We start from the raw sequence: 59,292 nt of genomic DNA on the forward strand, positions 1-59,292 counted from the left end.
GGACTAAAGGGATGCTTTAAGGGAAAGTGCTTGCTACTCTTGGAAATGACCCGAGTTCAGTTCCCCAAATCTACATGGGAGGCTCACAACTGCTTATAATTCCATCTCTAGGGGATCCATTGTTCACTTCTCTCCTCCAGAAAAATTTGAACATACATGGCATTCATTCGCACAAAACGCACACATATACACATGAATTAAAATAAAGATAATTTTTAAAGAGAGAAATAGCAATGGTGGTGTTGAAGGGTCAAGGACCTGGTAGGTGTTCTGGTGACCATCTTTGCTTGTATCTTTTAAAAACATGGCTTCGTTTATCCCATATTGACCTGAAATTCCCTTTGTGGTCAAGGGTGACCTAGAAAGTTTTAAAAGATTTATTTTTTTGGATACATGCTGTGTGTATAAGTCTTTTGTTGGCTTGAATGTGTGCACAGCGTCTGCAGAGGTGAGAAGAGGGTCAGATCCCTTGAAACTACAGTTCCACATGAATGCTAGGAACTGAACCAGGGCCCTCTTGAAGTAACTTAAGTGCTGAGCAGCCTTTATTTTTAATTACATGTATGTGTTGTTGGGGTATGCACACGAGTCCAGAGAGAGTGTTAGATCCCCTGAGGGCTGGAGCTACAAACAGTGTGAACTACACAGAGGTTGGTATTGGGAACTGAACCTAGGTCCTCTGCAAAAGCAACTAGTGCTCTTTACTGAGCCATCTCTCCAGCCCCTTGAACTGTTACTAAAAGAGACAGTTCAGTTCAGGACTGAAGAATTGACTTAGCAGTTCAGAGTGTTTGCTGTGCTGTGCGAGGGAGCACAATCCCAGCACTAAGGAGGCAAGAAACAGGCAGATCTCTGGGTTCAAGGCCAGCCTGATCTACAGAGTGAGTTCCAGCACACACTAGGGTACACAGAGAAACTGTCTCCAAAAAAAAAAAAAAAAAAGTGCTGCTCATTCAGATTCAGTTTTAGTTCCCAGTATACAACTTTTTTTTGGGGGGGGGTTCTTTTTTTCGGAAGCATACAACTTTTGATGGCACACATCACCTATAACCTTCTTCTAGACTTCTCTGGTACCCTGGAATACACAGGTGAATACCTGAAAAACACACACACACACAATCTCTCCTCTGTATTGCCCTGGCTTTCCTGGAACCAGGCTGACCTTGAAATCACAGAGATACTCCAGCCTCTGCCTCTGGAGTGCTAGTGCTAGGATTTTTGTTTGTTTGTTTGTTTTTGTTTTTCAAGACAGGGTTTCTTTATGTAGCCATGACTGTTCTAGAATTTGCTCTACATGTAGACCAGGCTGGCCTTGAGGTCCATCTGCCTCTACCTCCTGAGTGCTGAAACTAAAGGTGTGTACAATCATGGCCTGGCCACATAATTTTTAAAAATAAAAAACATCATTTAACTAAACAAACAAAAGATGTGAGCATTCCCCTGGCAAGTGCATGGCTCTGGGTCTGAACCAAAACAAAACTACCAATTTTTACTATTTAGCAAGCTTTTCCCCCTTTTAACATCTTTTGAGATAGAGATTCACTAGGTTGCCCTGGCTGGCTGGCTATGTGGATCAGGATGGCTTTGAACCTGTGACTTCCTGCTTTTGCCTCCGTCCTGTTGGAATTCCAGGTTTATGTCATCATAGCAGGTTTAGAAAACAACTTTAAAAGTTATTCAGGTGGGACTGGGCATGGCAACACATTTGCCTTTTCACTCGGCAATTAAGAGGTGGAGACAGGCAGATTTCTGTAAGTTCAAAGCCAGCCTGGTCTACATAGTGAGTCTCTGTTGTAGGGAGATAAAAAGTGGCAGTGGTCAGTCATGGGCACACTGCAAACCCTGCTTCACTTATGCTAAACACTAAATTGTCTGGAAAAGTGTGTGTATTTCAAGGATACCAGGAGCAGATACTAGCATCAGAAAAAGAGGGACCCCGAACATTTTAGATTTGTTGTATAAGGACAGGAATACAGCTCATTGGTAAAATACTTCCCTGGCAAACAGGAAAGCCAGGCCAGGGTTTAATCCAGGCTACTCATAAACAGTGGTGGGTACTTGTAACCGAAGAGGTAGGGGTAGTAGGATCATAAGTTCAAGGTCAGTCTCAGCTACATAGAGAGATTGAGGCCAGTCTAGCTATATGACACCCTGTCTTGGGGTTGGGGATTTAGCTCAGTGGTAGAGTGCTTGCCTAGCAAGCACAAGGCCCTGGGTTCGGTCCCCAGCTCCAAAAAAACCCCCAAAAAACAAAAAAACAAAAAAACAAAAAAAACAACCCCCCCCCAAAACAAGACACCCTGTCTCAAAAAAAAATTAAATAAATAAATTGAAGGGCTGAGATGTCCCGGTGGGTAAAATGCTTGTCATGTCAGCCCAACAGCCAGAATTCAGATTCCTAGAAACCGTGTGAAAAGCTGTATAAGTGCATGTCCCTGCAGGCTCTGGTTGGAAATGAGAGGCAAGAGGATCGAGGGAAGTTTGCAGGCAGCTAGTCCACAACACAGCAGCACAAGTTGGAAGACCAGAGCTGACATTCAGAGTTCTGTCCCAACCTCCACATATAGGCCACGGGATATACACAGCAACACACACACACTGGTATACAAATAATTGAATACTAGCATTATGGTTTAAATTTCTGATATGTCCAGTCAAATCTCACTATGTTAACCAGGTTGGCCTCAGTTAGCAACAAGTGTCTAACGAAATACCTACAGATAAGATGGAGGGTCCATATGGGGTTTCACTCAGGAGAAAGAAGCTGTCTATTTTATTTTATTTTATTCTTTTCTTTTTTTCAGAGCTGGGGACCGAACCCAGGGCCTTGTGCTTGCTAGGCAAGCGCTCTACCACTGAGCTAAATCCCCAACCCCCTCACACCTGTCTTTAAAGACTTACCGAGTGGTAAGTATGTACCAGGTGGTATCAACTGAATCACTGAGGCATAAGGCATCGTGGCACACTCTGGAGGCCCACGCTGGAAGTTAAGGCCAGCCTGGGCTATACACTAGGACTCCAGGTGGATTAAAAAGAAAGGTATGCAGGCAGTGGTGGCACACATCTTTAATTCCAGCACTGGGGAGGAAGTGGCGGATGGACCTTTGAATGTGAGACGAGCCTGGTCTGCGTTAGCAAGTTCCAGAATAACCGGAGAGAAACCCCATCTTAAGAAAACAAACAGGGCTGGAGAGATGGCTCAGTGGTTAAGAGCACTGACTGCTCTTCCAGAGGTCCTGAGTTCAATTCCCAGCAACCACATGGTGGCTCACAACCATCTGTAATGGGATGGAATGCCCTTTTCTGGTGTGACTGAAGACAGCTACAACGTACTTGTATACATTAACTAAATGAACCTTTAAAAATACTTTTAAAAAACAAATAAAGGAGAGAAAAATGCTGGAGATTGCTAATAAGAGCTCTGGCTGCTCACTGAGAGGACCCTAGTTCAGTTTCCTGCACCCACATAGTGCTGAAAACTATATGAAACTCTAGGCCCAGGGTATCTCTGATGCCCTCTCTGGCCTCCTGGGCAAGCAGAGAAATAAAGATATAATAAGTAAATATATGTATTTGAAAGAGAGAGGGCCTCTATATATAGCCAGCCCCAGTTGTCCTGGAACTCACTATGTAGCCTAGGCTGGGCTCGTCTCATAGAGGCCCACCTGCCTCGGTTTCCCTGAGTGCTATGATTAAAGGTGTATGCTACCATGCCCGGTTACTAAAAATCAGTTACACACACATACACGCACAGGCACACACGGCATGGTTCTGAGTCTCTATTTCTAGGTCTCACATTCTGACTCTGCGTGTGAAAATTTTAGGACCCAAATATCGACCTCTTACTGTAGAGATTGAAAACTCAAGAGTGACACGGGAGGACGAAGGACCCCATTCCTATGCAGGGGCAGTTTTGCTCAGAAGGCCCAGGTTCGAGTCTAGGCTTGGCCTCTCAGGAAGCAGGAGGGCTCATTTCTCTCAGCTAGAGTATCCTTCACCAGTCCAAGATTGATGTGGGGCAGAGCGAGCCTCCTAGGACTCTCCAGACACTCTTCAAGAGACAAGACAATCACCGGTTTGGTTCGGACACCCCAAAAGCTGGAAGGAAAAATCTGATTCCACTCTGCAAACTGATATCCTGCAGTTTCCTAGGGCACATCGGGAAATGTAGTTGTGTTTAAAAAAAAAAAAAAGAATCACTTCCGGGTTAAAGAAAAAAAAAACGGGCGTGGGTTTAAGTCTTCCTCCAGTGGGCCTAGAATTTTTCTGCTACCAGAAACTTGTTTTCTGGGTTCCGGTTGCTGACGAGAGCCGCTACTTCCCTCTTTGACTCATGCGCATTTGCGCATGTGCAGCATTCCCTCTCCGAGGTCTGCGGACTACACTTCCTACAAGGCCTCGCGCTGGGCGGGGCCTATCTCCCCAGGGGAGGGATGCGGTGCTCACAGGACACAGAACCTCTGACCTTGCTCTTTTATTAACAGAAAAGTCAGCCCGCACTTGGTGTTCGGTGGCTCTTGCCTGGGCGTACTCAGTGCAGACCGCACTTCTTCCTGCCTGGAGTTTGGGGTTGTCAGGCTCCAACTGGCGCCTTCTCCTGGGACTTAGGATGCCGGGGCTGCCCAAGCCGCGGGCCCAGCAGAGCTGGGGGGCCGGGCGGGGCCTGCCTGGCCCATGAGAATCTGCACCAGCAGGTCGGTGGCCAGCACGTGCGACGGCTCCTCGAAGCCGATGGTTAGTAGCTGCTGGTAGTCCCCGGGTGGCTGTGGGCACAAAATCCTGGGGGGCCCCCCGGAGACAAGCCTGGACTTGAGCACCTCTGCCCACAGCTGGGAGGGGCTTTATTTCCATTAGGGGTGGGGGATACCCTAAGGGAAACTCCTGGGGTTGAAGCACTGGACTTGAGGCTACTAAACACTTTGCTGGCTGTTGTCTCTTTGGGAGAGTGACTTATGTGCTCTGAAAACATGTTTTCTTTGTGAAATCCGCATCTCTGTGAACTACTGTTTAGTCTACATAAAGCACCCCTCAGGGTACAGTAAAATGTGCTCCTTATTCATAGTGGAAACTGTTACCCGAGTTCCAGCCTTTGGTGAGGTTGTCCTGCCCTCCCTCAAACCTAAGCCCGCATCACCGTGACCGGAATCCTACCATGAATCAAGATCATCCTCTGCCGGTCCCAGGGGCATCCATCGGCCAATGGACCAGAGTTTCTGGATCTGGGGGCACGAATTGGCTGGTCCCTGGCCTGCGTCCTCCCATGTATCTCGATAACACAAGAAGTAGCTGAGAGGGAGAGATCAGAAGGAAAAGCAATGCTTTATTTAGTTTTTTTCTGCTGAGGGCTTTAATTCTGGAGGTGAGTTTCAAGTTCATCAGAAGTCGCCTCCAGTTCTCAGGTAGGAATGTGACTCAGTACTGAGGACTTTCCTCCCTTGTGGCCTAATCTGAAGAGGAGTACTTTTATTTTAATGGGAGGTGGAGTTAAGAAAACTAAAGATTGAAAGTGTAGCTCAGTGCTGGTCTAGGATATGCAAGGTCCTGGGTTTTATCCCAGCACTGCAGAAGGTATTCAGTTTTGTCTTGCTTTTCACTCTTTGGTGGTGGTGTATAGGCTCAAGTTGGCATTCGGTCTAGAAAGGGGAGGACTTTGATTTTGGCAAGGGGACTCACTAATCCACATGGGCATCTGCTCCTTGGCTGCTGGCCTCTGTGGTGGTTTCCAGGTTCCAGCGCATCTTCTTATAGAGGTATCTTGGGAAGTGGCTGGCAGTGTACGCGGCTGGTGTGCAGTACCGGAAGATGGACACATCGTGGGAGGGGCTAATGGAGAACCTCCCGCAGAAGAAGCAGGAGATGCTAGCAGGAGATAGGAGAGTGGACAGCAAGCTGGGCCCTAGACCACCCCACAGCCCCATTTCCTGCCCACTTACCTCAAAGGGTTAGTTTCCTCCAGGTCCACGAACCCAAAGGAGGCATACATGAGAACTAACTGTTCCAAGCGCAGGGTTAGCTGCTGGGAGATCTCCAGCAACTGCATGGAAGGTGGGACTTGATGACCTCAGGTGGTCAGCCAGAAGCAACCCTCCTACCCCTAGGCAGAGTCTAAAGGAGAAAGGGGCCTGGAAAGAGAGCTACTGTACACACCCCCTTCCGGACCAACTCTTGCAGGGCTCCGTAGATGGGAGGGACACTCCTTGCCGCAGCCTCAAGGTATAGGAAGTAAGGTTCGCACATTGTTAAGAAGGTGGGCATAGCCTTGGCTAGCTGTTCTTTCTGGACTCGGTCCCTGCTGAAGGGAGAAAGGGGCCTTCATGTGGCATCTCTCTCTTCATCCCTAGGTGCCCCGTTGCTCACCCCCTGCCTGTATCCCTGATGAAAGTCCCTCAGTGCTGTGGCTTAATGCTAAGAACATTTGCATAGCCTGTGCAGAGTCCTGGGTTCCATTCCAACACCCAATAATTAAACATAGAAAAAAGGGACTGAGAGCTTAAGTCCGTGTTAGAGATTGGAGCTCAGCCGGGGGAAAGCTCAGCATAAGAGAAAGATTCCCCCCATGTCAAGTCTTCCTCTGTCTTCTTTCAGAACCACCTGCATCCGTCAGTTGAAACATTTGTTAAAGTGCTGACACCTGGGCCGGGAGCACAACTGGAGGAATGCTTGCCTAATGCAAGGGCCTGGCTCCATTCCCCAGTGTGTTTGGGAGTATATACAACTGAGTTCTCTCAAAACTACAGCACGGAGCTCGGAAAGCCGGGACTTAAGCAAATCTCCCAAAGACATCACAACCCCTCTCCATTGTTCTGGAAATTGCATTTTCCTTTGGGAGTGGAGGTGGCCTTTCATACCAGAAGTCCTCTGGCTAGAGTTGATGCAGATGGAATCTGTTTAGCTGACTTACACAGGGTTTAAAAAAAAAAAAATCTAGGAGAGCATTTCAAATCTGGTAGGCAGTACTCAGTAGACTAAGGCAGGAGCCTCACCAACCAGAACATAACGTAATGAGACACTGTTTGAAAGAAGAAAAAAATGGCCAAATCAACCAGTTAACCAAACCAACCAACGAAAACCAAAGTCCTAGAGGAAAAGGGGTGTGTGTGTGTGTGTGTGTGTGTGTGTGTGTGGTTTTTGCTACTCTAAAGAGCCATACATTGCCTGCTTCTGTCTCTCAATTCTTCACAGCCCTCAGAGCACCAGTAAAGTGCATTCCCAATCAGCCTCGTATACTGTATCTCTGGGCCCTGAGTTCAGCTTTTGGCCGTTGTGGGCTGCACACCCTGTCCTCCTGTCCTGGGTCTTTGTGCAGTGTCACCTGTAGAGCAAGTAGCTTTGAAAGTCATCCGCCTTTCTGAGCAGGTAACGGAGCTGGTCAGTGATCGGACTGAACATGGAGTCCAGCGGGAGGCGAGCTGGGGCCGCCCCGAGCTCCGCTGCCAGTGGCTCCCGGGAGGACGTGGAGGTGGGAGCTTCCATCATGGACTGTGCTCGCTGGGGCTCCAGCTCTGTTGAACCCTCAGGTCTCCCGGCCGGCGACCACGAGGGGTCTCCATAAGGCTGCGGCCCGGGTCCCAATTCCTCCGAGGGCGGTGCTTCTCCTGGGCCCAGGGCCAGCGACCCCGCGAACCAGGACTCCGCAGCCATCCACGTCCACAGCAGGCTCCTCCAGCCCCTTCGGCGTCCCGGGAGCGCACACACCTGGGGCCGACCGGCTTGGGCAGTGAGCGCAGCCGCAGCCCTCTCAGCCCAGCCTCGACGTCTCTGCCGGCGCCGCCCCGCGGGGATTTCGCCTCTTTTGAATTTCAGCACGCGGAGGGCGCGCAGCCTAGGCCTGCACCGCGCTCGGAGCTCGGCCGGCACCTGGCGCGCGGGGCGCTGCCAAGGGCGGAGCCCACACCAGCCTTGTGGTTGCGGCGCACAGCTAGGCGCCTTTTCTCATCCCAGTCAGTTGACTGGAGGGGAAGGGGGTTCCTAACTTGTTAGGAACCTGGGAGTGAAGGTTACTAAGAGGCCCAGGTTACACCTCAGCAGGTGACTCTCAAGATCTCTTAACTGATGGAGCTAGGATCTGCTTTTGAGCTAAGGCCTAGTGATATACCAGTTACTTCTACAATAAAAATCCTCAGACAGGTGATCTTATCCCATCGTCTCTTTTGTTCCAGTAAGCCGGCCCTGGTCCCAGAACACATCTCTGATCCTCATAGGTTGGATTCCGTGTTACGTGCAAAGACTGATCGGTATTTAAGTACAGGCTAGGAAGCCAAATATATTACAAGGCTCGAAGTAAGCAGCAACAGGTGTCACACTGTCCCGCGTGACCCTCAACTTGACTTTGTCAAGTCAGTTGCCCTGCCTATAAAACGAGTTTTATGACGTCTGCTTCACCGAACTACAGAGGTGACAACAAACCGTTTGCTCAGCAAGCGTGCAGTTTGCTGTTAGTCACTCAACAAACACTTGAGCAGGTGGTTCTGGAATGAGATGGCAGAAGACAAAGGAACCATTCCAGTCCTAGACTGACAGCGTTGCCTGTATTCAAAAACTACGTAGATAAGTCTAGCCTCGAATTCCTGATCCCGCTTCCATCTCTGAAGTGCTGAGATAACACCTGTGCCGTCAAGCCCAGCTACAAAAACCATCTCCCTTTTGTGGTGGTGAAGCTAGAGCCAAGATGGTCTATCTGCATACTTGGTGAGGTCGATGAGTCTCGGCCCCAAATTCTGTCTTAACGTTAAAATCTTCAAGGAGGCCTTTAGCCCCTCCTTCCTCCATGCAGAAGACGGACTTTTTTTTTTTTTTTTTTAAGTTTTATTTAAAAAACCTTCGGTGCAATATTAAAAAGCAATACAGCCAGGTGGAACAGTCGACAGACAGAAAGGGAAGGAGCTAGAGGACCCAAGGTCCTTTACCTCACCTGTTCCCCAGAAGCTGGGGGTCAAGGGGGAGGGTCTGGGGGTGGTGGGACGAGGAAAAACCACCACCAGGATGAATAGGTAGAACAAAACACATATAAGATACATCTGGCTGAACTGAAGAGGGGTTTGGGGCCACAGGAAGCTCCCCTGGTTTTTGTTGTTCAAAAATGTCCTGGTTTGGGGAGAAAGGGTGACCCCTGGCAAATGAGCCAGCCAAGTCGTCCGACCCCACACTCCACTGCTGTGGAGAGGGGTGAACTAAGGTCAGGGGTGTGAGAAAAGGGGGAAAATGGAGAAGGGAATCCCCTCACTGGAGTCTGTTAGGAAGGTTGAGCGTACCCATATCCAGCTCCTGGACTATGGGGCTGCCATGGGTGAAATCTGGACTGGCTGGGGTGGGGGCAAGGCTGGGTGCTCAGCCTAGAAAGCCATCAGGATCATCGTCCTCAAAGTGGCCTTGCTGAAGCACCTTGATGTGGTGCTCGTAGATCTTCAGGGCTGGGCCCAGGCGGATGGACAGGCCAGTGAGCACATCTGTCCGTTGCATGAGCAACAAAGACTTGCCATCAATTTCCTGGGCAGGACAGAAAGAGGCAGGGTCAGTGAACACCCGTGAGGCCCTCTGTGTGTACAGTCAAGAGACCGTCTGGGAACTCACCTGCTCTTGGAAAGCAGTGGCCTGCTCTGGGAAGCCTGCCTCAGTGAAGTATTCCACCACATCCATGACTGTCCACTCCACTGGGTCCGTTGGCTTCTCCTTGCGCCCAGGACTGCATCAGAACGGAGAGCAAAGTGACCTTCACACAGCTCTGATTATCCAACACCCAGGTGCTAACCCCAATGTCCCCAATGCCTCAACTTACGGACAGCCAAATGGTGTCCCATCAGCCCCAGGTAGGGCTGGTTTTCCTGGAGGCAAAGGCACAGGAGATGGAGAATCTGGAGCAGCTGTAACACAAGCTGAAAAAGGAAAGGCAGAGGACAGTCAGGCTAGGGTTCACAGCTCCCTGTTCCGCACTGCCCCAACCCAGACAGGTCCTTACCCGATCCCCCTTCTTTATTCATAGCTGTCATCGAGAACACCTGGTGTGTGCAGCTGCCAGGTGCTGGTCCCCGCCCTTCATCCTGGCCCTGGAAGGGTCCACAGGGCGACCACTCCTTGACCCTCTCCTTAGCACTCTGAGGGCCCCGCTCTCCATTAATCTGGTGGTGCTGAGCACCTGCGGGGCGGTCACTCTCGGGCACTTCCGAGCCCTCAGATACATTGTCCTCCTCCTCCTCTTCGTCATCTTCTTCGTCATCTTCCTCTTCTTTCTCAAACACCCGTTCTTCTCCACCTCTCTGGGGCCAGAGAAAGAAGCAGGCAGAGTTAGAGCTCTTCTAGTCCCGGATGAAATCCAGTGTCCGACGCCACCTTAGACAACAACACGGAGTAACTTTTACGCTGTGCTGTCGTTTCCGTGCCAGGTTCTGGGTTAATAAAGCCCTCAATAGCCAAGTCTTACTAAACTCGCTCAACTACCCCCAGGGGTCGCTACTGTCAGCAATCCGCGTTTACAGCCGAGGAAACTGAGGCTCCCGCAGATCAGGTCACTGACCAAGACCACCGCGTTCGGAGTCCACGGGGACCGTGGGCGAATCCCGGCCACCCGACGTCCCGCTCCCTCCCGGGACTCTCGTCCCCGCCAACTTCGCCCGCACCTGCCCGGTGCGCTCACCTTGCTCCGCGCCGCGCGTGCGCTAGCGGCCGGCGGCGCCCGTCCCGGCCTGTCTCCGCGGGGTAGTGCGAGCGCTCCCAGGCGGGTGCGCTCCAGACGGCCTCGCGCCGCTTCCTCTTCCAGCAGCCCCTGCACGCGGCCGCGGGTGAGGCGGCCGCTGGCGCCGCCACTGCCCCCGAGGTAGCGCACGACTTCCCGCAGGCTCACGGGCCGCGCCGGGCCGCCCGCCCGCGCCGCGCCCCCCTCCGGCGGCGGCTGTGGCTGCGGCGGTGGCGGCTGCTGCTGCTGTGGCGGCGCCGGCGGCTCCCGGGCGGCGACGGCGGGCGGCGGTGCGCGGCGCGGGCCGGCTGGGGGCGCCGCGGCCGGGGGCGCGGCGGGCGCTGGTGGCGGAGCGGCCAGGGGCGCGGCCCGCTGCGCCCGGGGACCCGGCTGCGCGGGGCCGGGAGAAGGGGGCGCTGTGGCGGCGGCCGCGCGGGGCGCCCGGGTCGGGGCGGCGACGGGCGCGGGCGGTGGGGCGGGCGTGGGCGGCGGCGCGGCGGGGCCCCCGCGGGGGACGCGCGGCGGGGCGGGTGGGGTGGCTCCGCGGCGGGGCGGCTGGACGCGCGCCGCGTTGCGGTACGAGATGCTCCCCTTGTAGCTGACCCGGAGCACGGCGCGCTGCTGGATCAGTTTCTCGAGCTCCGCGCGCGTGCGCTCCGGCTCCGGGCCGTGCCGCCGCCGCACCATCCGGCAGATGCGCTCCAGGTCCGGCCGCGCCTTGCGCGAGCGCAGCGAGTCGATGGTGTCCAGAATCCACTCTTGGTAGTGCGGGGAAGCGGCGGACGACGAGGCGGCGGCCGCCGTGGTGGCGGCCGCCGCCGTCTCCGGCGGGGGTAGGGCCGGGGGCCCCGCCATGCCTCCCGCCCGGCCCGGCTGCACGGTGCGCGCTGCCTCCCTCCCAGCGCGGCGCCCCCTCCCCGCTCCCCTCCCTCCGCCGCTGCCCGCCTCCTCCGCCTCCCCCCGGGGGGCGCAGCGCCTCGGCGGAGCGGCGGCGGCGCTGCTGTTTCTTCGGGAAAAAAAAAAAAAGCGAGAGAGAGAGGAGAGCGCGCGAGAGAGACAGAAAAAAAAATAGTGAGAGAGAAAGAAAAGAGGAAAAAAATATGCACACACTCACTCACTCGCACGCACGCACACAACAGCCCCGCTTCTGCTGGGCGCGCGCGGGGCCGGGGATGCGAGGAGGGAGGAGGGGAGCGCGGCGCGGCCGGCCCCTCCCCGCCGCCGCCGCCGCACGCGCGCCCTGCGCCCGGGACACTCCGGCCCCCCTTCCTGCTCGCCCTCCCCCGCTGCCCGCCTTCCTCGCTCCCTCCCACCCCCACGCGCCCGCTTTTAAGGTGGAGCCCGGGCCCCCGCCCGCCCCATGTACCCGTCGCTCTAGCTCACTCCGGCTCGCCCCGGCCCCCCCTTACAACTCCCGCGCGCTTTTTAAGGAGGCGCCGCGGAGTTGGCGCCGGAGCGGGGGCGGGGAGCGCGGCGGGCGGGGGAGGGGGAGGGGAGTCCAGGGGGGAGGGGACAGGGGCGGGCGGGGCGCGCGGGCGGCGTTCGGCCGCCCTCCAGCCATTGGGCGCGGGACCCAGACGTCCTCGGCGCCCAGCCCCCTCTCCACGCCTCTCCGCGCGCAGCGCTCTCGGGACCGCACTTACCGGGAACTAGCCGCGTCGCGGCCCGACGCGCCTCGCTCCTGGGAGCCGCGGAGACCTCACTAGCGGCCCTGCCTCGCCTACACGAGGACTCCGGGGGGTCGCGCGGGGCTTCCCCTTTCTCCTTCGACTCTGCTAATCCTATTTGGCCGAACCGGTCCCGGCGGCCCTCTCGGTCCGGGACTAGACTGAAGTAGGGGTGGGAGCAGATTTGAGGGCCCCGAACTCAGGGTCAAAGGACAGTTTGCCCACCCCACCCCTCCTTTTTCTGGTGTGGCGGAGGAAGTACAGGAATTCCAGCTAAACCCGGTTTCTCCAAGGTCCGGAGGCCGGGGTCTCCAGAGGATGGACACTGAGGTCCGAAATTCCCTTTCCAACACCCTGAGGGTGTGATCGAAGTCGGGAATACCAGGGACACTTTTATTTTAAAACAAAACTTTATTGGTAATAGTTTTCAAATATGTTTACAACAGCACACTGTTCAAGAGGAAGTCTCATCCTTCGAAGCACACAGGTTGAACGGCCCCTCTCGCCCACCCGGGGCCCCCACCCAGGCCTGAGAGCTCCTCCTTTTTGGGAGAAGTTACGAGAGGGATAAACACAGGGATAAACGGGGTCATATCCCCAGCAGCTCCCCACCTTTCTATTGAGAGAAAAAGCACAATCAGAGTGCTTTTGGGGGTGCAGTGAGTGGGGACACACGGCAAGAGGTGATGGACAGCTGACAGCTAAGCTAGAAGTGAGCGCCCAGGATGGGGAGGGGCTTCTTAGGGGGGCTGGTGCACAGAACAATTGGCATGAGACCACTGGAAAGGGGGGCCGGGAGGCTAGCAGCTCAGGGCGAGGTTCCAAGCCCAGTTCCTTCCTTGACAGAGTCAGTTGGCTACCCGGGTCTCATCAGAATGGATTTAGGGAGTGGGGGTGGGGTTGAGAGGGGTGGGACAATTTGGAGGGTGGGAGGCACTGGTGGAACTTAATTTAAATGAGGAAAAAAAAAAAAAACCCCACTGGCAAGCAGCCCTCTGTACAGGTCATAAAATCTCCCTTTCCAGGTAGGGCTGCATGGAAGGGAAGGTTGGCTTTACTGTTCATCCTTAGTATCCAGTGCTGGGGTAGGGGTGGAGGCTGAATTTGGGCCCCTCTTTCCCTACTCGCCCCTGGATACACCAGCAAGATTGAGTATGACTGGAGCTAAGAAATTCATTGAAAACAGGCAGGGAAGGGTGGAGGTGAAGGGAGAGGGGGAGCAGCTGATGTTGCCCCTTCCCCAGTATCTGACTTTCCTGCTCTCCTTAACCCTGGGGGTGTGGAGTGGATGTTAAATTAGATGCATGGAACTCTAGGGCCCTCTGGCTGTTCGATCCAACCCCCCCACCCCCAACCAGAAAAAAAAATAGAAAGAAAAAGAAAAAAAAAAAAAAAAGAAAAGAAAACCCATGGGGCACAAGCACACCCCTAAAACTCAGTAAACTCCTTGCCACATTTCTCATTGATGGAGACCCGGATCTCTTCCTCCTCATAGTCGTCAAAGTTACTCGTGTCCCCAGGGCCTTTAAACTTTGGTATGAAGGGAGCTTCCACCTGGATAGGGATTAAGAAGCAGCCAGAGTGCGTTAGCTGACCTTACCATTACAATAAAAATGAATGGCTTAATACTCAGAAGACACTGCTGGGACCCAGGCCTGAGCTCACCATTCAGGTGGAGTGTCTTCTCTGCAACCCAACTCACCAAACGAAGTCACTTCCCAGAGGATATTTCCTGCTTACGGCCACAAAGTGGCCAGAAGAGCCCAGCATCCCCCATATAGTCCTGAACTTGCTGGGCTGTTTGTATTATCCTATCCATAATTCCTTGCCTTTCCAACTTGGGGCATGGGGAAGAGAAGCCCACCTTTCTCTGATAGATGGCGATCCAGTCAGTTGTGGCAAACCACTTGTGGTTCTTGATGTCATTGACCCCGTTCTTGAGATTCCCAAAGCGCTTGGTGAGATCCACCTGCAGAAGGTTCCGAAGCAGGTCCTTCAAGTCAGAGCTGAAGTGGGATGGGAACCGCACCTGGAAGGGGTGTAGATACGAGTGGGGTGCTGTTCATGCACTTTGGGGGTCCAGAATGCTGCCTTTTCCATTTCTGACACAATTCCCACTCCCTCCTGACATACCCCAGATATACACCTCTGTGCAGCCCTGGCTGTCCTGAAACTCTGTAGACCAGGCTGTCTTCAAACCAAGTTCTGGGATTAAATGTGTAGCTCAAACTGACCTTGAACCCATGATCCTGTGTCCTAGCCTGAGTACTAGAGCTATAGGTATGTACCACAGCGCTCTGGCTGACTGGTACCTGTTCTATCCAATAGTCCTACAGGGAGAATCTGTTAAGATGGCTTGTGGGCAGGGCTGGGCAGGGCAGGGCAGGGAAGTAGTGGCCCATGCCTTTAATCCCAGCACTCAGGAGGCCCAGGCAGGTGGATCTCTGTGCCTTTGAAGCCAGTCTGGTTTACAGAGGGAGTTCTAGGACAGTCAGGGCTACACAAACAAACCGGCTTGGGGGGGGGGGGGTTGACAAAACAAACAACAAAACCACTCAAAAACCAACAAAAAGATGGCTTGTTGGAGCGTGCTAGCCTTCACTGATGATCCTAACATTCAGGCAAGGGCAGGTGGATCTCTGTGATGTGAGTTCAAGGCCAGCTTGGTCTGTATGGCAAGATCAGCCAAGAGTACATAATAAAACCTTGCCTCGGGTTGGGGATTTAGCTCAGTGGTAGAGTGCTTGCCTAGCAACTGCAAGGCCCTGGGTTTGGTCCTCAGCTCTGGGGGGGGGGTGGGGGTGGGGGGAGAAGGGAAGACCTTGCCTCAACAAAATCCCAAAAACTCATTGCTGGACCAATGAATGGCTTTGTTCTTGCAAAGGTCCCGGGTTTCATTCCCAGCATCTACATGTTGGCCTCTAACCACTGTTAAGTCCATTTCTAGGGGATCTAATGCCTTTGGCCTCCAGGGGTCCTGTACTCATGTCACGTACATACAGACACACAAAGTTAAAAAACACACAAAGTTACATAGTTAAAAAATAAAGTAGGGTGGGGTTGGGGATTTAGCTCAGTGGTAGAGCGCTTGCCTAGCAAGCGCAAGGCCCTGGGTTCAGTCCCCATCTCCGAAAAACAAAAACAAAAACAAAAACAACAAAAACAAAACAAAACAAAAACTAAAAAAATAAAGTAGGGAAACTATCAGCAGAGATGGCTTGGTGGAGCTAGCACTACAGCTCTGGGCCAGGTCAGGAGCCCAGCATACACAGGCCTCCACTTTTAGGCCCCAGTGGCCATGCAAACAAAAACCATGTTGAGTGTCTTCCTGAGTTTGCTGGCTTGGGAATTCTGGGTAAGGCCTGAGAATCTACAACCCCAAGGTCACAGGGAACAGAACTGTGGGAGGTTCTGTCTCAGGTCTGTAGACTTGAAATGTACCCTCAGCTGGGATTCTGCAGGCCTCTGAGTGGGGTCTGAGAGCTTCTAAAGTAAGGATAGTTCCTCAGTCTGGATAAGATAGCTTGTATCCATCCAGTCGTGCACCTCCAGAGGCCCTTAGCCCTGTATGCAGCCTCTGGATTTACACCCATAAGAACTAGCTTCTAGGAGGCAGAGGTGGTGGCAAACCCTGTCGCTCCCACTCTTGGAAGACTAATGCAGGAAGGTTGAGTTCCAGCGCTACATATTGAGACCTTGTAAGTCAATCAGTCAGTCAGTCAGTTAATCAAACAAACACCCACAAAAGGGCTAGCGGTGGCTCAGCAGGTAAAGGTACCTGTTGCTGAGCCTAATAATCTATCTAAGTTTGCCACCCACATCCCACATGGCAGGAGGAGAGGACTGACTCCTTTACGCTGTCCTTGACACACACAGCCAGTCTCAGTGCCACAAACACAATGAAGAGATGTAAAAAACTGAAGGGAACAAGAACCCAGGGTGAGGAAGAAAAGAACAAGGAAGGAAGAAATGAGGAAAGGGAATGGAGACTTGCAAGAAAAGCAAAAGGAAGGAAAGAAACAAAGACAAGAACCCAACTGGTCCCTGTTAAGCCTTCCCGGTGCTGTGTGACCTTGGCCAGAGCCCTTAACCTCTCCAGGCCTGCACTGGTCTCAATGACATGGGGCAGATATCCCAGGGTTCTGTGTGACAAGATAACAGTCAGGGCCCGTGGGAACTGTAAATTGCTACAATGGAGATTATACTCAACCATGTGTGGTGGCGCATGCCTGTCCACCCAGGACTTGGGAGGCAGTGGCGGCACCCAGAGTTCAAGGGTAACCTTGACTATGTATGGAATTGGGAGTCCGATTTCAATACAACAAAATGTCCTCCCGTCTTCCTCAGTCTTCTATGGAGTTTTTCTGTACTCTCTCAGCCACCATCTAGGACATTTCAACTTTTCATTTTGGGTTTCTTCTGAATGATATTCTGTAACAGGTCCCAAAATTTGTTTCCCTAACCTTACAGCAATCCTGCCTCAGTCTTCTGAATGCTAGGGGGAAAAGCACTTACTAAGGCTCATTTAATCCCAGCAGAGGCAAAGGCAAGCAGATCTCTGTGAGTTTGCTGGCATACTTAGTAAAATCTAGACTACCTAGGGCTACAAAGTAAGAACCTGATTTAAAAAAAAAAAAAAAGCAAAACACAAAAAACAAAAACAAGACAGAAAAAAGAAAAGAGAAAAAAGAAGAAAAGCACATGGCTGTCTTTCTTCTGTCTCATGGGAGGTGTGCACATCCACTCCTAGGTGATAGTGTGTGCTCAGCCCCGAGGACCACAGCATAGAATACTGTCTCTCCTCCAACCTCCCAGACAGGCAGATGGATAGATAAAATGAGGTTCAGAGAATCTAAGTGACTTTGTCTCAGTTTCACCCAATAGTTTGTCACAGGATTGGGACTTGGGGAGCAGTGAACCACTTATGGAGACTTGGAGCCAGCCAGTAGCTGTTGTCAAAGACAATAAAACAGGTGGGGTGACAGCCGGGCTCCCCTGCTAGGTAAGGCTGGTGAAGGCAGAGCTGTGACTCTCAGCGCTGCTCCCCAACCCCACTGAGGCTTCCACTTGATTCCCATGGTGCAATCTTAGACCAACCACATGCCCTTTCTGTACCTTAGTATCCTTACCTCTCCTACAGGGGTGCCATTTCTTCAGGATAAGGCTAGAGGGTGAGCCAGGGCTAATGAATGGTGAGGACAGGAATGGGCCTCCTGAAAGGTCCGGTCTTGGGCTCTGTCTTTGTCATGGACAAGGTTTTACCCTGTAGGCCCTGTGCCAGGTTGGTCTGGCACTTATGCCAATCCTCTGCCTCGGACTTCTGAAGAGTGCAGAACGTTTAAGTCTACACTGTCATGCCAGGGTCACTAAGGAGACTACATCTGGAAGGAATAGGCAGTTGCAGGTCCTGCCCACAGCAGGGTGAGGCTTGCTGGTATGGCTGGGGTCGACACCTGGGAACTGAATGAGTTTGGTTTGTTCTTCTGGTCTGGTGTCAAGGTAGCAGCTTCTGTAGCCAGAGCTCTGATGTGGGTCAGCTTGGGACATGCTTGGGAGTTCAGTCCTGTCGTTCGTGTGTGTGTGTGTGTGTGTGTGTGTGTGTGTGTGTGTGTGTGTGTGTGTTACACACATGCTAGACTACAACTCTCCCGCTGAGCCACACCCCTGTCCCCTTCACGATAGACTCCGGGCGAGTGCTCTATGGCTGAGTCATATACCCCTGTCCTTGATTTTCTGTTTCACTATTTCTTTAGCCCATGTTATCCTGGAAATCTCTATGCAGCCCAGATTGGCCTCAAACAAGATTTTCCTGCCTCAGGCTCGACTGTTAAGACAACAGGTCTGTGACAGCACATTTTGCCTTGTGAGGACATGTGACAGGCTGTTTTGATTCCTTCCAGGGATGAACTCCATCTCCTGGCCTCACCTTCCCAGAGACGATTTTCTCATAGATCTGGATAGGCTGGTCAGCGAAGAAGGGCGGGTAACCAGCAGCCATCTCGTAGATGAGGACCCCGAGAGCCCACCAGTCCACAGCTTTGTTGTAGCCCTAGAGCAAGATGGGGGGGGGGGCGTTCGATGAGGCAAGAAGGTGAAGAAGGAGATGACTCTTCAGGGGCAGGGCGGGCTAATGAGGTGGAGTAGGCCTCAGGGGTGGGCAGGCTGGAGAGGTGCCTACTTTGCTCAGGATAATCTCGGGGGCCAAGTACTCGGGGGTCCCACACAAGGTCCAAGTTCGGCCTTTCACACGCTTGGCAAAACCGAAGTCTGTCACCTGTAGGCACAAGAATGAGCAGTTGGCAGAGAGAAGGGCTGCAGGTTCCAACTGTGCCCTCCAGTGCCCTCCCCCGCAGGTACCTGAATATAGCCCTGCTGGTCGATGAGAAGGTTCTCGGGCTTCAGGTCCCGGTAGATGAGGTCCAGGGAGTGCAGATACTCAAAAGTCAAGACGATCTGCGCCGCGTAGAAACGGGCGTGGGGCTCACTGGTGGGACAAGCCGGGAGGGGATGTGTGGGTGAACATGACCACATCCCCTCTGTGTGCCCACAGAGCAAGATACCCCATGTCTAGCTAATCAAAATGTAGACTAAAGGCTAGAAATGCCACATACCAGTTGTCCCAGTTATGTGGGAGGCTGAGGTAGGGGGACTTCGTGTGCCCAAGATTTCAAGGACAGCGTGACAGACACCCAAACTCTATTGTAAAAACTGGGGAGCCTGACATGGCGGCACATATCTGTCACTATAGCACTCTGAGAGGCAGAGGCAGAAGCATTAGCATATCTGAGGCTAGCCTGGGCTACATCAGGTTCCAAGCCAGCCCAGAATACAAAGTGAGACCCTGTGTCGAATGAAACAACAAAAATCAATTCCCCCTGCCTGCCCCATTCTGAGCTGAATAATTCTATCCTAGATTTGGACTAGAAGGCTGAAAGGGACAGGTGCCTTGCTGAGGAAAGAAAGTGGTTTAAGGAAATTTTGTCTGCTGAGGAGTTAACTTACTTAAGAAAGTGGTTTAGGGAATTTTGTCTGCCAATCAGAGTTTTGGAAGAAAGTCATCAGGGTACAAACAATTGTCAACACAAAACCACCCTGCAGGGCAAGACAGCGTCGTATGTATACCTTGAGCCCAAGCACCCCAGAGGTCTATGAGTTCTAGGCCAACCTGGTCTACATGGCCAGCCAATGTTACATAAAACAAAACAAACAACAACAAAACCAACCCTGAACACCTCACAGGTTTGGTCATCAAGGACTACAGTTCTTGTTGACTTGTGTTTGTAAGAGGCAAAGCTCAAGTTTATAGAAAGACGGCAATTTGTAGAATTTAAAAGAGGAAACCCTGTCTCTCTGTCTCTCTCTGTCTCTCTCTCTCTCTGTGTGTGTGTGTGTGTGTGAGAGAGAGAGAGAGAGAGAGAGAGAGAGAGAGAGAGAGAGAGAGAGAGAGCGCGAGCGAGCTGTGGCTCTCAGCAGTTGCCCAGAGACAAATGAGGAGAAAGGGGGAAGTCAAACATGGGCTGTTAGCAGCTCGGAGGGCAGTCACAGGGTAGCTGCAGGAATATGGAAGGGCTGGGAGCTTTTGAGAAAAGGAATCACAAAGCAGCAGGAAAACCGCACCCCATGAACAGCCAGCATCAGAACGATAGAGACAGAAAAGAAAAGGCTGCCCCTTCTGACACAGGAGAGCCTCACAGTGGCACAGAGACTGCCATTCTGGATTCTGTTTTGAAGGTGGTAGCTGACAGAGCAGCTTTCAAAGCAGCCTAAGCTGGTCTCAAATTCCTGATCGTCCTGCCTCTAACACCCTGAGTGCTGGCTGGACATTGGTGAGCACACCTTCAATTCCAGCAGAAGCAGGTGGATCTCTGAGTTTGAGGCCAGCCTGATCTACAGACTGAGTTCCAGGACAGGAAAGGTTACACAGCAAAAACATGTCTTAAAAAACAAACAACCTCACCCCTGGGAAAAAAAACCACAGTAACAACAAGAACAATGTGTGTGTGTCAAGTAACATACTAGTATAAAACTTAAAACTACATAAAATTATCCACTAGTTTAAAAAGGGGGTGGGGGGGCTGGGGATTTAGCTCAGTGGTAGAGCGCTTACCTAGGAAGCGCAAGGCCCTGGGTTCGGTCCCCAGCTCCGAAAAAAAGAACCAAAAAAAAAAAAAAAAAAAGGGGGTGGGGCTGGAGAGATGGCTCAGAGGTCAAGAGCACCGACTGCTCCTCTAGAGGCCCTGAGTTCAAATCCCAGCAACACATGGTGGCTCACAACCATCTGTAATGGGATCTGACGCCCTCTTCTAGTGTGTCTGAACTTATATGTAATAAATCTTTAAAAAAAAATCTTGCGGGGTTGGGGATTTGGCTCAGTGGTAGAGTGCTTGCCTAGGAAGCGCAAGGCCCTGGGTTCGGTCCCCAGCTCCGAAAAAAAGAACAAAACAAAACAAAAAAAAAATCTTGCTAGATGTGGTGGTGGGCTCCTGTGACTCTAGGAAGCTGAGGAAGGGCTAACCTGGGCTACATAGTGTGATCTCATTTTTTTTCTTTCTGTGCTAGAATTCTTAAAATGGTACTGAGTTCCACCCCTAGCCACACCAATTCAAATTTTGACCCCTAGGTTACCGTGACTGGTCACTCAACCTGGCTGACTGAAACATCGAAAACTGCTTAGCATAATAGGAACAAACCCCACAGGGGCTGATGACAGTCGCTTATCCTGTTAGCACTCAGGAGGCTATGAGTCCAAGGCCAGCTTCAGCTACACAGCTACAGTACAGTTCACATGTGAGCGCACGCACATACACAAAATCCCACTGGGACCCAAAGATCACACTCCATTTCTAAGCACATTGGACTCCTACATGTCCCTGGATGGTTTGGTGGCCCTAGGGTGGCAGGGATGGGGCCTGCTTACCTGAACCTCCCAATCCGCCGTAAGTGGGAGAACATCTCCCCACCAGGCACGTACTCCATGACCATGTACAAGTTTGAGTTGTCCTGCAGGAGGCAAAGAGAGTCAAGGCCTTGTCCCCACACTGGGCCCAGCTGAAGACCATGGTGGCTTGAAGGGGCAACCTCGGGGACATCTATCTTCCCAGTTGTTCATGTTTTAAGCATCAGGAGCTGTATTTTCTCTGGGAGCAGGGAGAGGCAGCTGCTTTTCTGTCCTCACAGGGAGGCAGTGAGGATGCAGTGAGCTACAGTTCTGCAGGAGCTTCTGTCTCAGGCCTCGAGTGTCACCGTTTGCCAAACAGTTTGCAGGACCCAAACCAAAACTGTATGGGACATGACGGCACACAACTAGAGTCTCGGCTACTGAGGAGGGCAAGGACTCTGAGACCAGCCTGGTATATAAGAAGAAAAATGTACGCTTTGCTAAAAACAAAACAGAAAGTACTACAGGTCACTGGAGAGGACAGCTCAACTCTTACCAGCTCACAACCTAGAGAAGAAGAGACGTTTACAGGTCTGGGGAGGTGGCTCAATTGTAGAGCACTTGTGCACTGCATACAAAGCCCGGGGTCCATCCCTAGCACCGTAAGAAACAATACAAAATATGATACAGCATGATGGTAAACCTGTCATCCTAGCACTCAGGAAGCTGATGCAGGAGGATCTGAATTCTAGGCCAGCCTGGGGTATATAGTGAGACTCTGTCCCAAAAACCAAACAAATGAAACAAAAAGAAACAGGAACTAGAATTGCTATATGACGTCTACACAGGGGATGTCTGGGAATAGACTCTGATGACTGCCTACTCTGAGTGGTGTTCTCACATGTCCTTATGCACCTGCAAGAACTCCCCACCCTTATGACCTCACAGTGTGATGGCTGTGCTGAGTCCCATTTTGCAGATGAGAAGAGCAAGGCTCAGTGTGGCTGGTCCCTCTCCTGCAGGGTGATGCCCCTCCCTGGTTGCTTGGTGGCAGTTTATGTTCCTGGGCTGAGTCAGGATGGTGACTCTCAGCGAGGTCATTCAGGATGAGTGATGTGCCTAAGGTTACCAAGTTACCGGCTGGCTAACTTAAGAGCTAACTAGAGGTGCCCAGGGCCCCAGTCCACCCGTTTCTGGCATTCTTCCTCCAAGGATCTTCTTCCTTGAAAGCAGGTGGCCCCAACCCTGGAGACTAGGGAGCTGTGTGCCCAGGAGTTGGCTAGGACTGGCTCTCCTCAAGCCCTGGCTGTGGCCCTTACCTTGAAGGAGAATTCAAGTTTGACCAGGAACGGGAAGTTGACAGCCTGCAGGATGCGCTTCTCATTCAGAGTGTGCTCGATCTGCTTCAGCTTCACCACCTGAGGGACAGGGGAGCATGATAGGGGCCGTAGTCCCTAGCCTGGCTCAGAACTAGGAGTACAGGACTGGGGCCATTGCTTCAGTCAGAACGACGCAGATAACCACAGTGTGGCTGTCTCAGAGCCAAGGGTCCACAAAGATCAGAGCAGATAATGTGGGTGCAATGAGGAGCCCCACAGACCAGAGAAGTCACAGCTTGGGGGAGGGAACCTGGGGCTTAGAGATGCCTAGATGAAGCAGCTGGAAAAATCTGGAAAGTAGGGGGAGCCAGAGAAGGCTGCCTGCAAGAGCAGGAGACTCAACTGACACCAGAGAGGTCCCAAAAGGTATTGGAGGCTTAGAAATCGGTTTCCCTTTTTCTAGGCAAGTACTTTTATCTTTGTAGTACTGAGCATGAAACCCAGGACCTTTCATGTGCTAGACTAGCTCTCAATCACTGAGCAACATTCCTGGTCCTTTTAAAATGTTCTACTTATTTTTTAAACATTTTTTAAAATGTTCTACTTATATTTGTCGGGAGTCGTCTGTGCACAGTAAGCCATACATGTGGAAGTCAGAGAACAACCTGAGGAAGTCTGTCCCCTTTCACCAAGTGAAACTCGGAGGTCAAATTCAGCACCTTTACCTACTAAGCCATGTTGTCAGCCCCATCCCATCCCAGCATCTTTCAAGCACATTTGAAAGAGTCATGAAGGGAAATCTTTTCAGCTTCTACACCCTTTCTTGCCTTTCCATGGATTTCTAAGTGTAAGGTGATCTGGGTTTGGTGCACACTTGAAAGATTGAGGCAGGGGTCTCTGGAGTTTAAGAGCAAATCTGCCTATACAAAGTTGCTAGCCTAGGCTATGTGAGACCTAGTTCAACACACATACACTTATACACACACACACACACACACACACACACACGCGCACGCACGCACGCACGCACGCACGCACGCACGCACACCCACATGAACACACACACACACACACACACAAGTGTACACCAAAAGTAAAATACAGTACATTCCAAAGCCATTTAACATGGGAAACAAAATCACGAAATGTTTCACTAGGCATAGTGGTGCATACCTGTATTCTTGGCATTCAGAAAGACTTCTAGAAGACAGCCTGGGCTACATATCAAGACCTTTCTCAAAGGCAAGGCAGTCAACTTTGATCCAAGTGTGACGCCGCCGTTCAATCCCTAGAACCCACATGGTAGGAGGAAAGAACCAAGTCCTGAAAGTTGTCTTCTGGCCTCTACGTGTTTGCTGCGGCTCTCACCAACCTCCCAATTAAAGATGCACTCAAAGGGGTTGGGGATTTAGCTCAGTGGTAGGGTGCTTGCCTAGCAAGCGCAAGGCCCTGGGTTCAGTCCCCAGCTCCGAAAAAAGAAAAAAAAAAAAAAAAAAAAAAAAAAGATGTGTTCAAAACCAGTGGCAGCAATGACAATCAAGCCTGACATGGTTGGACAACCAAGCTGACATGGAAATGCATGCTTATAAATCCCAGCATTTCAGAGGCAGGAGGATCAGGAGGAGTTCAAGGCTATCCTTGACTATAGTTAGTCTAAAACTAGGGCTTTGATCAATGATACTCTGTCTCAAAACCACCCAACCTTTACATATATTGGTAGCATAGAGATGGCTATGATAGACACTGTATTAACCAGAAAACATGTCTAAAATATAGTCCAGGGCTGAGGATGTAGCCCAGCAGTGCAGCATTTGCTTAACGTGTGTGAGGTCTTGAGTTCTAGACCTGGCGACTGAAGGGGAAAAAAAAAAGAATGTCACCCGTGACTTCGGACGTTTTTGATGGGCTGCCTAAAAATGTAGAGACCCCTCCTGTTAGGCTATGGGGGTTGCTCAGTAGCCAAGTAGCACCTAGGGCGTGAAAGGCTCAGATACAATTTCCAGTACCACACAAAACCAGTCATAGGTTCTGTGACTCGTGCTGGGTTCCCATCGGTGGTGCTCCCTCTGCAGCACTGTGAGCATCAGATCGGAGTCAGAGGTCTTCATGATCTGGACAGATGGCTTACTAGAGTTGGTTCCTAGCACCCATGTCAGGTGGTTCACAAATGCCCATGATTCTAGCTCCTGGGAGATCCAATGACTCTACCCACCATGGATACCTATAAACATACATACATACATACACACAGACAGACATACAGACATACTGACAGACAGACAGACAGACAGACAGACAGACAGACAGACAGACAGACACACACACACACACACACATAAATTTAAGAAGAATCTTTATGGAGCGGTTAGGGAATGGCTCAGTCGGCAAAGTGGCTACTGCACAAGCATGGGGCATGGGGTGGGTCTCAGTTCAGACCTCAGCACTCACGGAGAAGTCAGGTATGGTGGTCCATTTGTAACTCCGCAGGGCACAGGGCAGGCAGGTGAACCCTGGTGTTTGCTGGCCAGCCAGCCGCACACCAAGTTCAGTGACATAAAGTGGAGCCCCAGGCATGGTGCATATGTCTTTACAGAAGGCAGAGGAAGGCTGATCTCTTGAGTTTAAGAGCGGCCTGTTTCAGAGTGAGTTCTAGGACCGTTAGGGCCACAGGAGAAACCCTGTCTCAAAAACCTAATCATAGTAATCATAACAACAACAAATGACAACAATGTGGAGCGACTGAAGAAGAGACCCAGCAAAGGTCTCTGGAATGAATGCACGGCACACACAGTCTTTATGAAAACCTACTACACATGGTGGCCCGTGCCTGTTAATGCCAGACTCTGGAAGCAGAGGCAGGAGGATCTCAAATTTGAAGCCCATCTGGGCTACATAGTTGAGAGCCCATTTCAAAACAAAGGTTTTGTTAGTTTGAGACCGGACCTCGCCATGTCGCCATGAGAATGGTCTTCATTCTTCATCCTGCTTCCGCCTTGCCTCCTCAGAGCTGGGCTGTTGTACCACACAAATTTGTTTGTTTGTTTGGTTTTGGTTTTTTTCAAGACTGAGTTTCTCTATGAAGCTCTGGCTGTCTTGGAATTCAGTCTGTAGACTAGGTTAGCCTCAACTCAAGAGATCGGCCAGCCTCTGCCTTCTGAGCACTGGGATTAGAGGTGTGTGTCAACATGGCCAGCTTCCACCACAAAATTTTGTGTGTGTGTCTGCACCTCTATGTATGCAGTCATGTGTGCACATGCATGTTGAGAACAGAAGAGGACACTCAGAATTTTCTTCAATCACTTGCCATCTCCTGTATTTTTTTTCTTCTTAAGAAAATCTTCAGGTTGGGGTTGGGGATTTAGCTCAGTGGTAGAGCGCTTGCCTAGGAAGCGCAAGGCCCTGGGTTCGGTCCCCAGCTCCGGAAAAAACAAAAAACAACAACAAAAAAAAAAAAAACCAAGAAAATCTTCAGGGCTGGAGAGATGACTCAGCGGTTAAGAGCAATGACTGCTCTTCCAGAAGTCCTGAGTTCAAATCCCAGCAACCACATGGTGGTTCACAACCATCTGTAATGGCATCCGATGCCCTCTTCTGGTGTCTGAAGACAGCTACAGTGTACTCACATACATAAAATATATAAATCTTAGGAGAAAAAAAGGAAATCTGTGTGCTTGTATGAGCATGGGTGTGTACACCATGGTGCACGAGTGGGGACCAGAGGACAACCTCAGATGTTGTTCTTTATCTTCCCTCTGCTTAAGGGCAGGACCTTGTCTGCTGCTGCATCTGACAGGCTGGCTGCCCTTGAGCTCTCAGGAACTGCCTGTCTCTGCCCCATCTCCTAGGAAGAGTGTGATACACGTGGGTGCTACTGTGCTGGGCTGTGTCTGCTCTGGGAATTGAACTCTTCTCTTCATCCTCCAACTCACTAAAGTCTTTTCTTTAAATTCAATTATTTTGTCTGTGTGTGAGTGTGTATGTGTGTATGTGAGTGTATGTGTGTGCATGTGTGTGTGAGTGTATATGTGTATATGTGAGTGTATGTGTACGAGTGTATGTATGTCTGTGTGAATGTGTGTATGTGTGAGTGCGTGTGCGAGCATGTGTATGTGTGTGTGAGTGTTGTGTGAGTGCGTGTGTATGTGTGTATCTGTGTGAATGTGTGTATGTGTGTGCGTGCGTGTGCATGTGTATGTGTATGTGTGCATCTATGTGTGTGTATGTATGTGTATGTGTGTGGGCGTGTGTGTGTGTATGTGTGTGTGAGTGCGTGTGTATGTATCTGTGTGAATGTTTGTGTATGTGTGTGTGTGTGTGTGTGTGCATGTGTGTGTAGGTTTCTGGGGATTGAACTGAGGTCATCACGTGGGGTAGCAAGTGCCTTTAACTCACCCAGCCGTCTCTCCAGTCCTATCTCTACCTGGACCTCATTTTTTGAAACAGGGTCTTTCACTGAACCTGGAACTGGTTATGCTTCTTGGCCAACAGGACACATATACACACAAAGTTTAAACATTTAAAAAAAAAAAAAAAAACCTTCTATGCAGGCCAGGCAGTGGTAGCTTGTGCCTTTACACCCAGCACTTAGGAGCAGGGGCAGGCAGACTTGTGAGTATGAGGCCAGCCTGGGCTACATAGCACTGCACAGGGAAAATTTTTGTCTTGGAAAACAAACAAGCAAGCAAACAAACAACAAAAAAGAACTTCTGTACTTCTTTCTGTGCAAACCTTTTCTGCAGACCACCCTGATCTCTGTCCAGCTGCAGATTAACCACAGGGCTGGCTATGTTGAGGAACGAAGGCCCTTCTCACCCTGGGGTCTGATAGATCGTGGAGCATCAGGGGATATGAAAGTGACTGAGTACCCATGAGGACATGTTCCAAGCCACTGCTGAGCACAGACGGCCAAGTCTGCAGAGCTGTGGCCTGGGTGCACGGTTACTCGCACAGACCCTCACACCCTCTTCCACTTTCTCCCTCTTTTGCAGAGGTGAGGATGGAGTCCAGGGCCCACCCCAGCAGTAGACAGTAACCACTTGTGGATCACTTACAACGCTTAAGGAAGGAAGCACACATCCGTCCCTTACTCTCTGGACTCAGCACAGTCTTTTGCAAGTGGCAAGGCCAAGTTGCCACTGGACCTTTCTAAACCGGCGGACCGGGGAGGCTTCCACTGCTAATGTACAGTGAACTGCATGTATATTCTTGTGGAGCTCTTGGAGCTGCCAGCAGTGAGCGCAGAATAAATGGGCAGAAAAGCAATGTAGGTGGTGGTGGGCTTGGCACGGTGGGCAGAGACAGGAAGGCCTGGCAGCTGGTCATCTTACCTTCTGCTTGTCCAAGATCTTCATGGCATAGTGGTTCCCACTTTCCTTGTGCTTCACGAGCATCACTCGCCCAAAGGAGCCGGTGCCAAGGGTCTTGATTCTATCAAAATGATCCAACTGGGCTGTATTCTGTGGGCAAGGATGGGAGGGGTCAGGGGCACCTCCCTGCAGCCTTCTAAGCTGGGGAGTCCCCTGTGTCACCGGCAGAGGGGGCTCTGGGGAGTGGGTGGAGATGACCCAGGGGACATTCTTCCAGGCAGGGTGGCAGAGGCCAGATCCGGCCCTGGCCTGGGGCCCAGGAGCTGCTGGCAGCTGCATGGGGAGCAGGGGCTGCCAGGTGCAAGGATACAGTGAGTAAGGCCGGGCAATGAGAAGCCCGGGGCACCGTGAGCAGTTAGAGGGAATGGGGCAGGGCTGGGTGGGGCACACAGTGACCAAGCTGGGGACTGTTGCCTGGGTACTACTTACTCTGAGGTGCTCACCTGAGAAGGGGTCTCCCATTTTTTCAGGAAATCTTCCTTGGCTTTGGCTAGGAACTCTTTCACTGAGGGTGAGAGACAAAAGTTAGGTGAAAAGTCCTTGCTTCGAGGCACATTAAGTTTTTCCACTCTAGTAGAAAGTGGGGTACAGCTGTTTCAAGCCAGAATCTGATATTTTACCAATGTCTTTGGGGGATCCCAGAGGCAACCTGGGACATTTTGATTGGACTGGGGCCCAATATTCCACTAATTACAGAGGTATCAGATTCTGGTAACACTCGAAGAGGGTACATAGGCACTTGGGAACACAGGACCGAGAGGCACACAGGCCAGCCCACCCCGCTCTCCCCAGCACTGACTGACATTCCTTGGCCAGGGTTGTACCAGCTGAGGTATTAATAGCCTCTGATCTGGCTGCTCCTCTGTTGAGGCCGGGCCCTAGTGAAAGCCTGCAGGGCTAGTGTAGCAGGTGCCCTTGGTGGGCTCAGCTGTCACCTTGGCCTTTGCTGGCTCTGTGCCTGCCTGTGCTGAGGGGAGAATCCTCGCCTGAGCTGCTTCACTGGGTGCTTCCCTTCAGGCACACTCCTCCCAGGCGCCTACAGCATTCTGAGGCCAGCATCTCAGCTCCTAATGTAGAAGCTGTCCCTGGTGACTGGCTGGGGCACCCATTTCATTCTCTTATTTGATTTGTTTGACCACCTTCTTTACATCTGTTTTAACCACTTAATAACTCAGAAAAATAAGGCCTGAAGACAGTTCACTGTTGTGTGTGGCTATAGAGGCAGCTGGGGTCAGGACTTCAGGGTGGGAACTCAGAGTCTCTGTCTGGATGCTGGCCAGCTGTATGTCTTGGGACAACTCATCTCTCTAGGTCTGTTTTCTCCAGGAGCAAATGGGGATAAAACCATGACGACTTTGTAGGGTGCTGGTGGGACGAGTCCTAATTCCACATTGGCAAAGGAGCTGGGGCAGTGGTCTGGTGCCCTGGTGCCAGGTTTGTGGTATAGAAATGCCAGCCGTTCTTTCTAATGGTCAATCTTAGCCGGCAACTTAACTATATCTGGAATCAGCTAAAACCCCAGCAGTCAGGCATACTGGTGAGGGGTTTTCTCAATTGGATTATTTGAGATGGGAAGACCAGCCCTAAATCTGGGCCATACCCCCTGGTGACAGCCCACATAAAAGGCCATGGAAGAAGGCAACTTTGCCCTTTGCCTACTTGCCCTCACTCGCACTGGCACTAGCACTAGTCTGTCCTGCTGCAGAAGCATTCCTTCGCTCGTGCTAAACCTACTTCTTCAGGATTCAGTATCCAGTGCAGACTGAAAACCACCAGCTGTCCAGGAATCTTCCAGAACCCCAGCACTAGTTTGGGACTGCTGACATATCCACTCTTGGGACTGAACTGCCCCAACCACAGACTATAAGCCACTCTAATAAATCCCATATATAAATACTCACTCTATCAGTTCTGTTCCCTTAGAGAAGTATGATTAATAGTTTCTCTTGATTTTTATTTTCTTTTGAGACAGGGTCTTTCTCTACATAGCTCTAGCTGTCCTGGAACTCAATGTGGTGAGTCCAGATTAGCTTCAAACTCACAGAGACCTATTTGCCTCTGCCTGTCTCTCGAGGGCTAGGATTAAAGGCAGGTACTACCACATCTACATCAAGCCCTCTCTTGGTTTTCTGAGAGGATCTTACACTGTAGCCTAGTATAATATGGGACTCACTAAATAGCCCAGGCTTTCCTTGAACTCAGAGCAGTCCTCCCAACTCAGGCCTGTTAGTATGGGGATGGATGCAAATGGACCAATATACCTAGACATTTGGGGTCAGGGGGACAGTACCATGGGGAACGAAGTTACAGTGATGGCACAGACTTAGAGTATCAACATCGAAGGCAGTTCAAGGCCAACCTAGGATATATAGCAAGAACCCGTATTGAGAGAATGGGGCTGGAGCTGAGCTCAGTGGTAGAGCACTTGCCAGGATGCACAAGGCCTAGTTCCATTCCAGCACAACACCACAAATGAATACAGGGCTGTCATCCCAGAAGGAGGCTAAGACAGAAGGATGTCAAGCACAAGACAGGCCTCTCAAAAAACAGGACATGCGAAGGAGGTGGTGGTGGACAACAAGACCTAAACCAGGAACCCCCCCACTCACCTGCTGCCTGCCTCTCCCAGCAGAGTATGGCATGGGGGTTAGGTATCATGGGGCAAACTGGGGCCCATCAGTTCCCAGCCAGGATTCAGGGTGCTGACTGAGGCTTTAGTCCCCAGAAAGTGCAGCGCAGGTAACCCAGGAAACGGACAGCCAGATGGGCCCAGAGGAACAGTTGTAGCCACAGCTGGAAGGTGACATCGTCCTCACACTCACTACTTCCAGACCCCAGGTCCATCCCAGGCAGCCCTGGGTTCTATCTGCAATCTCCTCTTTGCTGGAGTAACAAGTGCCTCTTTACCAAGAGGTCTGGGGGTTGGGGAAGGAGTTGGTTGCCACGGAAGCATTTAAAGGCACCTGCTCCAGACTAGCCAAGGTCTGCAGATGCTCTCCTTGGCAGTGGGAGGTAGGAAGATTCTCTAGAGGGTGTCCCTCTGGTTGGCCTGCCCTGCCAAGGATGCCCGTAGCTCCCAGAATGTCTTCCCAGTGGAACAGTCTACACGAGGTTCATGCACCCAGAGTACTGCCCACCGGCAGAGGTGAAGGAGTTAAGGCCCAGGCCCATGCAAACAGGCACCTGCTCTCCAGAGGTTTAAGAAAGCGCAGAGCTTGTTAATTAGCTGAAAGAACAGCTGTGAAGGAAGGCCAGGGTGGAGAACAGTAAAAACACTTTATCTGCTCCTCTGAGTTTTCTCTCAACACAGAGCCCCCAAATCCTGTTACCCCTGAGAAAAATGGACACATCTGGTTCTGTCTTGTTCCTCTGCAGGGGAGAGGGGAACGGTGTCCTGGGTTGTCCTTGGCCTCTGTCAAACCTTGCCCTGCGCTTGGCTCTGTTCTCAGCCATGAAAGTCCAAACCGGAAATGAATGGCTAAACTTGAGTGGGGGAGGGGATGGTAGCTTTAAGCGTCATCTTCCTTCTTTCCAGGCTCCCAAAAGCTGAAAGGTCTGCAGCAGCCTTCCTGGGGCTGCCTGGCACCCATGGACCCCTGCTGCCAACAGGAAGTGGATAAGGCGGGTAGCCTAGCAGCTGCTAGCCGTGGAGCCTGCAGCCCTGCCCACTTCCCTCATTTGGAAGGGAAGGGTGCCATTGGCCTCCACTCTCTGGATCTGATGTGCTGTGAAAACTCCAGACAGCTCTAGGAAAGCCAGACCCACAGCAAGACATGGAAATCACCTTGGATTCAGATGTGGGGTCACAGCAGCAGGCAAGAGTGCACTGCACTATATTCCCAGTTCAAGGGGGAGCCCCGACACTGTCTCCAGGCAGGAGTCAGGGTACCAAGCTCTACTGTACCCATGTCTGAGCGGGAGCCAAACTCCAGATAGACCATTTGCTTTGGTCTGAAACAGACCATTTCTCTCTGTTCTTCTTTCTCAGGTTCCCTAGCCCAGGATTTTAGGAACAGAGGGGTTTCCAGGGATACCCAAGGGTCCACAGACTCCTTCTCTCCATCTGCTCCCCTAACCCCCCTCACAGCCCCTCCCTGACTTAAGGGGCAGACAGTGTCTAGGAAGTTGCTATGACAACAGGGCTCAGCCTCACCATCGTTGGAGTTGGAAGCCATCACTCAGTCTTTCTCAGGGCACTAGCACTACGGTGGCTGGGAAGCCTCATAAGATCTGCTGCACCAGTGTGGCTGCCAGTCTTGGGGGGTGCCCTGCCTGTAGAGGGAGCCAGGGAGTAATAGGGTGGGAACAGGAAGAGAAACTCAACCTGCAGACTAATGGGTGGGCAGATAGAACCCTTCAAACTTCTGTTGGCCTGACTGGGCAAAAGGCAAAGCTGCCTGGGAAGACCCTCTAGGGCACCCATACAACTGCCGGTGATAGCAAGGGTTTGACCCTTTTGAGTTTCTATAGGATGCTAGAAGGCAACAATTCTTTCCATCTAGAAATGTCTTTTCCTCAGTGACTGGATCAGTTTGTCTTTGGGACTTCTTCAGGGCTCCCTCTGACCATGCCGGCCACTCTCCCTATGGGTCAACTCCCTGCGGTATGGACTGGCTGAGCTCTGAGCCCCACTTGGCTGTTAGAGCTGGGAGTCTCCTGAGGTCTGACCTTTCCCTCTGTCCTCTAGGCTTCTCATCCTGGCCCCTGTCAACATCTACATCATTTAAAGGTGAGTCTCCCCCTACCTTTTTCTATACTGGGCTGCTTCTAGATTCTTGCCCTCTTTCTTGGTCAAGGAGACAGCAAACCCTGCCTGACCTGGGCGTTTCCATGGTCATACGGTGGGCTGCGAGATGCCTGTTTGGTGCCTAGGAAGACCTAGGCATCTTCCTGACCTCAGTGGGGTAGATGAGTGGCAGATGAAGTGCAGGCGCCCTCTACAGGCTGGTGTGGCTACTGCCCCTGTCCTGCTTACAAGAGATACCCAGCTTTATTTCTTCCCCTAAACAGCAGCTTCCAAGACAAGAAACACTTCCTTTCTTACCATGTTCCCCTCTAGGGGTGGAGGGATGTCTCCAAAGTCTGACTGGGTCTCAGGGGCAGAACACAAAGTTATTCTGAGGATGTCTTAATATCCAGTTATATACATAGAGATTTTTTGTGGTACAAGGTAGGGGCTGAACCTAGGGCCTTGCACATGCTATGCAAGTACTGTACTACTGAGCGGCATCTCAGCTCTTACTTACTTTTTGTTTTGGATAGCTCCTCCTTAAATTGCCCAGGCTATCTTAGAATTTAAGATTCTCTTGCCCAAGTAGCTGGGATGACAAGCCCGTACCAGAGACTACAACAGGCCTAGCAATCTCAGGCAGGAATAGCTTAGGACCTATGAATGGAAATGAGCAAAGTGTTTATTATTTCTTTTAAAGGCTGTGTCTCCTTTGTGGCCCAGGCTGGCCTCGAACGTAGTTCCTTCTGGATCACAGTCCCTCTCTTGCTGGTTTGAGACTCTGGCCCTCTTTTATGTTTTTAAATGTCTCTATACATTTATTGTGTGTGTACACACATTCTTGTGGAGGTCATAGGATAACGTGAAGAGCCAGCTCTCTCCTTCCACCATGCAGATCCCAGGGAGACAATTCAGATGGACAGGCTTCACAGCAAACATCTTTACCTGAGGGCCATCCTGTAGGACACAGGTTTTGTATTTTGATGCAAGGTCTTGCTGTTACCCAAGCTAGCCTTTAAGTTTTGGGCTTAACTCAATCCTTTCCCTCAGCCTCTTGGGTTGCTGGTACTGTCAATACACACTACTGTGGGGTTTATCATTTTAAGTTAAAACATGACTGGGGTTTAACTCCTGCTGACGCACCTTTAGCGTCTGAGTTGAAGGCTGGACACGATGATGCTCGCCTTTAATCCCAGCTCTGGGGAAGCTGAGGCAGGCGGATCTCTGAGAGTTGAGGCCAGCCTGGTCTACATTTCAAGTTCCAGGCCAGGTAGAGCTATACAGTGAGATCCTGCCTTTAAAAACCAAAACAAACAAAAGAATGTCTGAGTCGAGGCATTGCGGGGTCCAGGAGATATGCCGCCGGTAGACAGATCTGGATGTGAACTCTGCCTGTAAGCCATCATCTGTATCAAACTCAGATGGCTCACTTGGACAAAAACCATCAAAGTGAGTATGCCTGTGGTAACCATTTAACTTAGCCCTCCTGATGCACGGATTTCATCCGTACAGCTCACTCCTGATCTTTTCCTTGGGATCTTCCCTGCTCTGTGGTTCAGTTCTGTTGTGTATGTCTGATATGCTTTAAACTTCTCTAGCACCGTGCTCGGCTCTCAAAGAGGCCACTGCAGCACATAGTCCACTGTGTGTACAGTCCACTGTACGTACCATCTACCTCCTGGTGGGCCTCACCAGCCAAAGCAGCTTAGCCCTTCTCCCTCTGCCCCGGGGCCCCTCCAAGCCCAAGCCCAAGACCTTTTTGGGCACTGCCCACCTGCTCCTCTGTCATCAAGCCCTCAACTACAAGCACTTGCCTCTCTGTCCCCCGCCCATCGGTGAAATGCCAGGCCTCTTAAGGCTGCTCCTCTGCTGGGCTGAGCTCTGCTGTTTGAAAGTGGGGGGGGGGGAGGGGCAGGAAGTTCTTGGGCTTCTTCAGTGGCATTCTGGGGACTCAGTCACTGAGAAGGGCAGAGCAGATCAGAGCCTCCTTTTTGGGTAACTGGAAGGACTTCTCAGCTGCAATACTTCTACGGCTTAGAGTGACACCACTTTAAGACATGGAAGTATTGGGGACAGGGCTCAAGACCCTTTCGGAAGTAATTTCAAATACGGAATTACTTTTTTTTCCCTGGCTGGAAAAATTCAGCATGTTTATGGATGGGGGAAAGAATACACTCATTCTAGGTGAGCCCTCAGTATACACAGAATCCATCTGTCTTAAGCAAACAAAATTATTAATGTCACCTATTGCTGGATGGGGTTACTCCAACCCATGCAATTCTTCTTTCTAATCATCCCAATTCAAGTCCAATGAGCCTTTGCTATTCATTTCATCCTCAGCTTTGAACCAGCCCCAGGGACTGGGTGAGGGACAGAACAGCAGTTGTGAAACGACCATTTATTGAGGGGCCTTCCTTCCAAAGAACCCAGACCTCAGGCAGGCCAGAAGGATGTTCTGCCGCTTTACCTCACCCGCAACCCAAGAAAAAGGACAGACGCAATGGCTCTGAGCAAGACCAGCTCGAACTTGGATGTGGAAGCGCAGAAGCAGCTCTCTAGGTTCATAAACAGTCTGCCACCCCAGCCAGGGCCAGACGATTGCACGGAGGAGGTGGAGTGACAGGATGAGAGGGGCAGAGGGACCCAGAAAGATCTTGTCCCCCATGCCAAGTGACACAGAAGGGAAAAACAATGCAGGAGGTGGCCCTGGGAAATGCTCGTGGGGTGAGGGGGGGCCTGAAGGGGGGGGGCTGTGATGAGGTGAATCGGGCAGGGGTAGGAGAAAGATGGCGGGGGCTGGAGGGGGAGGGGTGTGGTCACCAAGTGGCCAAGGTCCCTGCAGCGTGGACCCCACAGCACTTCTGAGACTAGCAGGAGCCTGGATCAGGGTCAGGCATTGGGGCGCTGTGTGGGAAAGGTGAGTGACGAAGTGGGAGGGGAGATTAGAATCTGGGGAAAGGGACTAGGAGAAGAGGGGGTGGGATGGTGACAGGGCCCCATCTGGGGCCCCGGCGGTCATACATGCAATGGTTGGCAGTGACAGCTGGGTGGGGGGGCACGGCCTTTGCAGTGGGGGATGGTAGGCCATGGGCACGGGGGCCCTACTGGGGGCAAGGTACTTCTGCGGTGATCGGACCCCAACGTGTACAGGCAGCAGGCAGGGGTGCAAGCAGACAGGATTGGGGGGGCATATGGGGGAGGGGCCATGCAGTGATGGGCATTGCGCGGGCAGGCCGCACGTAGCGAAGATCAGGGTGACGGCCAGGCACTCACCGCTCTCCTGCTCGCTGCCCTTCTTGGCGGCGGCGGCGTTGCCCATCGCGGCGGCGTCGCGGCCGGGGCCAGTCCCGGAGCTGCGACGCGGCGGGTGCTAAGGAGGCCGGCGGCCCCGGAGCGCGCTGGGCAGCGGAGGCGGCGGCCCCTGGGGCTGGCTGCGCTGGCTGCGGCGCCACGACCCCCGCCCAGCCCCTGCTTCCCGCGTCTCTCTGCGCCCGCCCGCGGGGGAGCCTCAGCCCAAGTCCTCTGTCCGTGACGCCCCCGCAGTCCACCTTCCATTGGTTCAGGCCTCCCTGACTGACAGCCCCACGCCGTTGTTCATTGGCCCTCAGGAACTCTCCCGCGCCACCATAGGCTCCTGGATGAGTGACGCGAGTTGCAGACTCTCGTCCATTCACGGGCTTGTGAGGCCGCAGTCGGGCGGGCGAACCCATGTGATTGGTCAAAAAGCCCGATGGGGCTTGGGGCTCGCCCTGAGAAGCCGTCGATTGGCGGAGACGCGCGGCCCCGGCGGGTGTCAGTCCCGGGGTGAGAGGGCGGGGCAGCGGCGCAAGCTGCGGCCCGGGCGGCGGGCGGGGCGGAGGCTGCGGCGGCGGTGGCTGGAGGGTGGCCGGGTGGCAGGCGCTGCAAAGTGCGGGAGGCGGCCCGGCGGACGTCCGTGCGGCACTGTGCGCGCTGCAGTCTCCCGCCCCTGCCCAGTGCGGCAGCGGCTACGGGCCAGAGGTTGACGCCACAGCGAGCCGGCGCAGCGGCTGTCCACCTGCCGGGGGGGGGGGGGGGTAGGGGCGGGCTGGAGCTGAGGGTCAAAGGTCGCCGGGCGCCGTTCGGCGTCATTCATAAGGCCTGACACTGGGCAGCCGTGACCCAAGCAGCTCCGGGTCCGCTTTGGTTTGCTCGCGACACAACCGGAGTTGCAAGGAGATGCTGGACCCAGAACTTAGGGCGGGCTGGGAGGAGACTCTCAGTGTCCACTCTTTGCTGAGGCTCAACCGAGGCCTCTGAAAAGTAGTAACAACGGACGCAGGCCAACTACATTACTTCTTGTACCTAGCATGTTGGGACTGTCATATTCCCATTTTGTGGAGGCACAGTCAGACTAGTTCCTTGCTCTTAACTAATCTTCATTGCCTAGACATTGCCAGCAATAACCTGCCCTCCGCGGGCAGGCGGAGAGCCATTCTGCTTCCTTCTGGATGCTCATCTTTAAATTTTATTTTTATGCAGTGCTGGGGATTGAACAGGTTGCCTACTCCCTGCTAAGTAACCACTGTACCACTGAGCTTGAACCTCACTCAGTTGGTTCTAGCTGCACTGTCAGAACGTGGTCAGTTTCCCACTGTGCCACCAACACTAGAGGCCTGACACTCTGCTGGAGGGGTCTCCTGCACACACACTACTAGGTTGATGTTAGAACCCCCATCCTCACACACTGGATGCTGGCACTCTTCCACCTTTCTGCTGCCCGGGACAACACAAACCACCTCCAGACACTGCTAAATGTACTCTCTGAAACAAAATTATCCCCACCCTCACCCCTCACCAGAAGAGCACTGTAATAGAGGGTAGCCAGGGTGGAAGGTGCTGTGGGGACAATGAGCTATATCTCCCAGACTCCAAAGGGGAGTTGACTCTGAGGTAATATACCCATAGACACTGCTCAACAGTGCACACCCAGCTTCTAAGCTAGCAACTGTATGTACTCCTGCTACTAGGTCAGCTGCAGTCCCCTAGGGGGAAAGTACCCTGCCAGAGGGTACAGTTCCTCTGGATTATGAGAGATGGCTGAACAGACAAATGCTCCATCTCTGATTTGGGGAGTTTTGCCAAAGCTAAGTGGAATTATCTAAATTGTGGCTGAGTGTCCTTGGGTCACAATGTTGCTCTATGCCTGTGGGTCAAGGTCAGAGTGAGAAAAATCACTGGCGGTCATCTATTGAACAGCTGGCATACTTAAGCTTGGACAAAACAAAACCAAAAAAAAAAAAAATTGAGCAAAGAAAAATAGGCTTTGACCCTCAGGTTGTGTATGCAAACTGTACAATCAGCTGAGACTGAAATTAGGGGAGCAAGCAAAGGGAGAGAAGGTCCAGGCACTGTAAGGACAAGAAGTTACTCATGACACAGAAATGACAAAGCTGTTAATACACAGGAGGACAAAAAAGAAACAGCACAGTTTAAAAACATTTACATGCAGTAGATGACAGCACTGGCTGCTTTCTGGAGGATAGGTTCAATTCCCAGCACCCACATGGAGAGTCACAGCCAGTTCTAGGAGCTCCAAAGCCTTCTGGTCTCTGCAGATACTAGGCACTCAAGTGGTACACAGCCAGCCAGCCAGGCAAAATACCCAAACATATAAGATTTTTAAAAAAGTTTTAATCCAGGCAAGGCAGGGCACACACTTAATCTCAGCACATGGGAGGCAGAGGCAGGTAGATTTCTGAGTTTGAGGCCAGCCTGGTCTCAGATCAAGTTCCAGGATAGCTGGAGAAACCCTGTCTCAAAAACAAAACAAAACAAAAAACAAAACCCTAAAAACAAAACAAAAACAAACCCACCACCATCACGACAAACTTCTTTTGTTAAAGAAAAACAAACCAAAACCAAAAACCCACCATCATTAAAACAACCCTTTTCCAGGTATGGTGTATACTTTTAATCCTAGCACTGCAGAGGCAGAGGCAGGTGGATCTCTGGTCTACATAGTGAATCCCAGGCCTGCTGTGTGTGGGTGGATGGGCAGGAGACGGGGAGAGAAAAAAGGCAGCACAATCTAGATGAAGTGCTTTTATTCTTAAGCCAACCAAAACTTTTAATATAAAACTTTGTAATATACACACTGCAATCACAATAGCATACATGTAGCAGCAAGGGGATGAAGGGCTTAGGGTAGGGGTGGATGGAATGGGAGTTTTTCAGGTCAGCCTGCCAAATACCTCCTTTATCCTAAAGCATTTGGGTATCTCATGAGAATGCACATGTGGTCAAAGCAAACCCTGACCACCCCATGGACTCCAAGCAGGACCTCTAATATACCTCCTACCCAGTGCAGTCCTCTCAGAAAGCCAGGCTCAGGAGATGAGAAGATGGCTATGACCAAAAGTACCTGCCATCCCCTCATTGGCCTTGGGAGCTCACCTTTGGGGAGCTTTCTAGTACTAGTTAGACCGAATGTCCTAGACACTCTGAAAGGACAGCCTTTGTATTGAGTTGGCCTTCTAACCAGAACTCCTCCTTTGCCTGAGCCCCCAAGAACTAGAATTGGAAGGAGCAGTAGCCTCTGGCCAATGCTAGCCAGGCACTACCCAAGCAAGCCTCAAGGCAGGTGGTGTTGAGAGCGTCCCACAGAATAGAAGGAAAGATGACACCAAGAATGAGCAACATAAGTACCTGCTTTTAGGGGCCAGTGGGTCAGAAGTGACATGACTCTTCTGGACCTGGATGGAAGAGATTGGGGCTGACAGGTCTGGAGACAGCTGGTGGTCCCCAAGTCCTTGAGAATGACCAAGCATGACTGTCTGGGCTTGTAGGTCTCCTCCAGGTGTGCAAGGAGACTGCCATGGTCCTACTGAGCCCTATCTGCCCCCTGTCAGATGCAATCCATGGAGTTCTCAGGGAGGAGGCCTGGGATGCAGTTAGGGAGGCCCAGGTTTTTGACGGGAGTGCAACTGAGGGGAAGGCCAAAGTCCACATTGGGGTCCTGGTTTTCTATGGTTTCCAGCCTGTCAGGATTGTTGTCCCAGTTGATATGGAATCGGGTCACCCGGGGGTTAGAGGCCAAGATGTTCCGCTGTAACTGTAAGAAGAAGAATGTCAGCCCCTATCACCTAAGTGTACATCATTTCCTCAGACCTCTACTTTGAGCCTGAGAGTAGACTCAAGTGCCCCTGCTGCTCAGATGTAGAACCTAGAGATGTTTGTACACTCTGGGTAGGAATAGGGCCTTCTTATTCTGGTTTTGCTTATCTTTGTTCATTTGGTTTTAAGTTGTTTTGTTTTGAGAGAGGTCCTCAACTATGTAGCCCTGGCTGGCCTGGATAAAGGTGGTCTTGAACGCATGAGATCTGCCTGTATCCCCGACAAGTGCTTTAATTCCCAAGTACTGGGGGGGGGGGGGGGGTTAGAGGTTACTAGGCCTGGCTTATTTGCTTTTTTTTTAAAAAACTTTGTGTTTGGCTTAGCATATGTCGACGTCCCATATGTGTGCCTGGTGCCTTTGGAAGCCAGAAGAGGGCATGGATTCCCTAAAACTGAAGTAAAAATTGGTTTTGTACCACCATATGGGTGCTGGGAATTGAAGCCATCTCTCTGGTGATCCCCAACCCCCACATACCTAGAAACAGGGTCTTGTTATGTAGCCTAGGTTGGTCTGGAACTCATTATGTAGATGAGGCTGGCTTCTAACTTATGATACTCCTGGCTCAACTTTCTTAGGGCTGGGGTGCTGAGATCAGTGTGCTCCTCTGCACCAAGCTCTAGTCTGCACTGTTAGTCATGCCTCAGAAGAAATGACTTACTGTACCTAGCTCTAGTTTAGCACTGCAGAGACCGCATGACCTGTTAACCTTGACTGACCTTGGCTCCCATACCCGTTCACCTTTAAGGGAACTGGCCTGTCTAGTGCAGAGACAGGCCTCACCTGAGAGAAGTCTGGCTTTGGGGGTGGGTTCTCCCGAAGCTCCGGGTCTGGGTACTCATTGTTGACATAATAGCCTACACGGATGAACTCTTGTCCATGGTAGGTGCAGGTGATGAGAACCACAGTCACACCCACGGCGTCCGTCTCAGGAATAAGGGATGGGTTTGGGGCATCAGCCTAGGGAGACATATCCTGTGCTTTAGCACTGCCAATCATGCCCAAATGTCATTAACACAAAGACACCAAGAAAGGGGGACTAGACAAACTGATTATACAGATGACTATAAAGAAGAGATCATGAATTTGACTTAGCAGCACGTTTTTCCCAGCATGCAGAGTCCTGTCTTCAATCCTTAGTCTCTAGTAATAACAACAAGAAATCCAAAACCATGGAATTTGATTAGGAGACACAGGTGTTTGGGTGGAATATGGTGTATAAGGGACTGACAATGAGATGAAGCTGGTCAGGTGGCCTGCTGGGTCAATTAAGGGCTTGGGAAAGAGCAGTGCTTAGCAAGAGGTAAGGCCTAAAAAGACTGGTGGCATATGGAGGTTTGGCTGCAAAAGAAGAGAGGTCAGGCAGGAGTCAGCCTGGAGGGGGACAGTAGCCTAAACCCAGAAGCAGAAAAGAGTCACAGACAGATACAGGTGTTTGGTTTTGGATGGAAAAGCTACGTTGGTGGAATAAGAAACCAATACATATGAAAACACAGATCCTTAACCAAAACCACAGCTGAGCATCACCAGTGGGGCCCTGTTCAATGGCCAAGCTACATGCTCTGGAAGTAGGCCTTGGCTGTGAACATGGGCTCAGTGGGCTGGATAGGTAGGAGTGTGTGCGGGTGGGTAGCTTAGAATAGGGAAGGCAATGGGAGGAGATGATGAATGGTGGCCCTGGACAAAGCACTACTCGGAAGTCACAGCCCAGCTTTGTATTCACTGGTTCTGAGTTTACAAATCTGGCAACTTAATACATCTAGGAACTTCAAAATCGACAAGTGTAATACTTTCATAGTTGCTTACAGACATGTACAGAGCAAGGAAAATCCCTTTGCTTGGGTTCCAACATAGACCAAACTAGGGGCTACTTGACCTCCTTGCTTCAGCTTTCAACACAGAGCACAAGGACCCTTTTGGGTTTTTTTTTTTTTTTGGAGCTGGGGACCAAACCCAGGGCCTTGCGCTTGCTAGGCAAGCGCTCTACCGCTGAGCTAAATCCCCAACCCCCCCTTTTGGTTTCTTATGGTGCGCTTGGGTTCCTGTTTGTCAGGATGTGAACAGTTTTGCTATACATTTCCAGTCACTATAATATTTGTCTCTCTCCTGGCTAAGCAACCATGAAACCCCCTGGAACCTTTTTTTGCTACACTGCCAACAATCCCAGGGAAGAATATAAACATTTAAGTTTTATATTCATGCCCGCCTTTATTACACATCCTTATATTTGTTCATTAAGACAGGCTCTCACGGGGTTGGGGATTTAGCTCAGTGGTAGAGCGCTTGCCTAGGAAGCGCAAGGCCCTGGGTTCAATCCCCAGCTCTGAAAAAAAAGAACAAAAAAAAAAAAAAAAAAAAAAGACAGGCTCTCACTATGTAGCCATGGCTAGCCTCAAACTCACAGAGATCTGCCTGCTTCTGCCTCCTGAATGCTCAGATTAAAAGTATTCCACAACCTACCTAATTGTTTTTTTACAGCATCTGGCTGTGTACTCTAGGCTAGCCTTGAACATGAAGCAATCTTTCTTCCACGGCCTTCCATGTACTGAGATTACAAACAAGAACCACTACACTCAGCTACGACCTTGAGTAGAAACTGAGTACTCGATTCTTCATTATGCACACAAATGTTCAACTCACTGATGCCAAATGATTTATTGAGATGTCTTAAAAAATCAATGAGTAAAGATTTATATCATACAGCAAATAACAAAATAAAGAAGTAAGATCCCCAAATGCAGGACTAAAGTGCTGTCTGGGTAAAAGCAACTTATGGGGAGAATCTGTGCTGGGTAAGCTCTGTTCAGATATGGGTCAGTGCTTCTGGCTGAGTTCCTGAGTCAACACTGGTAAGGTATTTGAGACACAGGGTCTTACTACATAGCCCAGGATGGATCCAAACTGTATGTGCTGGGTTACTGCTGTGCCCAGCTCTGGCTGATGAATAAGTTGTCAAAACTCTTAGTCCTTAGTCCTTATTCTTCCTTGAGGGGAATACTTCAACATTCATGAACTATGTTAATGGGTTTTGTACAACTCCTGTGAACATCACAAATTAGTGGTCCAGTGGTCACTAAGATTTGTGACCCAGAGGTCCCTACCTCTGGGGAGGGGGGTAGGACATCTGATAAGATTGCATGAGTTCAGGGTGGTAGTCCTTTGAAGGACAGCTTCAGTCAGACGGCTCCTGGCAGTCAACAAAGACATGTGGCTCAGGCAGGTCTTGAACTTGTGGTCCTCCTGCCTCACCATCCTGAGTAGCTGGGATTATAGTAGTTGTGTCACCAGCCTCAGTTTAAGGATTTGAACTTAAACCTGACTACCAAAATCAGTGTGCTTTCAGGTAAAAGGAAGGCTCTAGGCTTGGGTGTGGCTCAATAGTGGAGTACACGTCTAGTATGTCAGGCCCTGGCTCCGTCTCCAGCCTGAAACATTTCTGGAAATCAAGGGCTCAGGCAAAGCCTACTTACCTGAAAGACGAACATATGCCTTCCTGCAGGAACAGGGCCCACCAGCACTGAGTCTAGGATCTGATCAAACTCCTCGCTCTCAGCTGAGCCCACATAAATGATCTTCCACTCAAGGTCTGCAAGAACATGGGGGATAAGGGAGTTGAGGACTGACACTGCTGAGAGCAAGGTCTTTTTGTCAGCATCAGGTGAATCTGAATATACTAGAAGGTCCTATAACTGCTGGGCAATAGGCCCTGGCACCACAGTCCTGAATTAGAGCAAAATGAAGATCCACTTTAATGGAGACATTTTTTTCCTAATTCTGCCAAGTGACCTTGACTCTGGCCCTCCAGGGAAACTTAGGCCTCTCAGTAGCTGAGAGGAAGCATAGAGCAGAGACTGATCCAAGAGTCCTGTGACAAGGCTTGTGAGGGAACAGCAGGGAGTTAGGCTGCCCTGGTCTCTGGGTAGGAAGTGCCATCCTCTTTCACAGAAGGGTTGGTGCCACCCTAGTAGAGCAGATCCCTCGATAACTGGGGCAGGGTGGCAGATTCCAATCCAGCAGGACAGCCAGGTGGCAGGAGGAGAAAGGCAAAGCTGCGGGGGGAACCAACTTGTCCCAAACTTGTCCACATCTGGCACCGACTCATGCCTACTTGTGCACATTGTGGGACAGAGGCTCTGCCAGCAAATGGTGTGTGATAAGGCATCCCTCCAAACCTGACTCTGTACTCCATCACTAAGGGGGCTTGGTCCTGGAGTATACCCACAAGAGATGAAAGAAAAAGTACCTGGAGACCCTTCCCACTGATCTTAGGAGAGCCCTGGTACTCATAGCCTCTTGTAGGGGGGCCAAGTATTACCAGGAGCAAGGTCATGCTAGTACAGAGAAGCTTGGCATCAGACCCAGAACTTATTTTAGGCTCTTTGAAATTACACAACCCCTAGCTCCAGCAGCTGGGAAAAGTTGCACAAGCTGAGATTTTCAGAGAACTCTTGGAAGCTGCCTGCTCTTGGTCCAGTGTGGTGCAGGCATCCAACACACTGGAAGCACACAGATCATATGTGGAGTTTGTCACCTGGATCATAAAGCTCTCCTTTATACATCTATTCCCTTGTTCCTTCACACGTTCACCCAGATCTTTCTGGTGACCCCATGCCCACGGTTCACCAGGTTCAAACTCCAGCCTCAGCATTTTGGGGAAATTATTAGGTATTTCATTTTTTAAGCTTTATTTTCTTATGTGCATCCCCTTTTATTTTATGTGCATGGGGTGTTTGCCTGCATGTCTGTCTTTGCACCCTTTGGTGCCTGGGCTCAGCGGCCAGAAGATGGTGTTGGGTCTCTGGAACTAGAGGTACTGTAGTGGGTTGGTCTAGTGCTAATTGTATTCAAATGCTAACTCCTGTATCCAAGATCTGGCTGCTCCACGACAAGCCTTCACTTATACCAACCAGCCTTTGTTGTGTAAACCTTGTTCCCCAAGATATCCCTGATTGGTTAGTAAAGATGCCTAGAGTATGTAGAGCAGAAGAGAAGTAGGCGGGGCTTCAGGTCCTGGGACTGGGGTATCAGGCAGGCACCACAGTGAGAGAAGAAATAAGTTATCATGAGGTAGGTGGATCACGAGTGCATGACCATGAGGGCTGCCTGCCTATTGGAGTAGGAGTGACCCAGGCAGAACATGGCAAGTTCTCAGTTATTAACAGCGAAGTAGACAAAACATAAAAGGTTGATATCTGCCTAGCTCTAACAGTTTAAAGCTTATTATAATATTTTATTTATTTATTATATATATGAGTACACTGTAGCTGTCTTCAGACACACCAGAAGAGGGCATCAGATCTCATTACAGATGGTTGTGAGCCACCATGTGGTCGCTGGGATTTGAACTCAGGACCTCGGGAAGAGCAGTCGGTGCCCTTAACCACTAAGCCATCTCTCCAGCCCTTAAAGCTTATTATAAATGTAAAGGATTTTGTCTTTTATTTGAAAACTATGATCTAAGTCAGATAGAAATCCCCAAAATAATATTTACCACAACATTTGGCAAACCAACGAGGGGTAAGAACTTACTTATAACCCAAATTGAAATTTCAAATTCCCTGGATGAAAAGTGCATTGGAGACGGCTCAGTGGTTAAGAGCACTGACTGCTTTTCCAGAGGTCCTGAGTTCAATTCCCAGCATCCACATGGTGGCTCACAACCATCTGTAATGGGATCCGATGCCCTCTTCTGGTGTGTCTGAGGACAGCTACAGTGTATTCACATACATGAAATAAATAAATCTTACAAAAAAAAAAAAAAAAAAAGATGCGTTGCCCCATTAAGATAGAAGTAGTTAACAACTATGTGGGTGCTGGGAACTAAACCTGGGTTCTTTGGGAGAGTAATCAGTGGTCTAACTGTAGAGCACTCTTTCTAGCTGTCCCCAGCTGTTTATTTCTGAGGAGTGCTGGTGATGGAACTTAGGGCGCATGCCAAAAAAGTGCTGTACATCTGAGCCGTGCTCCCAGACCCATGGATCTAGTTGTATAAAAACTGACACTCTAGAATCAGTGATTCTGGAAGGACAGAGAAGTATGTGACTCTTGCTTGATCTCACTTGCTGAGATGACTCTGTCAAGCTTTACTTTCCTCAGGGCCCTTCCCCCAAGCCCCATGGTGTCACATATTTGTACACTTAATCAATGTGTTGGAGGGAATGCCAGGCAAAAAAGAGTTTGACACAGAATATTCCCTGTGTCCCCAAGGCACCCAACATTGCTTAGTCTAGGTCAATACCTTTGGCAAAACCTTTTAAAACACTGTAGTGTACACTAGAAGCCAGCAGATGGTGAGCCCCGTCTTGACATGGGCCTGAAACAGACCAGAGAATTCACAAAAGACCACATAAAATACGGACTGGCTACAGTCAGAGCTGATCAAATCTATAGAAATAGATGGTGAAATAAGGTGCAATAATTTTAAATTTTAAGTTTTTCTCATAGTTTCTTCCTTTAAAAGACAGAATTGCACTGGATATATCTTTAATCTCAGCTTGTGAGACATAACTTTAAAAAAAATGACAGAGTTGGGTTTGAGAAATGGCTCTGAGGGTTAAGGCACAAAATATAAAGACCTAGCTCAATCTCCAAAATACATATGGTGGAAGGAGAGCCAATTCCAGCAGGCTGTTCTCTGACCTCTGCAAGCACTAGCACATACATACACATATGTAAAAACACAGGAACAACTAATACAGTCTTCCTTTGTAATGTAGGCTAGTCCAGGACTTTAACATACCTGCAAGCCTTCCAAGTATTGGAATTACAAGAGTGCACCCATGTGTGTCTCTCACTGAATCCGGAGCTTATTTGGTTGGTGAGATTGGTAGCCAGTGCACCCTTGGGATCCATTCATCTATACCTTTTGCAATCCCCTGCTTGTACCTGAGTGTTGAACATTCAAACTCAGGTCCTTCCTGAGCCATTTCCTCACACTGGAATGCAGTATTTTGAACAGAGAGAAACTAAAGATTTCACTTCAGAATATACTCAGCTTTTAGCACCTGTAGGTTATATAACCATAAACTCAACCAACTAGATAGAAAATATTAGAAAAACAACCCGGGGCTGGAGGCATAGCCCAGAGGTAGAATACCAATCTAGCATTCATGATTCCTGGGTTCCATCCCAGCACCACACACAAAACCAAGTCTGTACTGAACATGAATATGCACAACTGTTTTTGTTTATTCTTACATCATGTAGCCCTGGCTAGCCTAGACTTCAGAAATCCACCTGCTGTGCCTCTTGAGTGCTAGAATTAAAGACTTGTCACGTATTCTCTAAACAGCATAGTATAACATCTATGTTCACAGTACTGACACTAAGGTAGAATAAGTCATGAGGGCTGGGAAGATGGCTCAGTAATCACAGTGCTTTCTATATAAGCATGTAAAAGGAGCACAGTGCTCACCTAGAACCCTAGCCTTGGAAGGTGGCCATAGGAGACCGCTATAATGAACTGGCTAGTAAGCCTAGCCAGACCACCAAGCCTTGGGTTTAGGAGACCCTGTCTCAATGGATAAAGCACAAAGAGCATTCTGAAGACGATTCCTGACATCAGTCCAAGAACTCCCTCATACACAACCTGTCTGTCCCATCTCCTCCTCCAAAAATGGAAAAGAGTCATTTGTAGATGATTAGTCTACAGGAAGGGGCTGGTTGTTATGGTACACACCTGTACCATAACACTCTGGAGATGTAGAATCCTGAATTCAAGACTAGACTCTTGTAACAAATTAAGTTCAAGACCAACATAGGGTTCATAGACCCTGTCCAAAAAAGAAAAAGTCAGACTAATAAAAGTCTAGGAAAGACTATGCACAGGTTCTATGCAAACACTATACCAGTTTGTATAAGGACCTTGAACACCTGTAGATACTGGTGCCTGAGGGACTTAGAGCTCTGAGATCAATGGTGGCAACTATTTCTTCAAAAGGAGGTATGGACCATCAGAACATTCATACAGTATAAAGTCATAATGACCAAACATAGGATTACATTTCATTTTTTTTTTAAAGACAGGATCCCACTGTATAAACAGGCTGACCTTGAACTCACAAATATCCTCTTGCCTCTCCCTCTCAACCATTGGGATTTTTGTTTTCTTAATATATGTATGATGTGTGTACACCTATGTAATGTGGTGTGCCTAAGCCATGGAGTGTATGAAGAGGACAACCTAAGTACAGTACATTGTCAGCACATAAGAGCTTTTGGGGATTCTTGTTCTCTATGACATTTATCCACTGAGTTATCTCCATAGCCCAATTCTGTTTTGTTTTCATGCTCTAAGTTCACACTGGTCCCTGTTAGGACACACCTTTTTCGATTTGGGAAAATAAAACCAAAGCTGAAAAATATTACTAAAGATATATAAAAATTGTTGTAGATGAAAAATTGTTGAGCTTGTTTTAGACAGCATCGGGAAAAAATCCAGAACTCGACACATGCTAGACAAATGCTTAATGATCCACATCTCAGCCCATTCCTGTCCTTTTCCCCTCCTTTATTTCTTGAGACAGGTCTGTATAGTCTTGACAATCCACCTGCCTCTGCATTCTGAGTGCTGGGATTAAAGTTGTGTACACCATGCTCTGGCCTTCTTTGTTTGCTTTCTTTTTCCTTCTTCTTTTTTTTTTTTTTTTTTAAGATTTATTTTATTCATATAACTACACTGTAGCTGTCCTCAGACACACCAGAAGAGGGCATCGGATCCCATTACAGATGGTTGTGAGTCACCATGTGGTTGCTAGGAATTGAACTCAGGACCTCTAGAAGAGCAGTCAGCACTCTTAACCATTGAGCCATCTCTCCAGCCCACTTTCTTTTCCCGTCATTGCTTCTTTTTCTTTCTTTCTTTCTTTTCTGGGGCAGTGTCAGGTAGCCCAGGCTGACTTGGAACTTGCTGTGAAGCTAAGGCTGGCCTTGACCTTCTAATCCTATCATCACTCTCCCCAACCCCTTGAGTGCTGGGGTCACAGGTATATGACATACTTCCTGCTTCTTTGAGACCAGGTTTCCCTATGTAGCTCCTGTAACTGCTTACACGGCTAGCGTGTAGCTGAGCACTGTTTTCATTTTTAAAACTTCTGTGGGTCTCTATCACCACAAAGATTGAGCCGTGCAGTTTTAGCAGGTACAAGATCTACCCGGGACACCAGCGGCACTATGCCAGGACCAACAGGAAAGTTTTCCAGTTTCTTTGCATAATCTTTTTTTTTTTTCTTTTCTTTTTTTTCGGAGCTGGGGACCGAACCCAGGGCCTTGCGCTTGCTAGGCAAGTGCTCTACCACTGAGCTAAATCCCCAACCCCAGTTTTCCAGTTTCTTAATGCCAAATGTGAGTCTGCTTTGCTTTCCAAAAGGAATCCTCGGCAGATAACCTGGACTGTCCTCTACAGAAGAAAACACAGCAAAGGACAGTTGGAAGACATTCAAAAGAAAAGAGCCCACTGTGCAGTCAGACCTCAGTGAGCCATCACTGGTGCATCTCTGGCTGATATAATGGCCAAGAGGTGAGGACTCAGAAACCAGGAGTCAGAAAAGCTCACAGAGCAGGCTATAAGGGCTGCCAAGGAAGCAAAAAAGGCTAAGCAAGCGTCAAAGACTGCAATGGCGGCTGCCAAGGCCCCCACAAAGGCAGCCCCTAAACAAAAGATTGTAAAGCCTATGAAGGTCCCTGCTCCCAGAGGTGGTGGGAAACACTAATTTGGTAGATCAGAGTTTAAAATAAAGACCTGTCTTTAACTCTTAAAAAAATTCTGTATATTATTGCCTGGTCTTTTGTTCATCACACAGATTAACACTGATGCACAATATCTGGCTTCTTTGATTTCTTCAACTGGTACTTCTTGAAATTCTTTACTTAAGAGAAGGGAAGCTGGGCCAAATCCACTAAATGTAGACCTGTACCTTGGAACTGTCTACTTCCAGATGTTGAAGAGAGGTGACCAAAGGGTTTCAGAGCTTTTCAGAAAACCGGGTCAGATGACCAGGGCTGAGGAGGCTTGTCAGGTTTCAGCAGATAGTGCCCAAATGCAAGAAAACAACTTCTCTACTGTTCATGGAAAGGAAGCAAGGAAGATGAAGGCCATCTCAAGGCCAGTCAGAGTGTAAGGAATAGAACTAATCATCATTACTTAGAGGAAAACACCCTCTTTTATCTTTTCAAAGGGTCCTGATGTGACAAATGCTATGGTCATTCCTAATATGTTCTCCTAAAATAGACTGTTGAGCTGGTGATACAGCTCAATGGCAGGCAGGGCAACTGTTCAGCACATGTGTAGTCCTGGATTTGATTTCTAAAACAAAAACAAGAGACACCACACACATGACCCCTATTGCCCCCACAAAAAAATAAAGATATTAAAATTAAAACTTGCAAGTAGGGGCTGGGGAGATGGCTCAGCATTTAAGAACACTTGCTAATCTTACAGAGGACCCAGCTTTGATCCCCGGCACCCACATAGTGGTTCACAATGGTCTCTAATTCCAGTTCAGGTCATCTGACGCCTTCTTCTGCAGGCACTGGGTGCACATGTGGTACATGTACATGCATGCTGACAAAATACACATGAGCAAACAAAAAAGATATACAAGTAAATGTTTTCTTCCTTTTTTAGGACTGAAGGAAAGCAAAGGAATCTGGGAGCTGGCTAGAGGTCTGGGCAGATAGTGTTTCCCATGAAAACCTAAATTCAGGGTGCTGGAGAGAAGTTCAGGGTTAGAATCTAGTATTGATCTTAAAGACCCAGGTTTGATTCCCAACACCCATGTCAGGAGTCTCAAACCAGCTAAAGAGGATCAGATGTCTCTGCCTTCCAGAGGCTCCCATGCATATGCCACCTCCAACATAGACACAAAAATTAAAAGAGAAGGAACGCACATGTGGTGGTGCACACCTTTTTAATCCCAGCACTGGGAAGGCAGAGACAAACAGATCTTTGACTTCAAGGCCAGCCTTGTCTACAGAGTAAGCTCTAGGCCAGCAGAACTATATAGAAACCTTGTTTCAAAAAACAAAAGGAGAAAACATCATTACTTAGGAGGATAAAATGGTGGATCCCTGGCTTACTAGACAGGTCAACTAGCAATATTGGAGCTCCAGATTTTATAGAGACACTTTCTAAAATAGGCAGGACAAGATAGAGACAGCCCATGGGTTAAGAGCATTGGCTGCTCTCCTAGAGGCCAGGTAAGATTCCTAACACCTACATGGAAACTCACAAGCCTGTAACTCCAGTTCTAGGACACCCAACTCCTTCTTTTGAACTATGTGGGTATCAGGCACTCAAGTGGTGGCATAAATACATGTAGGCAAAACATACACACACAAAAATAAATAAAATAAGGTGGAAAGCAATTGAGAAAGACCACTTGAAGTTTCTCTGGCCCACACCCACAGACAAATTAAAACTAAAAGATAAAATTTAAAAACAATCTGGACTCAGAACTCTGAGACAAACTTCAATGATAATGCTTCTACTATCTGGCTGACTTGGAAAAAATCACCCTGCTCCCATTAAAACATGACCAGCAGGCTAACTCTAGCCTTGTTCTGATTCTATAAATAAAGAATAAAAGTATCACTAGGCAATGACCATGCAACCATTTTTAAATGCAAGGAGCACAGACAGGCTGATTGAAACCTGATCTCTCAGCATCTGGGAACTGTGAATCCTTTAATCTATCAGCTCCTTATATCTCCTCTTGGCTTCCAAATAACTCTTATTCCACATCGTTACTCTACCTTTTATTTATTTATTTACACCCTGCCTTGTTCCAGCAAGGGTTTAACCCAGCTTATTCTATAGTGAGTCATAAGTAGATTCGTTTAAACTTAAAAAAGGGTAAGAAACTAGGGAGAGGCCAAGCCGCTGGCCCACTCCAAGCACACACATCCAAGTGAACAGGAGTGGCTGGCCCTGCCTGAATACCACTCAACAGCCACCAAGGGGCACTGGTTGCCACAACCTAGCCTCTCAGAGCTCTACCTCCTCAGCTGCTACATCCTTTTCAGCACTCAAAATGGTCTCCTGTTGTCCTATGTATGAGCGTCCCCAGAGGAGAGATAGGGGCTTCTGACTCCAGTCTTTGTAGGTTTGGTCTCCCCAGCTCCTGGTCTGGGTGAATGTACTCAGGTGAGGGTGCCACAGCCAGGCAGCCCTCTTCCAGTTTCTGAGATTTCTACTGGCTTACCTGAAAGCTGGACTTACCTCAAAGTGACCTCACATTTTACATGTTCACAGATTTATTTGAAAGGTCTTTTGCTCTTGATGGCTCTTGTCCTCTTATCTATGAGATGAGAGCCATGTCCACCTTTATGTCCCACAGATGAATTAAGTCATTCTGTGAAAGATCCACAAAAGCCAGTGTCCTCCCAGCTGATGAAAGTTCCATCCCATCCCTGTTTGGCCAGTCCACCCACTCCCCAGATGAGATCAGCCCATCAGAAGGGATGAGGGATTCCTTGCACTGAGTTAGCTGGAAGCCAGTAGAAATATCAGAAACTGGAAGAGGGCTGCCTGGCTGTGGCACCCTCACCTGAGTACATTCACCCAGACCAGGAGCTGGGGAGACCAAACCTACAAAGACTGGAGTCAGAAGCCCCTATCTCTCCTCTGGGGACGCTCATACATAGGATTTGGGACTAACCTAAAGAAAGAAGCCCTGGTATAGACAACACCATGCCGTTACAGTTGGCAAACAGGAGTTACTGGGGACAAATCTGGAGTTGTCTGGGGTGTTGCTGGGAGTCATGGGATGGAGGAGGTCTTGTCATGGGCAGACAGGGTAACAAAAGAGGAGGGTCTGGTTAGTTTGCAGGAAAAGGTATGCACAAGGAAAATGAGGGGACGGTACTGGAGGTTGGGTTCCCATAGGATAGATAGGTTTCCTATGGGGAAGGCATAAAACCGGGGTCTAGCCATAGGGAAGGCTTGGCTGATGGGTCTCCATGAACCCAATGGAGGCTGACACCTCTACAAGGAAAACGTGCAAGGACAAGCGGTGCAAGACGAGGGGTGACGAGGCCTCCACGAGACAATGCGGACTGTATAGAGTCGTATCCACCGAGGGGTCCGAGTTGGGCCATGGAGGCGTATTACTAATGGGAGATTCAGTTGGCCCAGGGGAGAGGTTCCCAGGGAGACTGGGAGTGGCACAAACGAGGGCAGGAGGGTTCGGGGTCCCCTGCACAGGCCCAGTCTCACCGTCAGACAGGGCCTCACTGCATTCGAAGCTGATCTCAAACCGGAAGGGGCTGTGGAAAGGGCTCGGGTTCTCCAGCACAGCCACATTCAGCACCGACACCTTGGCCATCACCTCGCCTGGGAGCCGCAGGTACTGTGGAGCCTTCTTCCGTGACTTGCTACAGAGAAGAAGGGGGTCGGCAGGACAGAAAGCTCGCACTGATTCCCAACTCTTCTTTCCGAAGAGCTTCTCCCGTAAGCGCGCTCCCTTCAAATAGCCGGCTCCGCCCTCCAGCCAATCGCCGCTAAGGATCTATGACGGCGCGAGCCGTCAGCCAATCCTGGGGCGTCTTCCGGCGCGCGCCTGGACCAACAGACCAATCAGAGACGCTCCCTCTTCACGGTCTACAGGAGGCGGAACGATAATCTCTTAGCTTCGTAAAGGTCTATCGGGAACCAATCCCTAGAGTCTCCGACTCGAATAGCTTGTACGGGTGGGCGGAGTTAGAGCGCGGAACTTCTCTTGTCCAATCCCAAGGGTTACCGCACCAGCATGACCCTCCCCTCGTTCCGCTTTTCCGGTAGACGCACCTCACAGAGAGCAGCGCCACCAACGGCCGAACGGTGGCGCGCGACTCTCACTAAAACGCGCAGAGGGGGACGGTACTTGCACTCCCAGTGATTGACTGTCGATAGAGGGCGGGGCATAGTGGGTTTCTGAGATGTGATTGGCTAATGTGGTGGGCATGAGGAAAGCTGGGCTGGAGCGCTGTGGAAATCGCACGCCCTCACAGTGAAAAGCATTAAGGAGGAAAAAGTGACTTAGGCCTTTAGGCGGCTGTCAGCAGGTGAGCGTTTTCGGGGACTACCCTGAGGGGTTCCTGCCTTTGTAAAAGACCGTTGAGAACCTTTGGATCACCCCGAGACAAAATGGCGCAGCGATGACGATGATGATGATGATGATGATGATGATGGTGGTGGTGGTGGTGGTGTGTGTGTGTGTGTGTGTGTCTGGGCTTGGTGGCACAGGCCTTTTATCCCAGCACACAGAAAGCAGAGGCAGGTAGGCCTTTGAGGCCCCTTCTAGGACAGCCAGGGCTACACAGAGACACCCTGTCTCCAATCACATTTATTTACTAGTTATTTTATAAGTACACTGCAGGTGTCTTCAGACACACCAGAAGAGGGCATCAGATCCCCCTTACAGATGGTTGTGAGCCACCATGTGGTTGCTGGGAATTGAATTCAGGACCTCTGGAAGAGCAGTCAGTGCTCTTTTTTTTTTTTTTTTTTTTTTCTTTTTCTTTTTCATTTATTATATATGAGTACACTGTAGCTGTCTTCAGATACACCAGAAGAGGGAATCGGATCTCTTTACAGATGGTTGTGAGCCACCATGTGGTTGCTGGGAATTGAACTCATGACCTCTGGAAGAGCAGTCGGGTGCTCTTAACCACTGAGCCATCTCTCCAGCTGCCCCCCCATCACATTTTTTAAAGATTAAAAACAAAAAGAAGAGGTAGATGCATGCCATTAATCTCAGGACTCAAGAGATAGGCAGACTTTCGTGGGTCAGCCTGGTCTACACAGTGAGTTTGGAAGTAAATAAATTAGTTTTCACACTTGGCCAATGCAAAACGGCCAAGAAGCAATGAAAGTGATTTTTTTTTTTTTTTTTTTTTTTTTTTTTTTTTTTTTTTTTGGAGCTGGGGACCGAACCCAGGGCCTTGCGCTTCCTAGGCAAGCGCTCTACCACTGAGCTAAATCCCCAACCCCATGAAAGTGATTTTTAATAGTACACTTAACTCAATAGAACAAAAATAATCATTTCAAACGTGACCATTATAAAAACACTAATGATCTATCTGTATCCTTTTACTTTGAGAGAAGTTTTCTGGATTCTGTATGTGTTTCACATTTCAAACACATCTGTAACCTAACACAGGACTGTGTACTTTGATTTGAAGGAGGGATCTGATCTTTACATTTCAGGAAATGTATAGTCAAAAATGTAAGCCAGTAATTTCAGCACTTGGGAGACAGGTTAGGAGTTCAAGGCCACCCTTGTGAGTACATGAGGAATTTGAGGGCTAGAGAGGTGGCTCAGTGCTTTGAGTATATATGTATGTATGTGTGTATATGTATATATGTTTATATTTAATGTTTTTCTTATTATTTAATGAGTTTTCAATTATTTAGCAATTAAGAACACATAATGCACCTATGGTGGGGGCACACACACACTTTTAACTCCAGGACTCAGGAGACAGAGGTAGGCAGGCAGATCTCTGTGAGTTTGAGACCAGCCTGGTCTACAGATTGAGTTCTAGGACAGCCAGATTACATAGAGAAACCCTGTCTGAAGAACAACAACAAAAACAAAACAACAAAAACCCAATAAAACAAAACCCAAAACAAACAAAACAAAACAACAACAAAAACCCGCCTCACATACAGCTCTTGCAGAGGAACCAAGTTCACCTCTCAGCCTACACTTGGCATAGCAGCTCACAATGGTCCATAGCTTCAGTTCCAGGGGATCCAAAACCCTCCTCTGACCATTGAATACACTAGGCAGCCATGTATTGTGCATACATATAGCCAAGCAAAACACTCAATAGTACATACAAATAAAACAATAAACGAATCTTTAGAAAAATAGCAGGGTGTAGTGGCATGCTCCTTTAATCTCAGCATTCAAGAGGCAGAAGGATCTCTGGGAGTTTGAGGAACCCTGACACAGTGAGTTCCAGGACAACCAGCTCTACACAGTCCCGCGCCACTCAAAGAACAAAAAAGGAAAAAGAAACTATGGGTTCATGTACTTCAATCCTAACTGTTCCCAAGTATGGTGGTTCAAATGAGAATGGCTCCGATAGGCTTGTATGTTTGAATGCCTGCTCCCCAGATGGTAGAACTGTTTAAGAAGTAAGATGTAGGGGTTGGGGATTTAGCTCAGTAGTAGAGCACTTGCGTAGCAAGCGCAAGGCCCTGGGTTCGGTCCCCAGCTCGGGAAAAAAAAAAAAAAGAACACACACACACACACACACACACACACACACACACACACACACAAAAGCAACCTGCTCTATATAGTGAGACTCTGCCTTAAAAATTAAATAAAATAAATAAATGACGATTTAAAAAAAAAAAAAAAAAGAGGGTTGGGGATTTAGCTCAGTGGTAGAGCGCTTGCCTAGCAAGCACAAGGCCCTGGGTTCGGTCCCCAGCTCCGAAAACAAAAAAAAAAACAAAACAAAACAAAAAAAAGAAGTAGGATGTATGGTCTTTTTGGAGGTGTGTCACAGGCTTTCTGAGGTCTCAGAAGTCTAGCAGAATTCCCTTTGTGTTTTCTGACTCCTGCTTGTGACTCAAGATGTCAGTTCTCGGCTGTTCTTGCCACCATGCTGTTGTTTCCACCATCATGAACTCTAAGCCAAAATTAAACTTTCTTTCATAATTGCCTTTTTTGTGTTTCCCGGCAACAGAAAAGTTAACTAAAACAACTACATACTTAAAAGCCCGCCTGCCTATCAGCCAGTCAGTTGGTTTGTTCATGGGTGATGGTGCTCACCTCTATTTGCAACACTCAGGAGGAGGCACATGCAGGCAGATCTCTGAGTTTGAAGCCAGCCTCATCTACAGAGCAAGTTCCAGGGCAGCCAGGGATACACAGAGAAACCCTATCTCAGGGAAAAGGTGGGGTTAGCTCCAATACTGAAATGAAGTAGTTAGGTCTGAGCACTTGGGAGGAAAGATAGGGTTGTGCACAATTTTGAGGCCAGTTTGGACTATATAGTAATGCATTGTCTCAGAAAATAAGATCAGTTTAATGATGAAGTTGCCGTGTATGTCCTAGACATAAGCCAAGTTCCTCTCCTTTTGCATGGACTACTCTGTCCCTTCGCCCCTCCTCTCAGACCCCAACAGAGCTTCTCAGCCACAATAGTCTGGTGCTTATAAAGCAAGTCTGCCCATTTCATTCTTGGTACAGCTAACTGAATGATCTTCTGTCATAAACTAGATCATGTTTTTATTCCGCTTAAAACCTTCGGGCTGGGGGTTGGGGATTTAGCTCAGTCGTAGAGCGCTTGCCTAGGAAGCGCAAGGCCCTGGGTTCGGTCCCCAGCTCCGAAAAAAAGAACCAAAAAAAAAAAAAAAAAAAAACCTTCGGGCTGGAGAGATGGCTCAGTGGTTAAGAGCACTGACTGCTCTTCCAGAGGTTCTGAGTTCAAATCCCAGCAACCACATGGTGGCTCACAACCATCTGTAATGAGATCTGATGCCCTCTTCTGGTGTGTCTGAAGACACCTGCAGTGTACTCATATATAATAAATAAATAAATCTTTAATTTAAAAAAAACCTTCAAAGGCCTATCCCGCCTAGAGTGAAACCTAAGATCTTTACTGTGGGTCAAGATGCACTTTAAGGTGGCCCTGTCTAACCTCAGTGGCCTCATCTTCTGGTCTCCTGTTACTACTCAAAACCTTGCCAACTTTATTTCTTCTCTTTCAATACACCAGTCTGATTACCTGCTTACTGTTCCCTGTGCATAGAGTATGTTTTCTCTGGTAATCATTGCTGCCTCATACCCACAATTAGAAATCAACTCAATTGTTCTCAGAAGGTTCCTCAGACCACTTTATCAATATGGTCTTTCTTACTTGTCTACTCTGGATCTACAGCTTGATAGTCCAATAGGCTACTTACATCCTTTCTGTGCCTTAGTTTTCTCATATTTATTGCATTTATTAGTTACTTTTAAAACATTATTGTATATGTATGAATGTAGCAGGCTTGGTATACAAAGGCCAGAAGATCGTATCAGATCTCTCGCAAATGGGAGTTTCAGGTGACTGTGAGCTGTCTTGTGAGTGCTGAGAACTGAACCAGGGTCCTTTGCAAGAGCAGCAGCAAGTATTCTTATATCCCAACCCATCTTTCCAGCCCCTGGACAGAGGACAAATTGTAGAAATTGATTCTCGAGGATCCAATTCAGGCTATCAGGCAAGTGCTGTTGTCCACTGAGCCATCACAACAGTCGTGTGTGTGTGTGTGTGTGTGTGTGTGTGTGTGAGAGAGAGAGAGAGAGAGAGAGAGAGAGAGAGAGAACGTGTGTGTGTGTGTGTGTGTGTGAGAGAGAGAGAGAGAGAGAGAGAGAGAGAGAGAGAGAGAGAACGTGTGATGGGTATTTTACCTGTATATATGTCTATATATTACTTTGTGTGTCTGGTGCCTAGAGAGGAAGGATGAGGGCGCTGAATCCTCCGGAAATGGAGCCCCAACAGCTGTGAGCTGTTGGGTGCTAAAAACTGACCCCGTGCAAGGGTAATGAGTGCTAGTCCCCACTGTGCCATCTCTCCTTCCCTTCCAGCCTGCTTCTTTGACACAAGGTTTCACCTTACCACATCTAAGGATCCTCACCCCCTCCTGCTTTGACACTGAGACATTTCGGCTGTTTATGCCTTCAGTTTTATTGATGAGTTCATTGTTGTCCTTCACCACCGTATTCTCTGATGCTAGAAGCTAGTTAATTTTATCATGTTTTCCTGTCAATTTACCAAGATGCTAGGGATGACCAACTAGCATCGTTATTTTGCCACAAATTGTCAAAAATGTTATATAGTCATAAATGCATTGCTTCTTACAATAGTGAACCAGTATAATCAAATGCATTTGTTTCTCCAAGTTTGTAAAATGGTTCATACCATGGATTTTTACTGTTCTTTAAGTTTCTAGGAGAGGCTTCAGTAACTAGGTGTCAGGAAATTGGAAAGCATATTCTAGATACTTAAAAAATTCATCCTTATACTTCTATTGCTCTAGAACCACTCCTGGTACCAAAATATGTATTAGGGTTCTCTAGAGAAGCAGAACTAATAGAATGAATATGAATATTATTATGTACATGGGGATGAATATATACATATAACATATACATATAATATATACATATATTTGTGTGTGTGTGTGTGTGTGTGTGTGTGTGTGTGTAGTTAATTGGTTTGCAGGCCGTGGTCTGGCTAGTTCAACAATGGCTGTTTCCTAGTGGACAAGAATCCAATAGTTGTTCAGTCTGCAAGGCTGGCTGTCTCAAATGGACTTCAGAATACACTGGAGTCCTGAAGAAGTAGCTCTAATACCAGGGCAGGGCTGAACTTACCAGTAATAGTGAGGACAGGCAGGCAGAAAGCAAAAGCTTTTCCCCATATCTTTTATATAGGCTGCCACCAGAGGATATGGCTCAGATATAGGTCTTCTTACTTCAGATGATCCCATCAACGTAACTTGGATTTTAGATTATTCCAGATGTAGTCAAGTTGACAACCAAGTGTAGTCA

At 49.5% G+C, this 59,292-nt stretch overlaps 5 protein-coding genes and 1 long non-coding RNA gene across 11 annotated transcripts; 1 reads left to right on the forward strand and 5 right to left on the reverse strand.

The window, feature by feature from the left end:
- Positions 1-4,458: 4,458 nt before the first annotated feature.
- Positions 4,459-7,800, reverse strand: C19h19orf67 (similar to human chromosome 19 open reading frame 67). 2 transcript variants are annotated; one of them, XM_087595138.1, is made up of 6 exons: positions 7,313-7,800; positions 6,148-6,289; positions 5,934-6,034; positions 5,674-5,859; positions 5,152-5,286; positions 4,459-4,779 (listed from the first exon to the last, which is right to left on the reverse strand). In XM_087595138.1, the coding sequence occupies exons 1-6, from the start codon at positions 7,639-7,641 to the stop codon at positions 4,605-4,607; spliced, it is 1,068 nt and encodes a 355-aa protein (XP_087451264.1). In that variant the 5' UTR covers positions 7,642-7,800; the 3' UTR covers positions 4,459-4,604. The 2 variants fall into 2 exon arrangements, with proteins under 2 accessions (XP_087451264.1, NP_001406700.1); NM_001419771.1 differs by having other exon boundaries at positions 6,148-6,292; positions 7,313-7,760.
- A 982-nt stretch (positions 7,801-8,782) lies between these two features.
- Positions 8,783-11,927, reverse strand: Samd1 (sterile alpha motif domain containing 1). Of its 2 annotated transcripts, none has more exons than XR_015643236.1 (5): positions 10,631-11,927; positions 9,956-10,326; positions 9,776-9,872; positions 9,571-9,682; positions 8,783-9,486 (listed from the first exon to the last, which is right to left on the reverse strand). XR_015643236.1 is itself a non-coding variant. In NM_001447242.1 (5 exons), exons 1-5 carry the CDS (start codon positions 11,522-11,524, stop codon positions 9,328-9,330), a joined length of 1,560 nt encoding a protein of 519 aa, NP_001434171.1. In that variant the 5' UTR covers positions 11,525-11,818; the 3' UTR covers positions 8,783-9,327. The 2 variants fall into 2 exon arrangements, 1 of the variants encoding a protein (NP_001434171.1); NM_001447242.1 differs by having other exon boundaries at positions 9,956-10,253; positions 10,631-11,818.
- An 800-nt stretch (positions 11,928-12,727) lies between these two features.
- Prkaca (protein kinase cAMP-activated catalytic subunit alpha) lies at positions 12,728-36,083 on the reverse strand. 2 transcript variants are annotated; one of them, NM_001100922.2, is made up of 10 exons: positions 35,902-36,083; positions 28,343-28,404; positions 27,861-27,989; positions 22,534-22,632; positions 21,254-21,336; positions 18,694-18,820; positions 18,515-18,610; positions 18,263-18,385; positions 14,201-14,365; positions 12,728-13,890 (listed from the first exon to the last, which is right to left on the reverse strand). In NM_001100922.2, exons 1-10 carry the CDS (start codon positions 35,945-35,947, stop codon positions 13,765-13,767), a joined length of 1,056 nt encoding a protein of 351 aa, NP_001094392.1. In that variant the 5' UTR covers positions 35,948-36,083; the 3' UTR covers positions 12,728-13,764. The 2 variants fall into 2 exon arrangements, with proteins under 2 accessions (NP_001094392.1, XP_087450015.1); XM_087593889.1 differs by lacking the exon at positions 35,902-36,083 and adding an exon at positions 32,053-32,097.
- Positions 30,515-30,838, reverse strand: Smim46 (small integral membrane protein 46). The gene has a single exon (XM_087596659.1). The coding sequence runs from the start codon at positions 30,741-30,743 to the stop codon at positions 30,594-30,596; it is 150 nt and encodes a 49-aa protein (XP_087452785.1). The 5' UTR covers positions 30,744-30,838; the 3' UTR covers positions 30,515-30,593.
- On the forward strand, positions 32,326-49,521 carry LOC120098559 (uncharacterized). 2 transcript variants are annotated; one of them, XR_015644044.1, is made up of 3 exons: positions 32,326-32,502; positions 32,587-32,628; positions 34,969-35,340. It is a non-coding gene; the product is annotated as an uncharacterized LOC120098559 (long non-coding RNA). The 2 variants fall into 2 exon arrangements; XR_015644043.1 differs by lacking the exon at positions 34,969-35,340 and adding an exon at positions 49,128-49,521 and having other exon boundaries at positions 32,330-32,502.
- Asf1b (anti-silencing function 1B histone chaperone) lies at positions 38,679-53,246 on the reverse strand. Of its 2 annotated transcripts, XM_087594344.1 has the most exons (5): positions 52,974-53,224; positions 51,978-52,110; positions 43,231-43,346; positions 40,544-40,720; positions 38,679-39,700 (listed from the first exon to the last, which is right to left on the reverse strand). In XM_087594344.1, the coding sequence occupies exons 3-5, from the start codon at positions 43,243-43,245 to the stop codon at positions 39,494-39,496; spliced, it is 399 nt and encodes a 132-aa protein (XP_087450470.1). In that variant the 5' UTR covers positions 43,246-43,346; positions 51,978-52,110; positions 52,974-53,224; the 3' UTR covers positions 38,679-39,493. The 2 variants fall into 2 exon arrangements, with proteins under 2 accessions (XP_087450470.1, NP_001100630.1); NM_001107160.1 differs by lacking the exon at positions 51,978-52,110 and having other exon boundaries at positions 38,681-39,700; positions 52,974-53,246.
- Between the last annotated feature and the right edge of the window lie 6,046 nt (positions 53,247-59,292).

The sequence above is a fragment of the Rattus norvegicus genome, chromosome 19 (genome assembly GCF_021556685.1).
Source record: "Rattus norvegicus strain SHRSP/BbbUtx chromosome 19, alternate assembly SHRSP_T2T, whole genome shotgun sequence".
Taxonomy (NCBI): Eukaryota; Metazoa; Chordata; class Mammalia; order Rodentia; family Muridae; genus Rattus; species Rattus norvegicus.

Bases quoted from the DNA above. Each gene is read 5' to 3' on its own strand.
- C19h19orf67 (NM_001419771.1), bottom strand. From the start codon at position 7,641: ATGGCTGCGGAGTCCTGGTTCGCGGGGTCGCTGGCCCTGGGCCCAGGA. The intron at 5,860-5,933 runs GTAAGTGGGCAG...ATCTCCTGCTAG, and splicing joins GAGGAAACTAACCCTTTGAG to CATCTCCTGCTTCTTCTGCG. The intron at 5,287-5,673 runs GTGAGTCCCCTT...TCTCCCTCTCAG, and splicing joins GCAGATGCCCATGTGGATTA to CTACTTCTTGTGTTATCGAG.
- Samd1 (NM_001447242.1), bottom strand. From the start codon at position 11,524: ATGGCGGGGCCCCCGGCCCTACCCCCGCCGGAGACGGCGGCGGCCGCC. The intron at 9,873-9,955 runs GTAAGGACCTGT...TTCCTTTTTCAG, and splicing joins GAATAAAGAAGGGGGATCGG to CTTGTGTTACAGCTGCTCCA. The intron at 9,487-9,570 runs GTGAGTTCCCAG...TGTCCTGCCCAG, and splicing joins CCACTGCTTTCCAAGAGCAG to GAAATTGATGGCAAGTCTTT.
- Smim46 (XM_087596659.1), bottom strand. From the start codon at position 30,743: ATGGACCTGGGGTCTGGAAGTAGTGAGTGTGAGGACGATGTCACCTTC.
- Prkaca (NM_001100922.2), bottom strand. From the start codon at position 35,947: ATGGGCAACGCCGCCGCCGCCAAGAAGGGCAGCGAGCAGGAGAGCG. The intron at 27,990-28,342 runs GTGAGCACCTCA...CCTTGCCCACAG, and splicing joins AATGGGAGACCCCTTCTCAG to AATACAGCCCAGTTGGATCA. The intron at 18,611-18,693 runs GTACCTGCGGGG...TTGTGCCTACAG, and splicing joins ACCAGCAGGGCTATATTCAG to GTGACAGACTTCGGTTTTGC.
- Asf1b (NM_001107160.1), bottom strand. From the start codon at position 53,082: ATGGCCAAGGTGTCGGTGCTGAATGTGGCTGTGCTGGAGAACCCGAGC. The intron at 43,347-52,973 runs GTGAGACTGGGC...ATGTTCTTGCAG, and splicing joins CAGTGAGGCCCTGTCTGACG to ACCTTGAGTGGAAGATCATT. The intron at 39,701-40,543 runs GTGAGGCCTGTC...TTCTTCTTACAG, and splicing joins CAAAGCCAGACTTCTCTCAG to TTACAGCGGAACATCTTGGC.